At 42.3% G+C, this 72,089-nt stretch overlaps 1 protein-coding gene across 1 annotated transcript; it reads right to left on the reverse strand.

Annotated features, from left to right (window-relative positions):
- Positions 1–17,718: 17,718 nt before the first annotated feature.
- On the reverse strand, positions 17,719–29,798 carry CHIT1 (chitinase 1; the record flags this gene model as incomplete). Its single annotated transcript, XM_082676134.1, is given in 14 exon segments — positions 17,719–17,805; positions 17,807–17,964; positions 18,489–18,615; positions 19,913–20,026; positions 20,337–20,444; positions 20,448–20,522; positions 22,493–22,616; positions 23,302–23,426; positions 23,633–23,725; positions 23,729–23,798; positions 25,390–25,446; positions 26,028–26,229; positions 28,483–28,512; positions 29,774–29,798. Coding segments are annotated over 14 exon segments (1,395 nt in total).
- Between the last annotated feature and the right edge of the window lie 42,291 nt (positions 29,799–72,089).

A 72,089-nucleotide genomic window follows, 5' to 3' on the forward strand; every position in this document is an offset into this window, starting at 1 on the left:
AATCCGCCTGCCAATGCAGGGGACGTGGATTGTATCCCTGGTCCGGGAAGATCCCACATGCTGTGGAGCATCTAAGCCCATGCGCCACAATTACTGAGCCCGTGTGCCGCAACTACTGAGGCTGCGTGCTGCAGCTACTGAAGCCTGTACCCCTAGAGCCAGTGCTCCACAGCAAGAGAAGCCACCGCAATGAGAAATCTGCACATCACAAGGAAGAGTAGCTACCACTCGCCACAACTAGAGAAAGCCTGCGTGCAGCAATGAAGACACAACACAGCCAATAAATAAATAAATAACTTAAAAATAAATAAAACCTTATAATCTGATTTATTAACTCCCTCCAGAAGTTTAACTATATCAATTTGTTTGCTCAAAATTTTTTCATATTTATAAAGTAGATAATTTTATCAACTCTTATACAAGTTGGAAGAACTAAAAGGATCACCTAAGAAAAAACTAAAAGGTGATCCATTAAAACATATAATTAAGCACCATTAGTTCTTTTATGGGGGGAAGTATCACTGTTGAAAACCTGAGTAATTGGGGGATTTCCTTCTGAATTCAGCAGGCTAAGCTCTCTCTCTTCTAATGTCCACACCCCTTTTTTAACCTTGTTATTTTTGAATCATTTGAATCTAATTTTTGAATCATTTAATTTTTTAGAGAAATTAAAGAAAGCTGATTTGTTTCCTTTCAACTTAGGTATAGGAATTTCACCTTTGTAGCTATAGTAGCTATTGGGACCATAACGAGTTATACACTTTAAAAGCCAGAACTTTGGAATGAGAAAGGAGGCTCTGAGTTAACAGAATCCCCATTGGCACCAACATGAAACACATCAACACAGACAATTCTATCAATAGTCATAGAACCACCAAAACCAAAAAAAATCCTTTTTTCAATTCTGTATTCTCAAATGCCAGGAAATATTAGAATCCTCAGAAAAACATATTTTCCCCCAAAAGACTACCAGGGAATCAGATTCCAGAAACACCATCTATTGCTCCCTGACAGAAATCACTTAATGGCCAGATCATGTACCATTCCTGCTGCCACTAGTGTGGGCACAACTTGCTGTGCTCCATCAGAGCCAGAAGCAAAACTGGCTAAGAATCAGCTTTAGCTCCATCACCTCAAATGAGAGTCCCCAGAGGTGTCAGGGGAGGGTGACTACAGAGTCCCTCAGAGGGACTCTGTAGGTTCCATGTGTCTGTTGGCATCATTGGTGGAACCTCTAGGAATAAGTTGTCAAAGGAGGACCAGAGACCAAAGCATTTAGAAAATGGAAGAAAACACTCACTTGTGAAGTCTGTGAATGAATTCGCCTTCAGACAACTGGCTGGCCAAATACAAAGCACAAGTGTTTAAAGGAAAACATTTTTAATGGCCAGGATGACCATGTTTATATTAGTCTATTCATGGTGGAAAACAGCAACTTTCTTACATAATCATCATATTCACATCATATCCTCACATTTCAGCATAGCAAAACTCAGGGATCAAATTGTTTTTGTTAGGGAGTCCAAGTTTCTGAGGAATATTCAATATTTGGGGGACCTGAACCTGTTAGGCCAACGCTGTTGGTTTGTTTTTCCCCTTTTCCTGGCATGTGAGTGTTTAGTCATTTTGGAAACAGGGAAGTGTCAACTTTTGTTTCTTCAGTGCTCAACACATTTGTTTGCTGTTGATGGTCCCTCATAGGATCAGGAAAACCATGGTCTCTCTGGAGAAGCCACGTGAAGATAATGGACAGGTGGTTGTACTAGGTCTCCTTGGTTGACCTTAAATCAGTTTCCGGGTAAGTAGACTGGATGGGAAGTGACCCAGGCACCATTTCTCCCTGGAGAGATGGGATGGCCATGCCGGGGGTGTGAGGGGGTCCTCTGTAAGGAAGCAGTGGCTCCCTGTGGGTCTGTGTTCTCTGAGAAGTGGCCTGGGAAGAGATCCAGTTGATCCAGGCGATTCCCCATCCAAGGCCTCAGCTGGCTAGCTCTCACCTCTCTTGCCTTTACAGGCCTCTCAGATGGTAAGCTTCTCTCCCAACTTCAGCACTCTGGTGCCAACCCCCTACTTCAGTTTTCCTCTCCCTGATTCCAGACTCATGTCCTCCTAGAACCTTCCCTTTTTAACCAAGCTCACATTGAATGGCTCTTTCCTCTGTCTCTGGCTTTACAACCATTGAACCATGTGGGTTTGGGAACATTTGCCCCTGTAGTGGTGTGTTTAGTGCCTATGGGTTATAGCATTCCTCTCAGACTGGGAACTCTCTGAGGGAAGAGGCTGTCTCTTTCCCAAATGCCACACATGGCTCTCCCTGAAGGTAGGGCTCTCTCCTCCTTTCCATCTCATATCTGAAGGCAGAGATTACATCAATATCTGCCGGACTTCACCGCCGTATCTAGGCAGGGTTATGACTCTCAACAGACCTCTTTAGCTCGAGGACCAAAGTCTCTGACAAAAGTCTTTGGATAATAATGGTGGTGATTTCAAGCCACTGCTTTGAGGGATATTTTGCACTCATCAACAAAGTGAATACAGAGGTGGTTTTAGTGATTCTTTGCTGGGCCTCCCTTCCTGTCCAGGTGACAATCTTAATCTCCCATCCAGTAGGGCATTCTCCCCCATTTCAGAGAATACAGAGGTGGTTTTAGTGATTCTTTGCTGGGCCTCCCTTCCTGTCCAGGTGACAATCTTAATCTCCCATCCAGTAGGGCATTCTCCCCCATTTCCTCTCCATTTGAATATCCAGAGGTAAGTAGGAATTAATTTTCCTCTCTCTCCTCTGTAAGCTCTAATTCTCATTTACATGTGTGTAGCTCTAACCTGTCTAAATATAGGCATTTTCACCATAACCAATGGTCCCCTCATTGGGATTGCTTATAATGCCAAGAGAAAAGAAATGCTGGTAAAATATAAAACCAGGGCTCTAGTGACCCCCCCCAACCCCACAGTGTGCTGAGGAAGACTCAGAAAGAACCCTTTCACTCTCATTCAGCTCTGCCACCTCCTTACATTTGAGGCTCAATTTCTCCCCAGGATTAAATGAGAGGTTTGTATGTAAGGGCTGGGTGCATAGCAGATGCTCAGCAGCTGCTAGTTACCTTCCTTCTCCACTCCCCACCTTAATTTCTGGCTCTTCCATAGAATTTCCATCTTCAGTTGAAATGTTTCTGTGGCTCTGCCACTAAGTACTGAATTTGTGGAGCACTTGGTCAGAGCTACATGGATCTCTTATACCATAGCCAGAGATGATTCCTTTAAGGGCTTTCAACACTAAAACAGGCAACTAGAAGAATCTACAGATCCTCCATTCTTAGGGAATCTTAAGTCAGGCCTTTTGAACTGAGATGAGATAAGAAGATTCTGGAGCCTGGGAAATGGATGAGGTTTGAAAAAAACAGCTTATATAGTAAGAAGATTACAGTAGACAGAATACTGGTTTCCCAAAGTTACCCACATCCTGATTCTTAAACCTGAGGATACAGTACCTTACATGAAAAAAATGGCTTTGAAGATGTGTCTAAGTCAAGAATCTTGAGATGGGGAGATTTCTCTGGATTATCTGGGTGGGTCTGATATAATCACAAGAGTTCTTCAGACACAGAAAAGGGGATGTGATGATGGAAGCAGAGGTTGGAGTGATCAGCTTTGAAGATGGAGGAAGGGGCCACAGGCCAAGGAATGCAGGTGGCTTCTTGAGGGTGTAAAAGGCAAGAAAATGGATTCCACCCTGGAGTCTCTAGAAGAAATGCAACCCTGCTGACACCTTGATTTTAGCCCCATAAAACTTATTTTGGATTTCTTACCTCCAGAACTGTAAGACAATAAATATGTGTTGTCTTAAACCACTAAAGTTCATGGTAATTTGTTACAGAAGCAGTAGGAGACTAACACAGAGGTTGTTTTCTCCATCTGGCAATAAGGAAGCTGAGAGTACATGACCTTTCCAGCTCATTCAGCTGCTGTGGCAGAGCCTGCCCTAGAGCCCAGACTTCAGTTTTGTTTCACCAGGCATAGCTTACAGCAGACCTGAGCTCAGGGACTGTGAGGCCATTCCTGAAAGTGAAAGTTCTCCTGCAAAGTGGTGGCCTTGGGGAGGTGAAACCTCCACGGTGTGAAATGAATACCTCCGGAATGTTGAAAGGGACATTTCGGCTCCCTTAATTAAAAAAAAAACTTCAGGCAGGACTGCCCGAGTTGGCACTGGAAGAAGAATTCCTACATGGGAGGGGCAATTGGACCACGTGATCCCGACGCCGTCCCCAGGATTCACCAAGATGCACCTTCCCCTTGAGAGGCTATCACCAATGTGGCTTTGGGGACACTGGTTGTCCCTTAATAAATACTCTAGCCCAGGAGGTGGCACACCTTTCCTCTGCAGAGCTGACTCTGAGCCACGGCATTCAAATAAGACTTTAGGGAAGGTTCCAGGGTATCAAAGGGAAGTGCACACTGAGAGATGGATACCAGAGGAGCAGACCTCCCAGCTATGCTTTCGCCCTGATCCCACAGGAAGGGGGCCATCTCACAACCCATTTTCAGGGATGCACCCCTGCTCCCAAGCTGGGACCAAGAGAACCAGGCCCAAGAGATGGGTGACCCTCTCCTGTCTGCCTAAGATCAGTCTTATGAGCTCTGATTTCCAATAAAGATTTGCCCTTTCCCCACTTAAGTGCAGCCCTTAGTCCCAAGCCAACTCCTCTTCCCTTCCCTCCTCACAGAGACCAAGCTCCTGCCCTACAGACATGACCTGGCTCACCATTCAGGCCACAAGAATGTACCAGTCAACCAATGTACCATCCAATGTACCAGTCATCCAATACCATATCAGTTTCATGTGTACACTATTTGGTTAAAACACTAAATTGTTCACTAGAGCCTAAGAGTCTGTTACACCATTTATCCACCTGAGGGGGAAGAGGGCACTTTTTATGGGTTCCAAATGCTTGACGTGTATTATGCCAGTCACCTCTTTGGCAGTTCCTGGAATGGAGGTATTGTTCTTATCCTATTTTACAGATGAGCAAACTGAGGCTTGAAGAGGATAAGTAATTTGCCCAAAGTCACACAGATTTTATGTGGCAGAGCTCAAGGGCTTGAACTAGACCATGACCTTTGAACTACTGAGTGTGGGGGTAATTTAAGAAAGGTTGTTGTCATGGGAGAAGGGCAGGAAGAGAAGGGTAGAGCAACCATATGGTAAGAAAACTCATGGTATGTAGTCAGACACTAGAACAGAATGGTGGGAATCGGGACTGTCCTAGAAACTGGAAAGATCTTGCTAAGAAGGGCAGTCAGGAGCTAATTATATAGCACCACCATGTCCACAGGAGCTGCGTCAGGCCCTGGACTCTGCCACTTCTCCCTGTTGGTGATCTTCCATTCTCTCCACTCTTCCCCTGCAGTGACTAGCTTTTAAACCTGAAACTGAAGGTGACAGCAAGGAAGCAGGTAGCAAAGGAATCTTTGTCCAATTGTGCAGCTAAATTTGGAGAAGAAAGAAACCCCACAGTATGGTGCTTGTGTGGGCAGTTTTGAGAAAGTGTAAAAATGAGGGGAGGGTGCTGAGTCCCCGGTGGTGTGGAAGGAGGAAGAAAAGAACTCACAGGAGCTGGGACCCAGGGCTGCAGCTATCCGTCCTTTCAGGAAGTATCTGCTGAGTCCCTGCTAGGGACCAAATCCTGGGCTAAGCTGGGGGTGGGGGCAGTGATGAGTGGGTGGAGGGACTTACTTTAGTTTGGATGGCCAGGGAAGCCTCTCTGGGGAGGTGAGCTTAAGCTGAAATCTGAAATGCCAAGAGGTGGGAAAGTGATCTAGGCAGAGAATACCATATGCAAAGTCCCAGAGGTGAGAAACAGCTTTGGGCATTAAAAAAAAAAAAAAAAAAAACGTAAGAGAAGGCCAGTGTGGCTAGAGTATACTGAACCTAGGGGGAGAGAGGCAGGGGGCCCAGTGCAGAGAGAAGAAGGTCTGGGTCAGGGGGCCCTTGTAAACCATGGAGGGGTTTTTCTCTGTGTGCAATCAGATGCCACTGAATGTTTAGGCAAGGAGGTACATGATAGGATTTTTGTTTTAGAAAGTCACTCTTGCTGCTCTGTAGAGAATAGATATGGAGGTGGGAAGAGGTGAGAACATAAATAGCTATTAAAGAGGTCCAGGCAAGAGATACAGTGGCCTGGACCAGGCTGGTGAGGATGGAGATGGAGATAAGTGGGCAAATTCTAGACATTTATTGGAGGAAAAGTAACAAACTTACTGCTGTAAAGGGATGAGGGAAAAGGAAGAATCGGGAACCACACTGGGCTTCTACTTTTGGCAACTTAGAGAGGATTGCGGTAATTTTTTAAAGAGAGGAACACTTGGGGTAAGGATAGGCTTTAGAGTAAGGGGTTCTATTTCAGGCATAGTAAAGATGAGCTGTTTACACTTCATCTGAGTGGAGATAGCAAGAAGGCTTGTGGATATATGTGTCTGGAGCTCAGAGGGGACCCTGGGACTGGAGCTCCCCAGTATAAGTATGGGAGTCATTAGCATAAAGACGTTATTTAAAGCCATGGGAATGGATGAGATCATCTAGGGATAGAAGGGCAGAAGGCCCCTGTTCAAACCCTGAGGGATACTGACATTTAGAGATCAGGTGGAGGTGGAGGAAACCAAGAAGGTGCAGCTGCAACTATTTCATTCAACCAAACATTTATCAAGCCTACAGTCTTGGCTGCATATGCCACAGATGCTGGGGACACCAGGGCAGTAGGACAAGGCCCTTGTCCTCAAGGAGCTCGCAGTGTGTAGGAGCAAGTGTATGAGCTGGTAGCTCCAGTACAACATGGTAAAGTAGTTTAGAGATGAACCCAGGAGAAGGGGCTGTTGGTCTCAGGTCTCTGAACCTGGGGGTATGGCCGAATCTATGGGAGGGGCCATGGGCCCCCAGAAGATGAAGACAAAGGGTGCAGAGGCTTGGAATTATTCCAGATCTGGTAGATCTCCCTTGAGACTCCTTGAGTCTCCTTGAACCCAGCTTCACCTCTCTTCCACCCTCCACGCCCTGGTTTTCCTCTACCAGAATGCCCACTGTCCATGCCAACACCACCGAGCCCTGCTCGTTCTTTGTTTCCATCCCCGTCTCCAGTCCCCCAGGTCTCCACCCCTTCCCAGACAGGCTAGCACCCTTAGGAGGAGAACTGTTTTCAAAAACAGGATTAACTTCAGAGCAAAATGACCACAGCCTGGAACCTTGCCCTCTAACAAGGCAGGATGTTGTCTCAAAAACTGTTGCTTAATTTCCTGCTGTTGAGAAAGCATGTGTGTTGACCAGCTTGTTTTTCGTACTGTTTGAAGAAACGAGAGGAATCTGTCTCACTGAGCTTCTCAGAGAGAAGCCAGGTCAGCCCCCTCATGACTGCAGGTGAGGACCCTCCACTGACCACCCTCCCTCCTCCCATCTGCTGCTGAGTGCAGGGGGCTGGGCTGCACTCGTTCACTTTGCTGCCTGGGTCAAGGTGCCCCCATGGCTAATTCTCCCATGGCTATGGTTCAGTCCATGAACCTGCACAATCTGGCCCCAATCTCTCCTTCCGTCCTTGTCTCATGCTGCCTCCTTCCTGTGTGCCTTGATCAGTCAGTCTGGACGTGCCCTAGGGATCCTGGCACTCAGTCCTTGCCTGGGTAATGCTCTGCCTCTGAGACTGAGGAAGGTCTGAACCCACATTCAAGGCTCAGTCTCAGTGCTGGCACCTCTATCTGTTAAAGCCCTCACCAAAATCACCCAACCAAAGAGTTCTTCTTCCTTTGAACATGCTTAGTTTGTTCCTTTCTCACTACTTATGGCTCATTTAATCTTGAACTATAATGCTTCATGGGCATGCTTATTGCCCCTTCTAGACTCTGTAAACTCCAGGAGATCAAGCTTTGAGTCTGGGGTCCAAATCTCATTTATCTCCATCCACAGTCTCAGCAAAGAGCTTGGACAGGCTTGTGGAATGGATGAGTTTTGATTAAAGTTGTAGGGGGGAACCTAAACTGATGTGGAAAATGCAACCTAGGACTTGATTTTATTGGTTCTCTGGGAAAAATGCACCTCTATGCTAAAAACAGAGTCCATAAAGGGATAGAGAGCAGTTTGTTCATCCATCCATCCATTAATTCAACCATACATTCATTCAGCAAACAGTTATTAAGCATCTACTATGTGCCAGAAATAGTGTTAGATGCTGGAGATATAGTAAGAAAACTGCTAAGTTCTTGCTCATGTGGAGATTCTGTTCTAGCCCAGAAAGACAGATGATAAGCAAGGAAAACATCAAGTAGTGGTAAGTGCCATGATAAAAGAAAAATAAGTCAGAGTGACGTGATAGTGTGACTGGGGAGTGAGTGAAAGGGCTCTCAGAAGAGGTGACACTTAAGGAAAGACCTGAAGGGTGAGCACAGGTGGCCATGGAAAGGTCTGGGTATGAGGAGTCTGTGAAGGGGGAAACACAAAGCTTTGAGGTTGGGGAGAGAGATGGAATGAGTTTAATGGGCGCAAGGAATGGAAGGAAGGAAAGAGTGACTGGGTCATGGGGAACAAGTGTTCAGTAGGGGGGCAATGGTGAGATAGCCAATAAGAGATGGCATGGCATGTAGAGATTTGGAACAAGGTACGAATTTGAGCTCTGATTCTAATTATTAGTGGTGTGTGAACTTGGGCATCTTTTCTGGGTCTTAGTTTCTTCATTTGTAAAATATCTCATTTTTAGAGCTCTTGCGAGGATTAAATGATATAATAGAAATAAGCACCTATCATGTTGACTCTGTGTAAGTGGTAACCTATAATCCACATAATAACTTAAAAACAAGCATTACAAGGTTAGGGATGACCAGGAGCACGAAGCCCAGAGAGTGACAAGTTAGCAGTTGTCCTAATGAGCCTTCCTCGCTCTCTCCTAATTTCATCTCTTTCTTTCTCCCTGACTTTTCTCTCTCCTTCACCTTTTTTCTTATCTTTTTATCTTTCTTTCTTTTCTCCCATCACAAATTTCTTACTTTTGCTCTCCTTCACATTATTTCAACTCATATCGCAACTGCCCAAAATTTGGATTAAAGACATATTTTCAAATATTGCTTATTCTGTATAGTTTTGTCTTCCTTTTACAATCAGGTGTGTTTAATGCTCATGCACCTCCTCTAAGTTAAAACGCAGCAGCAGCATCCACACCTCAATTAAGTAAGTTTATATGATTATATGACCCTTGGTTGTTGTTTTTTTCCACTGAGGTCACTGTCTCTTATTAGAAAATGGCTCCAACCTACTGGATTAAAGGATTGGAAAGAGATTGTTTCAAGGCATTTGAGGACTGGTGTGCTAAGAGATCTCTCCACCCCTGGGGAGTGGAGGTCTGGATGCCCTCCAAAGGCCAGTGACCTCTGAATCACCCCAAGGATGCTCTGGAACACAGCCAGCACATCACGCTCAGCTGCCGGCTGGCTTTCGCTCTGTGGCTGCTCCTGCAGATGTGGGCAGATGAGAGGGCAAGGGAGGCCTGGCTGAGGTCGCTAGTGGAGACGGAGGCCCCGAGAAATGTGTAAAGACACACTCTGGCATGAAGGGTAATGTAAGAGTCTCCATCCCAGTGTTGCAAGTCCCTTTGCTTAGCTAAGAAAGCACAAGTTCCCTGTGCGTGTGCGTGTGCGGTGTGTGTGTGTGTGTGTGTGGAGGAGAGAGCCGCAGAGCGAGCCCCCAACATTCAGCTCAAGACTTATATTAAAAGGGGCCTTTCACTTGGGAGAGCAGGGTAAAGGGGTAATACTTAGGCCAAAGGGAGGCTCTGGCCCCCCCTTGCTTTCCTATTTCTTGGGAAGAGGTGTTCAGTGGTTGGTTGTGGCTGGCTGTGGCCAGTAAATCCAACCCACCCACCGTATGGCAGGAAGCTGAGGACTCAGAATAAGAAGCAACTTGCCCAAGTCCACACAGGGAGGCAGAGGTAAAAGCCTAGTATACTTTCTTCCTTATCAAGTCACTTTTGAGTCTGGGTAATGGTGGTAGGAATAGGATAGGGTGACAACCTCTCTGTACTTTGACTTTATGGGTCCCAGATGTCTAACTTCAAGTCCTGCCCTGGCTCGTGTTACAGGGTCTGAGCCCCTCATATTCGAAGTCTGCCTTTCTGTGGGGCAGGGCTGAGTGAAGGAGCATTGGGTTGTACACTGGAAGGCAGCCCAAGACTTAACCATGGACACAGAAAAGCCATATCTGGCAAATTGAGAGCTAACTTTAAAAATGAATAGGGTGGAGGTTTCCATCCTTACAGGGGTCCAAATAAGGTCATGTGATCTATTGCTACAGCACAACACTCTCAAATTTAATGCTAGGAAGGAGCTTAGGAAAAACAAGACCAAGGGCCTATGCTCTGGGCTGGTTTAGACTGGTCTGGCTCCTCAGTACCCCAGCTGTTCTGCTTCAGAGGAAGGCCAAGGGCAAGGTGTAGTGATGATGGAAGTTATGGGCACTGAGTCCTTCTGCCCTTTTCCTCCTGATGCCTCCCCTTCTCAGGTTGCCCTTTCAGTGTACTTTCTTGGAGTGTGGTCGCCAAGAAATGAAGGGGCTGAGTGGGTGGGAGAGGTTATCCTCAGCTAAGCCTGGGATCCTGGCTGCCTGGCATTGTCAGTTTCCTATTGGCGTGGGCGACAGCTGGGAATAGCAAGGACACTCTGAAGGAGGGAACGTGTGATGCTGGGGCCATCCTAAACTCCCAAGATCTCACATGCCATATGGTGGAGGCCAACGAGGAGAGGGGGAATGCCAGGAATGTCTGCGTGTTCTCTTGTCCCCACTCCCATGCTGAACAAAATGAGGTAAGGCCCAAGAGAAATTGGACAGTGAGCTTTCGGAAGCTATGCTTTTCTACTTGAGATGTATTTAAAAAACATAGTTTGCTGAATGACAGAATTAATTATTGGATTAATTAATTAATATATGACTGGCTATTTCCTCTTGGCACCAAGCTCTGAGCACGAAGAAATGGGTTTTACTTACAGCAGAGGACGGTGGAATGAGCTCCAAGAGTACTTGTTAGCAGTGATTCCACACTGAACTGGGTGGTGGCATCTGGAGAAGATGCTTAGAAAAAGTAGCTGCCCGGACAGCATGACACGGCAGGTGGTGCCCAGGGATCCTTTAGCAGCTCCCCACTCCCGATATACCCTCCACCACCCTCTCAGAGGCAGCTCCATCTAAAATGCTTTGCCATCCTTCTCCATTTTGGCACTGGCCCCTCAGCCATGATCCTCTCCAGTTTCCCCCAAACTCAGGGATAGCAGGACCTAGAGTCAAGGGAAATGCATGTCTCCCAGATGAGAGTCTTACAATGCAGGGAGAGTGGCATTCTGAGGCTTTTGCCTTGTGGGATGGGGGTGGGGATCAGGGCAGAGGAAGGAGGCAGAGAGGCATGGAGGAGGCTGGTTCATTGAGCCTGAACTCCCTGGACATCCCTGGGGGTGACTGAGAACTCCCTTAGTGGGAGGATATAAGGATGGCGCCTCTAGATGAACAACATTTTCAGGAGGTTCATAACTGTCCATGAGACCTTCAAAAATCTGAGTCCACTCCAGTGACCTCTGAGAAAATTGTGGGTTTACAGCCTGACCCAACCCTCTCCAGGCCACTTGGGAGGGACAGATGGGAAGAAGGGAGAACCAGCAACTTCCCTGACTTTATCTCAAATAAGGGCTCTACCCAGGAGCACAAGGATACTAAGTTCTGAGTAAAACAAAAGCAAGCTCTAGTGCCACCAGCTATAACCCTTATACCCATTGGGGAGGAAGGGGAGAATCTTTGGCCCAGGGAGGAATAAAAAGCTTTAGCCCTCAGTCTACTCAAGGAAAATTAGAAAATGCAATGGTCCTGTAACCACAAAGAGACATTGAATCAGCAGTTACAAATCGTCCTCAACAAAAGCATGGGGCCAAGGCAGCATTCGTAGGAACTGCTCCCAAACATTCAAGAAACAGATAAGGGACTTCCCTGGTGGTGCAGTAGTTAAGAATCCGCCTGCCAATGCAGGGGACACGGGTTCGAGCCCTGGTCTGGGAAGATCCCACATGCCGTGGAGCAGCTAAGCCCCTGGACCACAACTACGGAGCCTCCGCTCTAGAGCCCGTGAGCCACAACTACTGAAGCCCATGCGCCTAGAGCCCGTGCTTCGCAAAGAGAAGTCACCGCAATGAGAAACTTGTGCACCGCAGTGAAGAGTAGCCCCCACTCGCCGCAACTAGAGAAAAGCCTGGGTGCAGCAACGAAGACCCAACACAGCCAAAAATAAATTAATTAATTGAAAAAAAAAAAGACAAACACATAAGTCCTTCCATACAACTCTTTCAGAGAGTAGAAAGAGGGAACCTCCCCAACTCATTTTATGAGGTTAGCAAAACCTCAGTACCTCAAATCAGTTTATTATAAGCCTGGAAGGCAGCAAGGGATGGCAAGGACATCCTAGAATGTAAGAAAGAAAACATGCAGGCCCATCTTACTCATTAATATATAAGTACAAAAACATGAGACACAATATTAACCAGATCCAGCAATGTACAAAAGCAGTAATCTATCATGACTCAGTTGGATTTACCCTAGGAATGCAAGATGAATTTCACAGGGGGAAATTGATGACTGTAATTTACTTTGTTAACAGAATAAAAACAAAAAGTTACTATAAATAGAAACCATTTGACAAAATTCGCAGCCCTTCTTTTATTTTCTAGAGCTTTACAATGTTTCAGCTTTATTCCTTAGCTTTTTTTCTTCCAGTTTTACGAGATATAATTGATATACAGCACCGTATAAGTTTAAGGTGTACAGCATAATGATTTGACTTACATCATGAAATGATTATCATAGTAAGTTTAGTGAATATCCATCATCTCATATAGATATAAAATTAAAGAAATAGAAAAAAATATTTTCCTTGTGATAAGAACTCAGAATTTAGTCTCTTAACTTTCATATATAACATTCAGCAGTGTTAATTATATGTATTATGTTGTTCATTACATCCCCAGTACTTATTTATCTTATAAGTGGAAGATTATACCTTTTGACTGTCTTCATCCAATTCCCTCTTCTCCCATCCCTGCCTCTGATAACTACAAATCGGATCCCTTTTTCTATGAGTTTGTTTGTGTGTTTTTGAAGATAATTGACTTACAACACTAAGTTAGTTCCTGTTATATGACATAGTGATTTGATATTTCCATACATTTCAAAATGATCACCATGGTAAGTCTAGTTATGATATTTCACCATACAAAGATACTACATAGTTATTGATGCTGTACATTTCATGCTGGTGACTCATTTATTTTGCATCACAGACCTTCTCTTGAAAACTCTCAGCAAACTAGGAATAGAAGGAAACTCCCTTTGTCTTATAAAAGGCATCTATGAGAACCCTACAATAAATAGCATACTTAAGGGTGAATGTTGCAAACATCTCCTTTCTGGCCAGAAACAAGATAAAGATGCCCACTGCCACTGTTTTTATTCACCACTGTACTGGACAGTCGACAAGAAAAAAAAGTCATAAGGTTTGGAATGTAAGAAACAAAACATTAATGGAGATGATATGATTGTCTACATAGAACTTTCTGCAGAATAATCACTGAAACTAATAAAAGGGTTGGGAAAGTTTCTGGGTACAACACTGACATCCAAACATCAGTGACATTATTATACACTAGCAATAATTAGTGAAAAAAATTTAATTTTTAAAAAGCATAAAATTTATCAAAAATTTAAAATCTAGGAATAAGTATCATAAGAGATGTATGACATCTTTAAGAAGAAAATTACAAAATTTTATTAAGATATGTTTTAGAAGAAATAACTACATAAAAAGATATACCATGTTTTTAGAATGGGAGACTCAATATCATAAAAATGTCAGTTTTCCCCAAATTGACCTATATATTCAATGCAGTTCTTGTCAAAACCTAAACAGAATTTTTAATGGAATTGGCGAAAGGATTCTAACACGTACATGGAAAAGTAAGAGCTAAGAATAGCCAAGACATTCCTGAAACAGAAAGCATAATAGGATTTACCCTCCCATATACCAAGACGTATTGTAAAGCTTTAGTAATTAAGTCTGTGAGTTACTGTGGCAGGGGTAAAAAAATAGATCAAGGCAAAGAAAGATACCCACGCATAGATAGAAACCTGATTTTTTAGTATCAAAATGAAAATGATGGATTATGCAATAAATGGTTCTGGGACAACTGGTTATCCAAATGGAAACAAAATTATTTTGGGTCCTACCTCACAGCATACTCAAATGTCAGTTTCAGAAGGATTAAAGACGTAAAGAAAAAAACTATAAAAATTTTAAATGACAATCTAGGAAAATATCTTTCTGACCTCAGACTAAAGAAAGATTTCTTAAACAAGACACAGGAAGCACAAACAATAAAGGGTATAAGATTACATTAAACAACACCTAAAAAGAATGAAAAGCCAAACCTCAAACTAGGAGAAAATATAGCCAAACTTGTAACTATCAAAGGATTTGTGTTCAGAATATGTAAAGAACTCCTACATTTCAATAAGAAAGAGACAAACAAACCAACAGAAAAATGGGCAAGGTACACTCATTCTATTCACAAAAGAACACAAATAGCTTATGACACAGGAAAAGATGCTAAAATAATGAGTAATTACGGAAATGCAAGTTTAAACCATAATGAGATACCATTTTGCACCTCTTGGATTGGTATAAAGTATAGTGTAGTAAAGGTGGGGATGGAATGCAGTGTGAACTTTGCAATGGGAGGGAAAACCTGTACGACCACTTTGGAAAAATATTTGCCTGCACCTAGTAAAACTGAATTTGCATATGCCCCACATCCTATCAAGTCCACTCTTGGACAAATTCTACACATACTTACCAACAGTCATGCTCAAGAGTGTAGCAATATTGTCCGCATTAGCCAAAAGCTGGAAGCAACCCAAATGCCTATTAATAGCAGAATATATAAATTGTGGTATAGTCATGTGATAGAATACTGCACAGCAGTGAAGGTGAGTGGGTTACAGCTCTGTGGAGCATAAGAAGTGGGCCACAGAAGGTACCACACAGTATGTTTCTATTTATTTAAGTTTCAAAACAGACTAGACTAAATAATATCTTGTTTAGGAACATACACACGGTTGGTGTGTATAAGAAAAAAGAGGAAATGACTAACCAAAGTCTAGCTAGAAGGGTGTGGACTAGGGAGAGGCACATGAGTAACTTCAAAGTTGTTGGTAGTGTTGTTTCCTTACTCCCGTGATGGATTCCTGGGAGATACTGAACATACGTATTTTTTTAAACATTCTTTTGCCCATGTGGTAGATTTCATAATTGAAACAAAATAAAGACAATAGCGCTTCAGTTCCCATGGCTCCAGGTAAGGTGTGGTACATCAAGAAGTGGATGATGTCAGCGCAGGGGACTGTGGGCCCACCAGGAGAGCTGGGTCCTGGGGTGTGGTGGGGGTTGAGGATTTGCCTGGTGTTCCAGCAGGTATATTTGACATTGTGGTGAATGCTCTGAGTCTGCTCAGAGAGAAGACCAGAGGAACTTCTCCTCTGTGGGGCTGAAAGTGGTCATTGCTGTTAGAGAGAGTGGCCAGACATTCATGGACTAAGCCACTAAAGCATAAGTGACCCAAAATTCCTTTACAAACTATATTGCTCAACGCGAAGCAAACCTAACAATCCAGGCAATATTTGCACTTGACTTCGAAGGCCTACTCCATACAACGGTACGTCACCTAGGTTATAAAGTTGGGGGTGGGTGGGTAGGGCAGACAGGTGGGTAAAGGGAGACAGTCTTGTTTAAAGTACACAATAGGGGGCTTCCCTGGTGGCGCAGTGGTTGAGAGTCTGCCTGCCGATGCAGGGGACACGGGTTCGTGTCCCGGCCCGGGAAGATCCCACATGCCGTGGAGCGGCTGGGCCCGTGAGCCATGGCTGCTGAGCCTGCACGTCCGGAGCCTGTGCTCCGCAACGGGAGAGGCCACAACAGTGAGAGGCCCGCGTACAGCAAAAAAATAAAAAAAATAAAGTACACAATAGTATTTGCTTTGGGACAGGGGCTCAAAACTCATAAGAGTGACGGTGGACATCTGGGGGTCCCACATGAGAAGCTGGCGTGGCTGAGTTTAGTAACAACAGCTGGGGTACCTGGCAACTGAACTGGGGTTGGACGATAGGAATGAGAGCAGAAGAGACTGGGCCTTGATAAAGTGTCTTGACACTGTGCTGATGACAGAGACTTTAGTCTTTAGGCGGGAGGAAGCTGTTGGTAGTTCTTAGGCATGGGAAATGACAGGGTTAGATTCCTCATTTAGAGAGATCAAGCTGGTCACAGTGTGGAGGTTGCACTGGATGAGAGAGGTACAGGAAGCAGAGAGCCCAGTGAGAAGGCTAGTGAGAGGTGGTGCTGATCACGTTGGACCCAGCTAACACGCACTTACTTCCCCTAATCCTCACCCACCCTGTGGAGCCGGAAGTCGGTTCTGCAACTGTCTGGTGCTAAGCCTCCCGCAGCCCCCGCCATAAGGAGACTTCCATCCTAGACTCCATTCTGAGCAGAGACAGGTCTCAGCTGAGACCTCAGAGGAAGGAACATGGGCAAAAGCAGACCTGTGCTCTGGACTGAAGAAGAGCAGATTTCAAAAGGCTTGAGGACAGGCAGGGTGTAGAGGGAAAGTCACCGCTAGAGGGATCTGGTGCTGCCTGTACTCATGTGAAGGGCCAGCTCATCTCTCTCCCCACTTGTCCCCATACCCAGCTGCCCGAGTCCCACCCAAAACACCAGCTTTGGGTGAGTGCATGGCAAGCTGGACCATTAGATTATGTGCAGATTTTCTTCAAATTGACCAAGAATCAACTCAAAGCTTCAAGGACTATTTGGATTACTCTATTTGTCCAGGGTACTGTATGTGCATGCCCTTCTGGCCCATATTGGCCCATTTAGGCCTTGGTTTTGGTCTCAGAACTGGGTTAGAATAGGTCTTCAGTTTAAATACCTGTTAAAGGAGGGTAATGAGTATCCCTGCCTCATCTGTCAAATGAGCGCTTAGTAGCAGGGGGTCTGGATTCTCGTTTTAATGCAGAGTGGCCGTGTGCTGAGCCCTTAAGGCAGGGAACAACTCTTCTCTGCTGCCATCTAGTGAGCATCTTGGGAATAACACCTGAATGGAGGTCACCAGGAATAGTTCTCTCTCCAAGGGGTTCTGAGCCAATGAAGAATGTGTCAGATCCAGGGCCATGCCCCAGATGTGATCATCTGTGTCCTGGAAGCTGCCCACTAGAAAGTGGAGTCTTCAAGGTGAGACCTGGTGCAGAGCATGACACCCTGAATGGATCGCCTTCTCACCTGGCTCTGACCTAGTCATGCCTTATGTCACCCTCCCCTCTTGTCTCCCTACCTTCCTCAGGGTACAGTTTGAACTAACAGAGTGCTTAGAGAGCCTCTGTAAGTCACCACATCTGGGGGCAGTGGGGTGCAAACCAAAGATTTATTTTTCAAGTAAAATAGGCAGCCCAGGAAGAGCAGAACAAGAGGAAACCAAGGCTGAGAACAGAAAGCTTGGATATGGAAAGACACAAGAAGCTAGATTGCAACTGCCAGGGAAAGCTGGGGAGGTGGGCTATGGAGTGGTCCTGGGTCCTCCCCCAGGTGCTGGGGCCGAAGGGGCCTTGGAGACTCAACTCCAGGTGCAGCATTTGCAAGAGGAGCTGAACACCAGGCTCCTCGGGCAGATTTTCTGGAACAACCGCCCCCCTGTACAACTTGTAGTAGCTGGACCAGTCCAGAGGGTTGGGGTAGAGCCCGTCAGCTTTGCCCTGGCAGAAGGTGTCTTGTCCGAGGCTGGAGCCATACTCAGGTTCAGAGAGCTGGCCTGGTGCAGGAGCTTCAGGTTCTGGGGGGCCTGAAGACATATATGGACGACCTGGGAAAACAGTGATGATTCAACCAAGGCTCCTCCAAAAGATCCCAAACCCATAGGCCAAGCACACAGGCAGCAACATAGGCAGCAGCAGCTCAACACCCCGTACCTTACAGGCAGGGCATAGTCAGACACCCAAGGCAGAGAACAGCCAGACAGCAAGCACACCTACAGCTGGAGCACAGCTCAAGAGAAAACACCGGAGCTACAAGTGTCATAGGCAGTCAATGGCTATCTACCATCTGCAAAGCCCAACCAAGTAATGGTGAGGGCCAGCGGGCTCTCACAATGAAGGCTGAGTGCAGGCCTTGAGAAGAGAGGCTGAGGGCCCTCTGGAGGGAAGCCCTGGTTACCGACACCCTGGGCAGGCATTGGTACAATCAGAAAGAGGAAGAAGAGTGTGAAAAGAGAATCATTTCTACAGCTTCCTCAGCTCCTGGGGGTGAAATTTGGGAAATCACGGTACTGGGGCAAAGTCATTTCCTCAGAAGAAGCCAGTTCCTGAGGTGCCCTGACCCCATACTCACTCAGCTCCAGCAGCAGCATCTTGATGAGGGGGTAACGGCCCTGGTTGCAGAAGAAACCAGCAAAGTTGTCCATGTTCAGTGTCCAAACCATGACCCCACCCAGTCCCGTCTGCTTCAGATAGCTGACCTGTGTGAGGAGCGAGATGGGGGTGGAGGAGAGCAGGGAAGCCCGGCCAGCAGCCCCAGAGCCGGTTTCCTCATCCAGGCAGGGACCTCCTTTCTCCAGCACCCCCAGGTCCATTAGTCCTTATCCTTGCTGGGCATGATTCATTCTGGAATCTCCCTGCCCTGACATAAACATGGCCAGGGGTGGACATGAGGGTGGAGGTGTGAGGAGTACATAGATGTGTGACTTTCCTTAGGTTGGCAGCCTTAACTTCCCAGCATTTTCTGGGCTGAGCTGTTGTGTTTGGGGTACTGTCTGCTGATTGTGATGAGTTCAGTTACCATAGGGAACGACTAAACTTCCCCAAAGATCTGAATCCATTCCCTGTCTTCATGTCTTTTTGTCCACGCTGAGGGCCTTCTCACCTCCACCAGTTCCCTGAGGCTTCTTTAGGGTATGGCTGTGTGTCCCCTCCAAGTGGGCTTCCCTGGCCCTAGCCCTGCCAGGGGGCCATGGCTCACCTCTGGCGTGAGGCTGGGGTTACAGGGTAGGGGTGGTTGGAACCCTTGATGGCCCCAATGTCCCTCCCAGCTACCTCCCTTTCTACACCAGTCCCCACTCAGGGTTCCAGCTATGGTACAACTTGCTCTCAGAGGCCAGCTTCCCCTTTCCTCTCCATCAAGTCTTTCTCCTGCGCTTTCCTCCCCAGAAGGCCCACCTTCTCTGCATTAAGACTTTCTCAAAATCCCTTCCACCATGATGCCTTCTCTCATCTCCCCCAGCTGCCTCCTCAATTCTCCAGAGCACTTTGTCTACACCACCAGAAGAACCTGCCACTGCATAACTGACAAAAGATAAGCAGATGAGCAAATGCAGGGTCCCTCTGCAGGTGCCAATGACCTCACTGGAGAGAGAGACATGGAAACAGGTAAACGCACTCAAGTTTTGAGGCAGGAGTGGAGGGGGTTTCATATAAGTAAATCAAAGGATCTATAATTTGAACATGCACCAAATATTGTCAATGGACTGAATAAAATGATATGCCTTACTGTGTGTATTTCTCCTCTTATATATCTGTAGAATTTGTGTTTAATAAAATGCAAATACTTTCAAGAGAGATTCCAATGTAGAGCAATTTTTTTGCCATTGTGTCTTTTCTTAATCAATAGGTGATAATGGTACCAAATGCTATCACATGGAGATCTGTGAAATGCTGGGATATTTCTCCTTGAAGAAGTTCTGAATGTTGTCATTGAATGTTATTGACAGGCCTTGGGCCCACACAGGACCACACCTTCCCAGCAGGGCCAAGCCTCACCTTGATTTTGAAGCTCTCCACATCGTCAAAACCGACCCACTGGTTGCTCTGAAAGGCATAGGGCACCTTCTGGTCCTTGATTCTGTGCTCATCAGCCCCCTTCCAAGAGCAGACCTGTAGGAGCAGAGGGCAGAGCTGGGAAGGAGGTGGGAGGCACTGCAAGCATCTTCTCCCTGTCATGAGGAGACTAGAGACTGAAATATTCACGTCTGAGAAGCTTGGAGAATCTAGGAAGCTCTAGACTGAGTGACCTAGAACTGTCGATTCAATGAGGCACCTGGGGTTAGGGATAAATCCAAGATGACAGGCATGGGATGGAATTTACCCAACCAGAATTCACTGTGCCTAGCATCCTCATTCAGAAATTATGGGAGAAGAAGCCCCTGCTCTGCACAATACTCAGGGTGGCTGTGGGTTTTCCTACTTCACAGTAAGCCAGGAGTCCTCCGTCTTTGGTGAAGGGGCCAGGAGTTCCAGGCCCCGTGGCTTGGGCCCCCACTCCGGTGTCCAACAAAGAGGCCAGGGTAAAGGATCACCCATAGGTGGGCATGCCAAGGATCAGTTTGCTGGCAGGGGTCCCTTTCTGCAGCCACCATTGCATGGCAGAGTCCTGGTGGTGAAGGAGGAATGTCAGGGCTAATTTTCTTTGCCTTTAGACTGGTTCAGATCATCCAAGCCTGGGGGCTCCAGAGGAGTTTCATGAGCATTTACTAGTGTTCCAACCCTTCCCCATCTTCTTTAGATCCCGTCTTAGACCTTGAACCACAGTGATTGAAGCTGCATGGCCCTATAGCCAAGAGCATGGGCTCTGGATTCAAACAGTCATTGACTCAGTAAATATTTACTGAAGGCCAGCTGTGTGCCAGGCGCTGTCCTAGATGCTTGGGATACCTCAGTAAACAACGATCTCTGCCTTACCCAGCAGCTTATTTTATCTTGCCGAGCCTCGAGCTTCCTGTCTATAAAATGGAAATGATAAAAATATTTGTCACTAAGGGCATTGTGAGAATTAAAAGATATAATGCATGTATAAGTCTAACATAGTGCAATAAAGGGGAGCTATGATTGTGATCATTACCATCACTGTTGTTTCACCCTCAGTACAAGAGCAGGGAATTTTATTTATCTCTGTATCCCCAGTGCCTAGAACAATGCTTGGCACTAAGATGCGCAAATAGAAAGAACAAATGAGCACAGGGCTTCTTCACCGCCTCTGCACAAGACCTTCCCCCATCATGTATTACTTGACATGACACCCCCAGGCCTGTGACATGAGGAGGTACCCAACATAACTCTGTGGATTAAACAAATAATGAAGACTCTTCCCTCAAACCAGGACGGTAGGCTCACTTTCCCCAAGAAGCCACCCTGTTTGAGTCCAGGTTTTCTAGTTACCCTGCAACCTCTTAGCACTTAGGTATTTTCACTGTATTGATTTACGTGTATTTGGTTTTGCTGGTCCATATGATTTATCTTTGGTCAGACTGGAGCTTTCTGAGGGCAGAGGGCAGAGCACCCTGCTAAGTTCTGTGGTATTTTTGTGCAAATTTGGAAAAGTCACCCCTCTGGCCAGAAGCAACATGCAGGGCACATAGTATGGAGAGTAGAAGGCCTCTTTGTAGGAGGATAAAGGCCTCCCTTCCCCCACATGGATCCAGGGCACATAGCTTGGAGAGCACCGTGCCAGCGGGAGTTCAACCCCCTCACCTCTCAGCTGAATGTCTTTGTATGTCTCCCCACTTGACTGGGCTGGCTTCTCCTGGGACCCACACAGTTTCCCAGATGAGGGTGGAGGAGCCAGGTGCAATGTGAGGTCTAGATGCTCAGCTCAAGTGCCTGAAGAAGTGCACTTTATTTGTGAAAGAGCCATGGAAGTCCTAGATGTTCCACCCAGCTGACACACAAAGATGTGGGCTCCCAAAATTAACAAACATTTTAATTTAGGGCTTTTTGTTATTGTTGTTTGTTAAGAAGGAGAAATGATACGGTCAATCTTGACTTTTAAAATTAGAATGGGCTTGTAAAACAATGTCTAGCCTACTGAATGAGGAAGAGCTGGGCAGGAAACCTCCACCCACTCCAGTCTACAACCAAGCCTTCCCTTTCCCGGGACTGGGGTGGCGTAGGGGTGGTTCTGCCCTGAGATGTTATCAACTTGGGAAAGCTCTCACCTCTTTCCAGAAAACACCTTCCAGAAGGACATTCAGTGCCAAGGAGCAAAAGCTACCCATTATCTTGAAGGAAATGGGGCTGAGGGTGTATGAAGGGAGCAGAAGCCATTTTGGCTGGAAACTTGAGCTCAAAGACAGCCTCCCAGTTAGTCACTGGTTTGTTTGATGTGTCCCCAAACTAGATTTGTGTCTAATATCAGTCGACATGCTATACAGAAGTGAGGTTTCTCCTCAGCAGCGGCATGGAACAGGAAAATAAAACAAACAAACAAACACACACAAAAGAAACAAAAATATCCTGGCTTCTCCATGCCCTGCTTGGTATCCTGCTTTTCCCTTCCATTTGGTTCTTCGACGCTCAAAAGGGGCCACCGGCAAGGGCCTGTGCCAGGGGCGTCCTCCCACTTACCACATTGAATTCGGCCACGGCCCCGCTTTCTCCCTGTCCCTCGTCGGGGGAGCGGTTATGCCCTGTGTTCTTCTCCCAAGAGCCACGGAAGTCATAGGCCACGAAGCTGAAGAACTCCAGGTTCCTGCATGAGGCGTGGGAAGAAAGAGTGAGGGGCTAGTGCGCAGGGTGGAGCCCTCCCCCTTCCTTGCTCCTCCCTCCCCTCTCACGCAGTGTGTGGCCTGGGGAGAGACCTGCATGGTGGGGGCGGGCTCCCTTCTGGCTCTGGGAGACGCAGCAGCATAGGCAGCCCCTCCCGCCCCCCCCCCCCCCCCCCCCCCCCCCCCCGCACACCGTCATCCAGGCCATTCTCATTCTTGGCGGCTCACATCTTCAGCATCCTCCTCCCAGCTGTCCCCTCAGCACCCTCAGGACACAGTCCACTCAAGGACACCTCTTGCTATTTTGCTATTTTGAAGGGAAATCTAGCTTAGCATTTCTCAAACTTTAGTTGTGCACATAAATCACCTGGGAATCTCATTCAGGTGCAGGCTCTTATTCAGTAGGCCTGGCGTGGGAACTCATCCTCTTGGAGATGCTAAGTGCTTCCCTCTTTCCTCCCCCAGGGATATTTCACTTTAAGACTGAGGGCCAGGCTCCAAAGAGAGGGACTCCGGAGTGATGGAGCAGCAGATGTGGTAAGGAAACCTTCCCTGGGTCTGCTGGTGGTGCAGGCGAGCCCCTGCTCCATTCTGGGGGAAGCTCAGACTACCCTTGGTCTCTTTCCCCCGCAGAGAACACAGGGTCCATGCCATCTGCCTGAGACTCACAGAGCAATGTTGTCCCCCTCGTATCCAGCTTTTGTGCAGTGTGGTCCTGCTGGGACAGCTGTGCTCGGCAGGAGGTGTGCCTTCCCTGAGGCCTGGGCTTCCTGCTGAAAGGCATTGGCCAGGGCCTGCAGGGGCAGCTCAGAGTGAACACACAGGCAGGGAACAGGTAGCCCTGTGAGCCCCAAGCAGATGTTCCCGCACAGGAGCCTGAAAACTGACCACAGGGCTGGTCTGTGCTATGCAGACACATGAAGCAGCTGAGCCTGGGGGCAGAGCAGCACCTATGTGGCCCCCTGGCCAACTAGGTCTTCTCTATCTCACCCAGCTGTACCTGCACCAGAGCTTTGAAGCACTGCTTATCTGATGGAGGGCTCCCCTGGCTTCCTGTGTACCCCCAGTCAAGGTCGAGACCATCAACGCCATATTAGCACAGAAACCTGATGGCTGAGTTGACAAAGGTCTGTCGGTTATTGGCTATAGCCACCATATCCACGAACCTGTGGGTTGATAAAGGGAAGTGTGGGCCTGTCTTACACAGGACAGTGGGTCATGCTCCCTCAGAGGCAAGTGAGAAACTACTCAAGATATTGGTGCTCAGCTGTCTAGGCCAGAAGGGCACCGGAAGGGCTGCTTCAGAGGCTGCCGGGATATTTGCAGGTGGGTTATGGGCCTGGCTAAGGGAAAGGGACAATGTAGAAGTGCCCCAAAACATTGACATCACCAGGGGCACACTGACTCACTAGGAGCTCTGCTTCCCAAAATTCCCTCCAGAAGCTTACTGCCACATCCCTGCCCAGGGATTTGCTCTAACCTGAATCAGAGCTGGCTGTCAACCCAGCATGGAGATTGAAAAAAGAAGAGGAATCAGTTTCTAAGATGAGGAGGAAGAGAAGCCCAGCAAGCCAGTGAGGATCTGGGTAACCCTGGGGGGCTGCTCTTCTACTTCCCTGGCAGGTTAACATGGTTACTATTCTTCTAACTCACGTTTGTAGAGTGCTTCATGCTCTTGCTATTACCATTACTAGTCCAGAGTTCTTTACAATTCCTGAGGTGCCCCAAGAACAACCTCCCCACATCTTACTTTCTCAACAAGTCCCTGGACTTCTTGGGGGTCTTGAGTTTTATAGACCGTTTCTATTTTAATTTATTTTTTTAAATTAGCTAATAGCATCAGTTCTTAAGTGAGGTTTGTGTGCCTGGGAACCCCAGGCTGAGAATCCTGAATTTCAGTGAAAAATCTGTGTATAAGCAGTGTTTGGGGAAGGGGAGTCATAAATTTCATCAGGTTCTCAAAAGGACTCATGATCCAAAAAAGTATTAGAAAGACTGGTTTAGAATTTTGGGGACCTTACAGTTAGCACTTTCTAGGAAAAGTATGGTTCCAAATATACCATTCCATTATCTCCATAAATCATCAAAAATGTCCTGGAAATGTCAATATTCTGGCATCCAAGCTCAATCTCACAGACTGCTTTTGACACCCAGAAAGGGAACAAAAATTCTCAGACATACTGTTCCAGAGCTCAGAAAATATAGACATTATATGTTGTCTGGGATTAGTTGAGACCCTCCCTTTACACATTTCATGGAGGAAGAGACTGAGGCCTGGAAAGAGGTCAGACTCTGTGCTTCATGTAAAGCAAGACTGGATGGGCTTCCCTGGTGGTGCAGTGGTTGGGAGTCCGCCTGCCGATGCAGGGGACACGGGTTCGTGCCCCGGTCCGGGAGGATCCCACATGCTGTGGAGCGGCTAGGCCCGTGGGCCTTGGCTGCTGAGCCTGCGCGTCCGGAGCCTGTGCTCCGCAACGGGAGAGGCCACAACAGTGAGAGGCCCGCGTACCGCAAAAAAAAAAAAAAAAAAAAAGACTGGATGTATAACGGCCTGGAGCTAAGCCCACTCCACTGCCTCCTGAGGAGGTACCAAGAAGTCAGAAGGAAGGTCAGCCCCCAGAGTCCACTCTTCTCTCCCACTCTCCCTCACCCTGGCTACACCTCTACCTGGCTGATTCCCCGACTGGGGATCTCTCTGGCCAGTGAGCCAGTTCCACACTAGGGGCCCTGCCACATTGGTGCCCACAGACAACTCACTTCTGAGTGCCGAAGTTCCAGCCCCCAGTGGCCAGCAGCGTCTTCAGCTTGGGATTCCTGGAAAAGACAAGAGAAGCACCAGAATTTATCCAACCAGGTCCTGGGGCTCACCTCACTAACAAGGAAGCAAGGAGCCTGGCAGGGCTGGTGGGATGAGGTAGGGGATATATAAATCCCTATGGTCATATTCTGTACCAGGGAAGCTCTAGATTGGGAAAGAAAAGACACATTCCTGCCTTTGAGGACCTCTTATCTGGCTGGGGAGCCGTACACTCAAGGAATTTAGAAAGCAAGAGATCAGGACAGATCTTCAGAGAGGCTGTATTAAGGTAGTGATAACACTTGAGCTGAAGGATAGATAGATTTTAGGAGATAGAAGGGCACTCATTCCCAGTGGAGGGAAACAGTTTCACAGTCCAGATTCCACTTAGACCTAAACTGGAAGGGCACTTAAGGAGTCACTATCTACCCCCACCTCTTCCACATAAGCACGGGAAAGCCCAGAGAAGTGATGAGACTTGCCCAAAGCCACACAGCGGGTCTGCAGCCAGACTGCAGTAATGGAGAAGGTTTCTGGCTTTGAGAGGAGGCGCCTGTCTTCTCCACCTCCCATCCCCACCTCCTCCACTGCAGCTCACATCTTCCTCAAGCTGTTGAATTCCTTGCAGAGTGTCTCAGCATTCCACACTATGGGGCTAAGCTGGTGACTGTTCATGCCAGCAAAGGCATATATGAGGTGGGTGCACAGCTTGGGGTCCACATCCTTGGGCAAGAAGCGAGCAGCCCCCTGTCTGTACTGGGCCCAGTTAGTGAAGTCGCAGACCAGTTTTGCCGCAGAGCCTGGCCAGTTGGGGCAAAGCAAAGAAATGGCAATCAGAAGGGCCTGCTATGGACTGGCACCCTCTGCCCAGAGGCAGAACTTATGTCATGCCAGAAGACGTTAAACATGGCCCTTCATCTGCTGGAGGCAGGGAGGCAGAACTTTCAAATCACGGCTTGGAATACTTCAGAATGTTAATTAAAATACAAACATATAAAGTGGCAGAGAGGAGGCCCCAGTTACAGGCCTGGGTTTATGTTTCTTTAGTCTTGCTTTAAAGAGGTTTGCATTTACATACTATTATCCCTTGTAGAGAATTGGTTTAATATCACTGACAAGGTTCTAACAAAGAGAATATTTTCTCTAGGAAAAGGCAGCTTGTTTCTGTCATCCCCATACCCTGTAGAATGGCTTTGTGTATAGGGCCTCTCCTCCCAGATGGGGGCTTGTCTAGCAGTGATGGCTCCCACCAAGGGCAGCACTGTGCAAAGTTGACCAGAACACCGGAACGCAAAGATGCTCGTCTTCATCCCTGCAGCTGCCAGAAGTGTACTTTGGGCCGATCTCTTTAGCCTTGGCTTAGGGGTCCCCATCTGAAAATGACAGTGTGGTCTCTGAGGGCTCTTCCAGCCTTGCAGACTATGATCGTGTGGTTTGTACACGCCAGCATTTTATGCCAGGGACTTGGCAGAATGATGAGTTTGGACTGGAGTATGTCTGTGGTCACGGTCTAGACCCTAGGATTTCCTTTTGCACAGACAGGGTCTCTCTGCACCCTCCTGCAGCCCCCATGTGGCCAGTGAGAGGACGAGGAGGGAGAGCAGTGCAAAGTGGCTATAGGAGGGTGTGTAGGAACCCAGAGCATGAAGGGCTGGCTGAGACACCCCTGCGCCCATGGATGGCTCTCAGAAGGAGAGAGGTCAAAGCTCCTGGGTAGTCACTGGCTCCTGGGTAGTCACTGGCCCTAACTAGAGGTCACCCGGGAGTGAAGTTTGCCGATGGGACTGGGGCGTTGCCTGAGTGACATAGAAGGAGGATTGGTGAACTCCCCAAAGCAAAAGAAGGAAGCAGGGGATTAACCCAGCGAACACATCCCTGGGACCATCTAGAAAGGACCCAGGAGGCTCTTTTTGTTTTGTATCATATCCTGCCATAGCATATTGAATATTGTGCATGAATATTTGTACTATAGAGGCAACAAAGTCTGGTGGTTAACAGCAGGGACTTTGGAATTTCATGCCTGGGTTGAAATCCCCACTCTGCAACTTTTTAGCCAGATAATTCAGCTTTCTCCTTCATAAAATGGGAATGATGATTGCTCCTATCTTAAGGACTACTGTGTGAATGAAGAGTTAATGTATGTGAAATACTCAGAACAGTGCTGGCAGAAAGTAAGCTCTGTTCTAAGTGCTTTGCATACATTAACCCTTAGCCCACACAAAACTCTATTATTAGAAATATATACCATCCCATACCATAGCACACCATATGCCCAGAAGTAGCTTGGATTAAAGCTTTTGAGGAAATCTTCAACTTTTCTCTCTTCCCGATGTGTGCTATTTCTCTGGACCTGGCTGTCCCCTCCTGTGAGATGAAGAGGGGAAATGTGTGTCCTGTGCCACAGCCCAGGCTCAGGATGAGGGTCTGAGTACAGGGAGTGGTGTGGGATAGGAAGGGAACCCAGGAGTCCAAGTGGCTAAACATCACCCAGAGAGTTCCCCCCTGCACAAGAGGGAGCCCTCCTGGCTCTCCCAAGCTCCACATGCAATCAGTTCAACAGACACGGAAAGAGTGTGCTGTCCTTGCCTGAGCCAAGGGGCTAGGACGTGGAGCTGGGGAAGACTTAGGTTTCTTACTTCCAGTAGCTCAGAGCTCCCCTACTGGTGGTAGGGGAGACGCCTAAGCCAGTAATTAGAAACACTGTGATATATACTGTAAAATGGGTTCCAGTACGATGAGAGCACAGAGGTTGGAGCAAGTGACCTCAGGAAACACCAGAGAGAGGCTGACATTTAAGCTGTCCCTACGGACACACAGGAGTTCGGCTAGTGGGTTAGGAGGCTAGAACCTTCCCAGAAGAAGGAATGGCAAGGCCATTATGGGGACAAGGACACTTGCAGGGGCCGGAGCTTTGGAGACGAGAACCCACTGAAATCTGGCGAGAGCTCTTGGGGTGGACATAAGTGTTGGGGGAGTGAATGGGAGAGGGTAGCAGGGCCCAGGGAATGGGGCTGAGGGAACCCAGGGCTAGCTTCAAGAAAGGCGCCACTTACCCCACTGGATCGCCAGCAGAACCATCAAACCTGAACAGCACAAAAGAGAAGGCAGAGATTAAGATGTCATTCTTACTTTCCCAGGCCCTCTATGGCTATTGAAGCGCAGGAGCGAGAAGTGGTCCGGGATGGGGGTGGGCTCAGGACAGTTTCCTACAAATCCAGCTTCCTCTGCCCACAAGGGACCCAGGAGGGCACTGTGTCCATCCCTTCACCCAGGCCAGACAGCAGGGGGCCCTACCTGGCCTGGGCTAGTCCCAGAGCTGATGGAAGTCTCCATGAGCTGAGACTGCCCCCTCTCTAGAACATTAGTAGAGGGCAGTGTGGATTTAGGAAGATTCTAGGAAAACCACTGACTTTCAAGCTTTTTTTTTTTTTTGCGGTACGCGGGCCTGTCACTGTTGTGGCCTCTCTGATTGCAGAGCACATGGCTCACGGGTGCAGCCGCTCCATGTCATGTGGGATCTTCCCAGACCGGGGCACGAACCCGTGTCCCCTGCATCGGCAGGTGGACTCTCAACCACTGAGCCACCAGGGAAGCCTGACTTTTAAGCTTTTTAGAGAGAAGGTTTCTCTTTTGAAATAAGTAGAAAACCTGTCCTCAGGATGAAAAGAGCCAATTTGGAAGGGCTAGGCCAGAGAGCTCATCTCTAGGTGAGGTCTCTGTACCTCTGCTCACAGCCACAATTGACTACTTTTTGCTGCTTTCCTGCCACACTGCATAAGAGGTTGGCTGAGTTACCAATATCCTTGGAGACGTAGGGCTCAGTGGGACTCCTTTAAAAGTATTTATTTCACCTCTCTGGAGACCTTGGATCTTCCCATTAACCTAATAAAACCTGCATGAAAATTTGTAAGGGCACCCAGGGTCATGGCTCCCAGGCTGCCTTTTGCAGGGCAACCAGCATCAGGGTGGGGAAGAATTCCTTGGCAGTGAATTCCAGGGCACCCCTGGAGAGTAGGGGGCCTCAGAACACAGGAAAGACAAAACCACCCAATGCCGAGGGGTTCACTGACTCTAGGCTTCCAAAACAGGAGGAAAAGTCATTTTCAGCCTGTTGAGAAAAGCTTTTCCTTGCAACACAAAGCCTCTTGGGCTGAAAGACCTCAGGGGGGAGCCCACAGGGACTGCAAGCCTGGCAGCAGGGGGAGAAATGGAATGATCCTCCAAAGTTCTCCTGGAAGCTTCTGCTTCCTTACACACAGCACCAAGGAGCCATTTCACATACACATCCCCACTTCCCCACAGCTCCCAAGGCGCAGCCCATGCTCCCCGACAGCACCCACTCACCTGCCCAGGCTACAGACCACACCATGGTGCTGGCTCAGTGACAGACTCCAGCCCACACAACCAGCTATCCAGGTCCTGCCCTCCTTTTATCAGGCCTCCCTGTCCCACCACAGCCAGGGGTGTTGAAGTCAGACAGGGGCAGGGGATGTGGTATGGAGGTCTAGGGTGCCAAGTAGCACGGACTGGGGACACCTGACATAATGCCCTTTAGCAATGCTTGGTTTTCTGGAACAATCACAGGGTGTAACCTGGGCTCTCATCATTGCCAAGCCAGGAGGCAAAGGAAGGGAAGAGGGAAGTGTTTCTAAACGTTCTGCTGGGCAAGCTTGATTCTGATTTTCTCTGTGTGGGCTGGTGAGGACCACCAGTAGCCCCAGGTTTTGGAGGAAGAGAAACACCTCATGAATGAGGGGAGCAGGCTTCCAGACCAGCCTGCCTGCTTGCTTTACCAGGGCCCTCTCTGGAATTTAGGTAATCTCTCTGTAAGATGATAGTGTTGCACGTATAATCTATATTTTACAATAGTAATATTTTTATTACTATCCACGTGATAGTAATATTTTATATCCATTGAGAAAAATACATAATGATAAATAGCAACTATGAGCTTAGTAATATTTTTAAATGCCTGTGTTTCTTATGAAGAATCAGAGGGACATCTATCAGTGCCCTGTGGCTGCTGTAACAAATAACCTCAAACTAGGCGGCTTAAAGCAGCAGGATTTATTACCTCCCAGTTCAGGAGGCCGGAAGTCTGAAATCGAGGTATTGGCAGGGCCATGCTTCCTCCAGAATCTCTAGGGAAGAATGTCTCCTTGCCTCATCCATCTTCTGATGGCTTCTGGTGTTCCTTGGTTTGTGGCAGCATCACTTCGATGTCTGTCTCCATTCTCACAAGGCTTTTTCCTCTGTGTCTTTGCACGTCTTCTTTTCTGCCTCATATAAAGACCCTTGTCATTGGATTTAGGGACCACCCAGGGTGATCTCATCTTGAGATTCCCACCTTAGTTACATCTGCATAGACCCTTATTCAAGTAAGGTCACATTCTGAGGTGCTGGGTGGAGATATTGGGGGAGGGGGCAGCATTCAGCCACTGCAGGACCTACTGGGACATGTTACTTATTCTGTCTGCAGACGATGGCCAGTGCGTACGTGAACTCCAAGGTCCTGGCAAAACTCTGAGCTTCTAGGGGACCTGCTCTTTGGTCCTAGGCCTTAATGTGAGTGGCCTGAATGGCTGAGTGGGAACGTCCAGTGGCAGCAGACTCTGGAGTCAAGTTGCCTGGGTTTGAATCCCAGCTCTGTCATTTACTGTGTAACCTAGAGCACATTCCTTGATTTCTTTGAACTCCAGTTTCTTCATCTGTAAGGAGAAGTCCTCAGAGGATGGTTATTAATGCCCTGCCTGCTCTTATTCCTGGGGCTGCCCGGCCCTGACACTTCTGCCCAGTCTCTGTTGGTGTCAGAGAGCAGGGCTCTGGTAACCTCTGTGAGGTCTCTGGGGCGGTCAGAGCTCTGTGCCCAGATGGACGGTCCCTGTGTCCTTGCCTTCTCTTTCACTTAGGGATCCTGCCAAGGAGCCTGTTCAGAATCACCTGAGGTCTATAGAGCTGCCTCAGGTCTTGGAACGTGGGCAGAAGGGGAAGGGAGAAGGTGGAAAGTGAAAGCCAGGAGACTTTGAGAGGCTTCTCCAGAGAGACAGGTGGCCTCCTTATCTTGCCCCATTCTCCCGTACATATAGCTGACCTGTCAGCTTTGAGCTTTCCTGACTCAGCTTCGTGTCACCAAAAGGACCCTGCATTGTGGTGCCCAGGATTCTGAGTCACTCTAAGTGCTGACCTGCCCCCAATCATCTGGGGTCTCCACTGTGCCCAGTAGCTCCGCCATTAGTATCTCTACCTTGGTTTATGTAGCTGTTTCTTTTCTTTCCCCCTGACTACCTCATTCCTGCTACTCTCTCCTGAAGCAGAATGCTCTTTTCCTTCCTAGCCCTTATCCTAATTTGAAATTATATACTTATTTTGTGAGTTTATGAATTGAATGTGTGTCTTTCTCACTAGACTGGAAGCCCCAAGAGTGGGAACCATGTCTGTTTGTCCACTACTGTGCACTGACAACCCCAGTGGCCAGCACAAAGAATAGTCCTCAACAAATACCTGAAAATATTGAGTTTATTATTGAATGCTGTTTCCTCAGTCCTCTCACCATTCAATGTCAAGTGCTCAGAAAGTATCTGGTTGATGTGAGAAGTGCCAACCTCCCCATAAAACCTCTTAACTATTAGCAGAAGCTATTCTCCCATATTGCAGTTGAAGAACCAGAAGCCAAAGCTTCTGTTTCTTGCAAACTTGCCCAAAGCTGGATAAAAGGGGAACCAGAGCTGGAGTGAAGGTTCCCAGGCTCTTCCCTTTTCTATCTGGGCATCTTCTGATGGGCCTGAGCCCCAGGCAGGGGTGGACCTCGTGGATGCTGGCCACTGTGGCCTTCAGTCATGCTGAAACGCACATCTGGGAGCCCTCCCCCCACCCTCTGGCAAGAAAGGGCACACTGAGCCCTCTCTGGCCATGCAGGTTGTGGCCTTGCCTGTCCAAACGTCAGCTTGTTTCCTGATCCTGGTAGACCACATCCCAGTGGAAGCTGCTTTTCTCACAAATAACAACACGTTTGAGTATGAGGCAGTTGGCATTCAGTGGGTACCAGAAATGAGAGGCGAGGATTGGATCTAGGTAGCATATGGGCCAAGGCTAGAACTACAGCCCATTCATTTCCCTGAGCTTCTCCCCCACTCCCTCCTTCAGAGCCTGACATTCCATGTAGACCCCTTTCCTCTTCCTCCTTCCTTCTCTCTTTCTCACTCTCTTTCTCTCTCTCCTTCTATTCTTCTCTCCTTTATTTCTACACATAATTATTAGTGTAAAATAATGTTCATTGTATACTTCGCAGCATTAAGCAACATAAACTTAAAATAGATTTATGTGTTGCCTATTGGAGCCTGGAATTCTATACCCAATTGCAAAGAAATAAACACTTTCTCAATATATTGTTAAAAGGAAAAAGCACAGTGTACCCATTGCACATGGCAGATTGAACACAGGTGTTTATCTCCACTCTCTTCTGAAACCCCCTCAAAATAGCAGTTAAAGGATTAAAATGGTATAAATCAACTAGGATGAAGTAAGTAGAAGAGGGGACCAAAATAGATGAGAGATATCAACAGCTGTTTGGAAGATGAAACAGAATGAACAAGTGGAACTCACTCAGCAGACCTGAAAAAGCTGAAACCTCAGCCACCAGGCGGGGAATGCACAGGAAGCAGGGGATTCATGCCAAGGTACCCTGGAAAGGCACAGGAGTTAGCAGAATATTGTGAAGTGGAGTGAAGCTGACAACAGTAGGTATGAGTGAACTGTTTAGACCCCCAGATCTTCTTCTCCATCCCCATAAAATACAAGATGAACCAGAGTGACTGTACATTTGGGAACACGTTGCCCAGCAGAGAGTGGAGGGGAATGGGGTAAGGGGGATACCAGACTGAAGACTGAGACTGATGACAGGGGAATTAAATGAAGGTCTCTGAAAGTCTCTGGATTGCTCAGGCCAACCAGCCCTTCCCTCCACTAGAGCCCCAAGCAGAGCATTAACTCCTCTCAGGAAAACAAACCAGCCTAAGAGAAAAGTTACCAAAACTCAGACTACCAAAACTCAAATGACATCTTGAATGGAATAGCCATGCCCCTATCCCATCACCCCAAAGTGGGAGCCCTTAGATAAAAAGCCACCAAGCCCCTGGAGCTTCCAGTAGTGATGACTCACTATTGCATATGGAAGAAATGAAGGATCACCAGACATTTGAGGAAAGAGTCCCTACATAAAAGATAGATCAAACAAACAGAAAAAAAAAAGGAACTTGGAGAAATCAGAGTGAGTGGCAGTGAGGGCTTCTGATTTTCTAACCTCAAACAATTATGTTCTGACTCTTAATGATGAGCACACGTTACTTTTACTGTTTTACTTTTATTATTTTAAAAAATTTAGTCTACCTGTTTGCTGTACACCTTTTAGATAACAAGCACTGTGCCAGGCACTGGGGACCCTGAGATGAATTCACAGCCCCTGTGCCTGTGGAGCTTGCAGCCTACAAGGTTAAGTACTGCTTCTCACTGGGGTCATTTCTCAAAATGCAAATCCCCTTGAGAATCACTCACACTTCAGCCTTTTCTCACTGGTAGGGAGAATTTTCTTTTTTTTTTTTACATCTTTTTTTTCTTTTACATCTTTATTGGAGTATAATTGCTTTACAATGGTGTGTTAGTTTCTGCTTTATAACAAAGTGAATCAATAACACATATACATATGTTCCCATATCTCTTCCCTCTTGCGTTTCCCTCCCTCCCACCCTCCCTATCCCACCCCTCTAGGTGGTCACAAAGCACCGAGCTGATCTCCCTGTGCTATGTGGCTGCTTCCCACTAGCTAGCTATTTTGCGTTTGGTAGTGTATATATGTCCATGTCACTCTCTCACTTTGTCACAGCTTACCCTTCCCCCTCCCCATATCCTCAAGTCCATTCTCTAGTAGGTCTGTGTCTTTATTCCTGTCTTACGCCTAGGTTCTTCATGACATTTTTTTTCTTAAATTCCATATATACGTGTTAGCATACGGTATTTGTCTTTCTCTTTCTGACTTACTTCACTCTGTATGACAGACTCTAGGTCCATCCACCTCATTACAAATAGATCAATTTCATTTCTTTTTATGGCTGAGTAATATTCCATTGTATATATGTGTCACATCTTCTTTATCCATTCATCCGATGATGGACACTTAGGTTGTTTCCATCTCCGGGCTATTGTAAATAGAGCTGCAATGAACATTTTGGTACATGACTCTTTTTGAATTACCGTTTTCTCAGGGTATATGCCCAGTAGTGGGATTGCTGAGTCATATGGTAGTTCTATTTGTAGTTTTTTAAGGAACCTCCATAATCTGGAAATAATAAATGCTGGAGAGGGTGGGGAGAATTTTCCATCCCCACAATGGGCCCTGAGCCTTTTCTATCTTCCACCAAACTTGTTGAAGCTGAGATTCCTCATTAGTCAAGGCTTTAAATGTGCAAGGGCAGTGGTTTAGCATGGGGCCTTGGGCCAAGGTCTGCTGGTCCCCCTGTGATGGGTTCCCTCTGGCAAGGAAGGCTGGTCCAAAAAGGCTCCGTGTGGGAGCATCATGGTTCTGGCCCATTGCCCCATTAATATGAAATCTCATCTCTCAATCAGGGTGGTGCACAGCCTTCTGTTTCAGGTGCTTCCACCCACTCACTGCCTGCTGACTGGGGAACTCTATAAGTATCAGCTTCCTCTCCCGTGAGCTCCCCATATCATCATGGGATGCGCTATCACAGGCTCCGAACTGAGCTGGGCTTGGCCTGGCAGGACTCATTGTACATTGTACCCATGTATACCTGTCTATAATTCTCCCTCCCATTTCTAGGCATTTGAGTTTTCCTTTTTTTTTAATTAGCATTGCCAAAGCTTTGTGTATATAGCTCATTTTTTTGAATTTTTGAATTTTATTTTATTTATTTTTTTATACAGCAGGTTCTTATTAGTCATCAATTTTATACACAACAGTGTATACATGTCAATCCCAAACGCCCAATTCATCACACCACCACCCACCCCACCCCGCCGCTGGCCCCTCTTGGTGTCCATACATTTGTTCTCTACATCTGTGTCTCAGTTTCTGACCTGCAAACCGGTTCATCTGTACCATTTTCCCAGGTTCCACATATATGCGTTAATATATAATATTTGTTTTTCTCTTTCTGACTTACTTCACTCTGTATGACAGTCTCTAGATCCATCCACGTCTCAACAAATGACCCAATTTCATTCCTTTTTATGGCTGAGTAATATTCCATTGTGTATATGTACCACATTTTCTTTATCCCTTCGTCTGTCGATGGGCATTTAGGTTGCTTCCATGACCTGGCTATTGCAAATAGTGCTGCAATGAACATTCAGGTGTGTGTGTGTCTTTTTGAATTATGGTTTTCTCTGGGTATATGCCCAGTAGTGCGATTGTTGGATCATATGGTAATTCTATTTTTAGTTTTTTAAGGAACCTCCATACTGTTCTCCATAGTGACGGTATCAATTTACATTCCCACCAACAGTGCAAGAGGGTTCCCTTTTTTCCACATGCTCTCCAGCATTTGTCGTTTGTAGATTTTCTGATGCTGCCAATTCTAACTGGTGTGAGGTGATACCTCATTGTAGTTTTGATTTGCATTTCTCTAATAAGTAGTGATGTTGAGCAGCTATTCATGTGCTTCTTGGCCATCTGTATGTCTTCTTTGGAGAAATGTCCGTTAGGTCTTCCGACCATTTTTGGATTGGGTTGTTTGTTTTTTTGATATTGAGCTGCATGAGCTGTTTATATATTTTGGAGATTAATCCTTTGTCCGTTGATTCATTTGCAAATATTTTCTCCCATTCAGAGGGTTGTCTTTTCGTCTTGTTTATGGTTTCCTTTGCTGTGCAAAGGAAGTTTTTGTTTCATTAGGTCCCATTTGTTTATTTTTGTCTTTATTTCCTTTACTCTAGGAGGTGGATCAAAAAAGATCTTGCTGGGCTTCCCTGGTGGCGCAGTGGTTGAGAGTCCATCTGCCGATGCAGGGGACACGGGTCCATGCCCCAGTCAGGGAAGATCCCACATGCTACGGAGCTGCTGGGCCTGTGAGCCATGGCTGCTGAGCCTGCGTGTCCGGAGCGTGTGCTCCACAACGGGAGAGGCCACAACAGGGAGAGGCCCGTGTACCGCAAAAAAAAAAAAAAAAAAAATCTTGCTGTGATTGATGTCAAAGAGTGTCCTTCCTATGTTTTCCTCTAAGAGTTTTATAGTGTCTGGTCTTACATTTAGGTCTCGAATCCATTTTGAGTTTATTATTGTGTATGGTGTTAGGAAGTGTTCTAATTTCCTTCTTTCACATGTAGCTGTCGAGTTTTCCTAGCACCACTTATTGAAGAGACTGTCTTTTCTCCATTGTATATCCTTGCCTTCTTTGTCATAGATTAGTTGACCATAGGTACGTGGGTTTATCTCTGGGCCTTCTATCTTGTTCCATTGATCTATGTTTCTGTTTTGTGCCAGTACAATATTGCCTTGATTACTGTAGCTTTGTAGTATAGTCTGAAGTCAGGGAGTCTGATTCCTCCAGCTCCGATTTTTTCCCTCAAGACTGCTTTGGCTATTCGGGGTCTTTTTTGTCTCCATACAAATTTTAAGATTTTTTGTTCTAGTTCCATAAAAAATGCCATTGGGAATTTGATAGGGATTGCATTGGATCTGTAGATTGCTTTGGGTAGTATAGTCATTTTCACAATATTGATTCTTCCAATCCAAGAACATGGTATATCTCTCCATCTGTTGGTATCATCTTTAATATCTTTCATCAGTGTCTTATAGTTTTCTGCATACAGGTCTTTTGTCTCCCTAGGTAGGTTTCTTCCTAGGTATTTTATTCTTTTTGTTGCAATGGTAAATGGGAGTGTTTCCTTAATTTCTCTTAAAGATTTTTAATCATTAGTGTATAGGAATGCAAGAGATTTCTGTGCATTAAATATGTATCCTGAAACTTTACCAAATTCATTGATTAGCTCTAGGAGTTTTCTGGTGGCATCTTTAGGATTCTCTATGTATAGTATCATGTCATCTGCAAACAGTGACAGTTTTACTTTTTCACTGCCAATTTGTATTCCTTTTATTCCTTTTACTCACTGATTGCCATGGCTAGGGATTCCAAAACTGTGTTGAATAATAGTGGTGAGATTATAATATTATCTCGTTCCTGATCTTAGAGGAAATGCTTTCAGTTTTTCACCATTGAGAATGATGTCATATATGGCCTTTATTATGTTATGGTAGGTTCCCTCTATGCCCACTTTCTGGAGAGTTTTTATCATAAATGGGTGTTGAATTTTGTCAAAACTTTTTCTGCATCCATTGAGATGATCATATGGTTTTTATTCTTCAGATTGTTAGTATGGTATATCACATTGACTGATTTGTGTATATTGAAGAATCCTTGCATCTCTGGGATAAATTCTGCTTGATCATGGTGTATGATCCTTTTAATGTGTTGTTGGATTCTGTTGGCTAGCATTTTGTTGAGGATTTTTGCATCTATATTCCTCAGTGAAGGTCTGTAATTTTGCATCTATATTCATCAGTGAAGGTCTGTAATTTTCTTTTTTTGTAGTCTCTTTGTCTGGTTTTGGTATCAGGGTGATGGTGGCCTCATAGAATGAGTTTGGGAGTCTTCCTCCCTCTGCAATTTTTTGGAAGAGTTTTAGAAGGATGGGTGTTAGCTCTTCTCTAAATGTTTGCTAGAATTCACCTGTGAAGCCACCTGGTCCTGGATTTTTGTTTGTTGGAGGATTTTTAATCACAGTTTCAATTTCATTACGTGTGATTGGTCTGTTCATATTTGCTATTTCTTCCTGGTTTAGTCTGGGGAGATTATACCTTTCTAAGCATTTGTCCATTTCTTCCAGGTTGTCCATTTTATTGGCATAGAGTTGCTTGTAGTAGTCTCTTAGGATGCTTTGTATTTCTGCGGTGTGTGTTGTAACTTCTCCTTTCACATTTCTAATTTTATTGATTTGAGTCCTCTCCCTCTTTTTTGTGATGAGCCTGGCTAATGGTTTATCAATTTTTTGTTTATCTTCTCAAAGAACCAGCTTTTTTTTTTTTTTTTTTTTTTGCGGTACGCGGGCCTCTCACTGTTGTGGCCTCTCCCGTTGCGCAGCACAGGCTCCCGATGCGCAGGCTCAGCGGCCATGGCTCACGGGCCCAGCCACTCTGCGGCATGTGGAACCTTCCCGGACCGGGGCATGCACCCGTGTCCCCTGCATCGGCAGGCGGACTCTCAACCACTGCACCACCAGGGAAGCCCAAAGAACCAGCTTTTAGTTTTATTGATCTTTGCTACTGTTTTCTTTGTTTCTATTTCATTTATTTCTGCTCTGGTCTTTATGGTTTCTTTCCTTCTGCTAACTTTGGGTTTTGTTTGTTCTTCTTTCTCTATTTCCTTTAGGTGTAAGGTTAGATTGTTTATTTGAGATTTGTCTTGTTTCTTGAGGTAGGCTTGTATAGCTATAAACTTCCCTCTTAGAAATGCTTTTGTTGCATCCCACAGGTTTTGGATTGTCGTGTTTTCATTGTCATTTGTCTATAGGTATTTTTTGATTTCCTCTTTGATTTCTTCAGTGAGCTCTTGGTTATTTAGTGGCGTATTGTTTAGCCTCCATTTGTTTGTGCTTTTTATGGTTTTTTCCCTGTAATTCATTTCTAATCTCATAGCGTTGTGATCAGACAAGATGCTTGATATGATTTCATTTTTCTTAAATTTACTGAGGCTTGACTTGTGACCCAAGATGTGATCTATCCTGGAGAATGTTCCATGCACACTGGAGAAGAAAGTGTAATCTGCTGTATTTGGATGGAATGTCCTATAAATGTCAATTAAATCTATCTGGTCTATTGTGTCATTTAAAGCTTGTGTTTCCTTATTTATTTTCATTTTGGATGATCTGTCCATTGGTGTAAGTGAGGTGTAAAATCCCCCACTATTATTGTGTTACTGTCGATTTCCTCTTTTATAGCTGTTAGCAGTTGCCTTATGTATTGAGGTGCTCCTACATTGGGTGCATATATATTTATAATTGTTATATCTTCTTCTTGGATTGATCCCTTGATCATTAGGTAATGCCCTTCCTTGTCTCTTGTAACATTCTTTATTTTAAAGTCTATTTTACCTGATATGTGTATTGCTACTCCAGCTTTCTTTTGATTTCCATTTCCATGGAATACCTTTTCCCATCCCCTCACCTTCAGTCTGTATGTGTCACTAGGTCTGAAGTGGTTCTCTTGTAGACAGCATATATATGGGTCTTGTTTCTGTATCCATTCAGCAAGCCTGTGTCTTTTGGTTGGAACATTTAATCCATTCATGTTTAAGGTAATTATTGATATGTATGTTCCTATGACCATTTTCTCAATTGTTTTGGGTTTGTTTTTGCAGGTCTTTTTCTTCTCTTGTGTTCCCCACTTAGAGAAGTTCCTTTAGCATTTGTTGTAGAGCTGGTTTGGTGGTGCTGAATTCTCTTAGGTTTTGCTTGTCAAGCTTTTGATTTCTCCATCTACTCTGAATGAGATCCTTGCCAGCTAGAGTAATCTTGGTTGTAGGTTCTTCCCTTTCATCACTATAAGTATATCATGCCACTCCCTTCTGGCTTGTAGAGTTTCTGCTGAGAAATCAGCTGTTAACCTTATGGGAGTTCCCTTGTATGTTATTTGTCATTTTTCCCTTGCTGCTTTCAATAAGTTTTCTTTGTCTTTAATTTTTTCCAATTTGATTACTATGTGTCTCAGCGTGTTTCTCCTTGGGTTTATCCTCTATGGGACTATCTGTGCTTCCTGAACTTGGGTGGCTATTTCCTTTCCCACGTTAGGGAAGTTTTCGACTATAATCTCTTCAAATATTTTCTTGGGTCCTTTCTCTCTCTCTCTTCTCCTCTGGGACCCCTATAATGCGAATGTTGTTGCCTTTGATGTTGTTCCAGATGTCTCTTAGGCTGTCTTCATTTCTCTTCATTCTTTTTTCTCCATTCTGTTCTGCAGCAGTGAATTCCACCATTCTGTCTTCCAGGTCACTTATCCGTTCTTCTGCCTCAGTTATTGTGCTATTGATCCCTTCCAGTGTAGTTTTCATTTCAGTAATTGTACTGTTCATCTCTGTTTGTTTGTTAATTCTTCTGGGCCTTTGTTAAACATTTCTTGCATCTTCTCGATCTTTGCCTCCATTCTTTTTCCGAGGTCCTGGATCATATTCACTATCATTATTCTGAAATCTTTTTCTGGAAGGTTGCCTATCTCCACTTCATTTAGTTGTTTCTCTGGGGTTTTATCTTGTTCCTTCATCTGGCACATAGCCCTCTGCCTTTTCTTCCTGTCTCTCTTTCTGTGAATGTGGCTTTTGTTCCACAGGCTGCAGGATTGTAATTCTTCTTGCTTCTGCTGTCTGCCCTCTGGTGGATGAGGCTATCTCTAGCTCATTTTTTAAAGGAAATAAACTCATATGTTTCCTAACTGATTCTATGTTTCTTAATAAAATGGTAGGAACCCTTTAGTGATTGTGATGAATTATTGGAGACTCAGCATGAACTAGCTTGAGAGTTAAAAACTCCTCAGGGCTCAGTCTAAGTTAGGGTACACTTTGTGTGTTTTACCTCCAGAAGCTCCACCCAGTTCTCACATTAAAGATTGGGGAAAAATCTCATGTTCCTTGCAAAGGGAGAGGAAAAGCAATTATTTGGAAATAGGCCTGGAGCATTGTCCATAACAAAGACTTGTCCTCTAAGGGAAACTACTTTACCAGAGTTTTATCTGAGCTGCGGAAAATCAGTTAGCCAACTCTGGCCCCCTTTAGCCTTCCTGTCTCATGTAAGAGAAGTAAACACAAAGGCTAAGAAATTCTTTGAAGGGCACAGCCCAGAGACTGGGTCCAACTAAAAAGCTGAGATTTATATAAGATTATAGAATGCATCCCCTCCCCAAGAATTTGCCCGCAAATCAACAAAGTTCTAGTGGATTACCTATAACAGTGAATTACAAATGAGAGAGCTGCAAGACACAAACTCTATTTAAGAAGGAATTCTAAGGGAAACCCAAGGACAACAAGAGAGGAAACAAACAAACAAACAAGGAAAATAGGGGATACTGAAGCCTCTGACACTTACAGCTACATTAAACATGAAACTCAGTCCCATTCCTTGCCCCATTAATATAAAATCTCATACTAAAAGCTTAATTATTTCAGTTTCTATTTCTTGATACATCATGTCCAGCTTTCAACAAAAAATTACAAGCCATGATAAAAGGCAAGTAAAAACACAGTTTGAAAAGAACCAAACTCAGATAAGACACAGATTTTTGAATGAGCAGATATGGAAGTTAAAATTACTATGATTAATATGTTAAAGGCTCTAATGAAAGAGTAGACAACATGCAAGAACAGGTGGGTAATGTAAGCAGAGAGGTGGAAATTCTAAGAAAGAGTCAAAAGAAAATGCCAGAAATCAAGAGCATTGTAAAAGATAAGAAGAATGTCTTTGGTAGTCTCATCAGTAGACTGGAATCAGCCAAGGAAAGAATCAGTGGTCTTGAAGATATCAATAGAAGCTACCCAAGGCTTCCCTAGTGGTGCAGTGGTTAAGAATCTGCCTGCTAATGCAAGGGACATGGGTTCAAGTCCTAGTCTGGGAAGATCTCACATGCCGTGGAGCAACTAAACCCGTGCACCACAACTACTGAGCCTGTGCTCTAGAGCTTGCAAGCCAAAACTACTGAACCTGCGTGCCACAACTACTGAAGCCCATGTATCTAGAGCCCGTGCTCTGCAACAAGAGAAGCCACTGCAATGAGAAGCCCATGTACTGCAATGAAGAGTAGCCCCCACTGGCTGCAACTAGAGAAAGTCCGTGTGCAGCAACGAAGACCCAACACAGCCAAAAATAAAAATAAATTTATTTTTTTTAAAAAAGAATTCACCTGCCAATGCAGGGGATACAGCTTCGAGCCCTGGTCCAGGAGAATCCCACATGCTGCAGAGCAACTAAGCCTGCAAGCCACAACTAATGAGCCTGTGCACCACAACTACTGAAGCCCACATGCCTAGACCCTGCGCTTTGCAACAAGAAAGGACACCGCAATGAGAAACCCGCGCACTGCAACGAAGAGTAGCCCCTGCTTGCCACGAGAGAAAGCCCACGTGCAACAATGAAGACCCAACACAGCCAAAAATAAATAAATAAATTAATTAATTAAAAAAAATAAGAAACTACCCAAACTGAAATTTTAAAAGAAAAATAGAATTAAAAATAAAAGAACACCCAAGAAATGTGGAACAATTGCAAAAGATATAACATACATGTAATGGGAATATAAGAATGAGAAGAAAGAAAGAAGTAGAAGAAATATTTGAAGCCAAAAATAAAATAAATAAAATGTTTTAAAAATTCCAAAATTAATGACAGACACCAAAATCACTGATCCAGCAAACTCAGCGAACACCAAGCAGTATAAATATGAAAAAAAAAACCCACAAAACTATGCTTAGGCATATCATATTCAAACTACAGGACACCAAAGACAAAGAGCAAATCTTGAAAGAAGTCAGAAGGAAAATATGCCTTACCTTTAAAAGAGCAAGGATAAGAAATACATGAGGCTTATTATCAGAATCCACACAAGGAAGAAGAGAATGGAGTGAAATATTAATGTGTTAAAAGAAAAAAAATCAACTTAGAGTTCTGGATCTAGCAAAAAATTGCCCTTCAAAAATAAAGAAACAATAAACACTTTTTCAGACAAAGAAAAATTGAGGAAATCTATTGCTTGTAAGAAAATTTAAAGAAGTTTTTTAGAGGGATGGAAAATGATATAGGTCAAAAACTCAGATCTACCTAACAAAAGGAAGAGTATCTTTAATTAAAGTCCTTTATTTTTCTTATTCTTAATGAATCTAATAGATAACTGTTCAAAATAATAATAGCAACAATGTGTTGGGTGGTTATAGCATATGGATGAGTGAAATAAATGACAGCAAGGCTATAAGAGACATGAGGGAGGAATTGGGAATAATCTGTTATAAAGCACCTGTACCACTCATGAAATTGTATAATGTCCTTTGAATCTGGATTTATGTTAGTTGTAAATGTATGTTGCAAACTCTAAGACAACCACTAAAAATATTTAAAAAGAAGTACAACTGATTTACTGAAAGAAAAGGGAAAAGGCAATCCTGTAAAACGTTCAGTTATAACTAGAGAAGGCAGAAAAAGAGGGGAAGATAAAAAAGGAAAAGTGTGACCAATAGAGCACATTTACAAACATGGTAGAAATTAACCCAACTGTATCAATAATCATTTTAAATGTGAATGGTCTAAATATACAAATTAAAAGACAGAAACTGTCATAATTGATTAAAAAACACAACTCGTTTATAAGAAATCCACTTTAAATATAAAGACACAAATATATTAAAAGTAAAATGATGGAGAAAGATATACCATGCCAATACTAATCAAAGAAAGCTGGAGTAGACATATCAATTTCAGACAAAGCAGACTTCAGACCAAGGAAAATTATCAGAGATAAAGAGGGGCACTGCATAATGATAAAATAATCAATTCTCCAAGAATACATAGCAATTCTTAATGTGTATACACCTAACAACAGAGCATCAAAACAGTGAGGCAAAAACTGAGAACATCGAGGAGAAATAGACAAATCCACTATTATAGTTGGAGACTTCAACACCCCTATCAGTATTTGACAGACCCAGTCTGTCAAAATCAGGCATAAAATCAGTAAGAATACAATTGAATTGAACAGCACCACTAACCAACTGGATCTAATTGACATTTATAGATTACTTCATCCAACAGAAATATAATCCACGTTCTCCTCAAGCTTACATGGAACATTCACCAAGATAGAGCATATTCTAGGCCATAAAACACATCTTAACATATTTGAAAGAATATTTATCATGTAAACTATGCTCTTAGACCACAATGCACTTAAACTAGAAATCAATAACAGAAAGATAGCTGGAAAATAAAAAAAACATTTGGAGAGTAAACTTATAAATAATACATAGGTCAAAGAAGTCTCAAGAGAGATGAAAAAATAGTTTGACCTATATGAAAATGAAAATACATCAAAATTTGTGTGACACCATGAAAACAGTGATTAAGAGGAAATTTTATAACATTGAATGTATTTATTAGTAAAAAAGAAAACTCTAAAATCACTACTTTAAGTGTTCACCTTAGGAGACTAGGTAAATAATGGTAAGACAAACCTAAAGCAAGTAGAAGAAAATAAATTGAAAAATTAGGGCAGAAATCAAAACAACTGAAAACAAGAAATCAATAAAGGAAGCCAATAAAAACCAAAAGCTGGTTCTTTGAAAAGATCAATAAAATTGATAAACCTTTAGCCAGGCCAACCAAGAAAAGAAAAAGAGAAGACAATAATTACTAATATCAGAAATATGTGAAAGGGGGCTCATCATTACTAATCTCATGGACATTAAAAGGATAATAGAGGGGGACTTAGTTGACAGTCCAGTGGTTAAGTCTGCACGCTTCCAACACAAGGGGTGCAGGTTCGATCCCTGGCCTGGGAACTAAGATCCCACATGCTGTGTGATGCAGCCAAAAATTTTTTTTAAAAAAAGGATAATAGAGGAATATTATGAACAATGTTATGCCCACAAATTTGATGACTTAGACTAAGTGGATCAGTTCCTTGAGAGACACAAACTATCAAAACTCACATAAGGAAAAATAGATAATCTGAATAGGCCTTTAAATGATTAAAGAAATTGAATCAATAATTAATAGCTTTCCAAAAAAGAAAGCACCAGGCCCAGATGGGTTCACTAGTGAATTCTACTAAACATTTAAGGAAGAAATGATACCAATTCTCTACAATCTCTTTCATAAAATAGAAGCAGAGTAATACTTCCTAAATCATTCCATGAGGTTAGTGTTACCCTGATACTGAAACCAGATAAAGATATTACAGCAGGAAAGCTACAGGCCAATATCTCTCATGAACATAGATGGAAAAATCCTCAACAAAATATTAGCAAATCAAATCCAACAATGTAAAGAATTATACAACATGACCAAATGAGATTTATTCCAGGCCTGCAAGCCTGGTTCAACATTTGAAAATCAATTAATGTTATTTATCACATCAATAGGCTTAAGAAGAAAAATTACATTATCAGATAGATGTAGAAAAAGCATTTGACAAAATCCATCACTCATTTATGACAAAAAAATTTTAGCAAACCAGGAATGGAGGGAAACTTCTTCAACTTTATAAAGAACATCTACAAAGAACCTATAGCTAACATCATTATTAGTTGTGAGAAACTAGATGCTTTTCCTGTTACAAAGGGAGATAAATTGGGAACAAGGCAAGGATGTCCCCTCTCACTACTCCTTTTCCACATTGTATTGGATTTCCTAGCTAATGCATTAACACAAGAAAAAAAGGAAATTAAAGGCATATAGCTTTAGAAGGAATAACTAAAATTGTCTTTGTTCACAGGTGATATGATTGCCTACGTAGAAAATCTCACAGAATCAACAACAAAAACTATCTTGGAACTAATGAGGAATTGTAGAAAGGTTTCAGGATATGTTAATATGCAAAGTCAATTCCTTTCACATACACAAGCAATGAACAATTGGAATCTGAAATTTCAAACACAATACCATATTACATTAGTGCACGCATACACACACACACACACACACACAGATAAATACTGAGCTTTAAATCTAACAAAATATGTACAGGGTGTTCATGAGGAAAACTACAAAACTCCAATGAAAGAAAATTTAAAAGATCTAAATAAATGGAGAGATAGTCCATGTTAATAAATAGGAAGATTCAATATTGTTAAGATGTCAATTCTTACCAACTTGACTATCAATTCACATAATCCCAATAAAAATCCCAGCAAGTTATTTTGTGAATATTGACAAGTTGATTCCAAGATTTACGTGGAAAAAAAGAGGCCAATACTGAAGAAAAAGAACCAAGTCAGAAGGCTGACTTTATATGAATTCAACACTTACTGTGAAGCTACAGTAAACAAGACAGCATTGGTATTAGTGAAAGAATAGGTAAATACATTAATTTAACAGAATAGAGAGCACAGAAATAAACCCACCCAAATAGAGTCGACTGATCTTTGACAAAGGGGTCAATGGAGAAAAATAGTTTTTCCAGAAAATGGTACTGAAGCAATTGGATACCATGTCCGGTGTTCCCCAAATCACCCTCAGATTTAATGATTCACTAGGTCTCAAAGAACCCTGAAAACATGTTATGCTCATGGTTATGGTCTACTACGTGAAAGAACACAGATTAAAATCAGCAAAGGAAAAACACACACTGGAAAGACCAGGAGCAAGTTTCTAGTTGTTTTCTCCCAGTGGAGCTGTACAGACAGTGCTTAATTCTCCCAGCAACAATATGTGACAACATGTACAAAGTATTGCTAACCAGGGGAGCTCACCTGAGCTTTGGTGTCAGTCACATAGGCATGGAACATTAGGGTGATTAACCTTAGTTGCTCCTTTTCCAGCCCCTCCAGAGGTCAAATTAATATAGCATCACACAAGACCCCCAAAATAAATCACATTGTTAGAATAAACTATCTGGCATGATCCAAGACCCCAAGTATGAAAAGACAGGCAGGATATTTCATGAACTTAAAGGTTATTTCCAAGAAGCAGTTCAGGAGCCAGTCCCTTCTTTAGAATGTGCAGGGTTTGAACATCCCAAGGCTGCTGAGTTAAACCTTTGCTGAAGAGACATCCATATGCAAACGAATAAAATAAAATGAATCCAGACACAAACCTAACACCTTTCACAAAATTAACTCAATATGGATCATATATCTAAATGCAAAACACAAAACTGTAAAAGTTTTAGAAAGTAGCATAGGAGAAAATCTAGGTGACCTCGAGTTTGCTGATAAGTTTTTAGACAAATGCCAAAAGCACAATGCATGAAAGAAAAAAATTGCTAAGTTGGACTCTATTAAAATCAAAAACTTCTCTGTGACACTGTTAACAGAATGAAAATACAAGCCACAGACTGGGATAAAATATTTGCACATCTGATATGATTTACATATTTGATATGTGTTTAGTATCCAAAATATACACAGAACCCTAAAACTCAACAGCAAGAAAACAAACAACCCAATTAAAAATGGGCAAAAGATCTGAACAGACACTTTACAAAAGAAGACATATAGATGGCAAATAAGCACATACAAAGATGTTCACATCCTATTTCCTTAGGTAATTGCAAATTAAGACAACACCACATACAAGGAGGAACCAGCAAGTGAGCAGGACATGACTGGTCCATGAGGCAGCCATTATGTGGAATGGACCCCCTGGCTGGTACCACATTTTAGAGCACATTGTTTCCCAGTTAAATTTCCTTTGATGAGTACTTGAAAAAAAATAAAGTAATAACCCAGCCATTATCACACATCAAAAAATTGAGGTTCTGCTCCCTTTGAGGATTTTACCTAATGCTAAAGAGAGAGAAGAAATCCTCATCATACACTGTACAAGCACACTAAAAGTAGCCAGCAGATAAATTGACCTACAAATACTCTGAGCACATTAAGCTTTAAAGATATGGAGATTAGCTCAAGATGGCTGAGTAGAAGGACATAAGCTAACCCCGTCTCATGAAAACACCAAAATCACAACTAACTGCTGAACAATCATTGATGAAAAAATGCTGGAACCTATGAAAACAAATGCCCTATGTCCAAAGACAAAGAAGAAGCCACAATGAGATGGTAGGAGGGATGCAACTGCAATAAAATCAAATCCCATACCCCTGGGTGGGCAACCCACAAACTGGAAAATAATTATACGGCAGAAGTTCCCACAGGAGTGAAAATCCTCGGCCCAATGTCAGGCTTCCCAGTGTAGGGGTCCAGCAATAGGAGGAGGAGCCTCCAGAGAATCTGACTTTGAAGGCCAATGGTCTTTGATTGCAAGAATTCCACAGGACTGGGGGAAACAGAAACTCCATTCTTGGAGGGCACACACAAGCTCTCATGTGCACCAGGACCCAGAGAAAAAAAGCAGTGACCTCATAAGGGACTGGGACAGATCTACCTGCTAGTATTGGAGGGTCTCCTGCAGAGGTGGGGATGGCTGTGGCTAACTGTGGGGACAAGGACACTGGCAGTAGCAGTTCTGGGGAGTACTCATTGGTGTGAGCCCTCTTAGAGGCCGCCATTATCCCCAGCCAACAGCCTGTATGCTCCAGGACTCTGATGTCTCAGGCCAAACAACCAACAGTGCAGGGGGGACACAACCCCACCCATCAGCAGACAGACTGCTTAACGTCTTCCTGAGCATGGCCTTGCCTGCCAGAGGGACAAGACCCAGCTCCACCCACCAGTGGGCAGGAGCCAGTTCCTCCCATCAGGAAGCCTGCACAAGCCTCTTAGACAGCCTCATCCACCAGAGGGCAGATAGCAGAATCAAGAAGAACTACAGTCTTGCAGTCTGCAGAACGGAAACCACAAACACAGAAAGTTAGACAAAATGAGACAGCAGAGGAATATGTCCCAGGTGAAGGAACAAGATAAAACCCCAGAAGAAAAACTAAGTGAAGTGGAGATAGACAACCTACCAGAAAAAGAATTTAGAATAATGATAGTGAAGATGATCCAAGATGTCGGAAAAAGAATGGAGGAACAGATCAAGAAGATACAAGAAATGTTTAACAAAGAACTAAAGAAGAAACAAACAGAGATGAACAATTCAATAACTGAAATGAAAAATACACTAGAAGGGATCAGTAGCAGAATAACAGAGGCAGAAGAATGGATAAGTGACCTGGAAGACAGAATGGTGGAAATCACTGCCACAGAACAGAACACAGAAAAAAGAATGAAAAGAAATGAAGAGTCTAAGAGACATCTGGGACAACATAAACACATCAATATTTGCATTATAGGGGTTGCAGAAAGAGAGAAAACACCTGGGAAAATATTTGAAGAGATAATAGCTGAAAAGTTCCCTAACATGGGAAAGGAAACAATCATCAAAGTCCAGGAAGCACAGAGAGTCCCAGGCAGAATAAACCCAAGGAGGAACATGCCAAGACACATAGTAATCAAACTGACAAAAATAAAAGACAAAGAAGACAAAGAAAAAATATTAAAGGCAACAAGGGAAACCCAACAAATAATATGCAAGGGAACTCCCATAAGGTTATCAGCAGATTTCTCAGCAGAGACTCTGCAGGCCAGAAGGGATGAAAGGAAAGAACCTACAACCAAGAATACTCTACCCACCAAAGATCTCATTCAGATTCAATGGAGAAATCAAAAGATTTCCAGACAAGCAAAAGCGAAGAGAATTCAGCACAACCAGACCAGCTTCACAAGAATGCTAAAGGAACTTCTCTAAGTGGAAAAGAAAAGTCCACAGCTAGAAACAAGAAAATTGCAAATGGAAAAGCTCACTGGTAAAGGTAAACATACAGTAAAGGTAGGAAGTCATTCACACACAAATATGATATCAAAACAAGCAATTGTGAGAAGAGTAGAGCACAAATGCAGGATATTGGAAATGCATTTGAAATTAAAAGACCGGTAACTTAAAACAATCTTTTTAATATATAGACTGCTATATCAAAGCCTCATGGTAGAACTTCCCTGGTGGTCCAGTGGTTAAGACTCCATGGTCCCAATGCAGGGGGCCTTGGTTCAACCCCTGGTCAGGGAAATAGATCCCACATGCCACAACTAAGAGCCTGCATGCCACAACTAAAAGATCCCACATGCCACAAATAAAAAATCCCACATGCCACAACGAAGATCCCTCACATGGCAAAGAAGATCTCATGTGCTGCAACTAAGACCCAGTGCAGCCAAATAAACAAATAAATATTTTTTAAAAAAACAAAATTCCTTAAAAAAAAAAAAAACCTCATGGTAACCACAAACCTAAAATCTGCAATAGATATAAACACAAAAAAATAAAAAGGAATCCAAACACAACACTAAAGTTAGTCAACAAGAGAAGAGAACAAAAGAGGAAGGGAAGAAAAAAGACCTACAAATACAAAACAATTAACAAAATGGCAATAAGAACATACATAAATGTATTAAATGCTCCAATCAAAACATATAGACTGGCTGAATGGATGCAAAAACAAGACCTGTATATATGCTGTTTATGAGAGACCCACTTCAGATCTAGGGACACATATAGACTGAAAGTGAGGGGATGGAAAAAGATATTCCATGCAAGTGGAAATCAAGAGAAACAAGGAGTAGCAATACTCATATCAGACAAAATAGACTTTAAAATAAAGACTGTTACAAGAGACAAGGAAGGACACTACACAATGATCAGAAATCAATCCAAGAAGAAGATATAACAATTGTAAATATATATGCACGAAACACAGGAGTACCTCAATAGATAAGGCAAATGCTAACAACCATAAGAGGAGAAACTGACAGTAGCACAATAATAGTGGTGGACTTTAACACCCCACTTTCATCAATGGAGAGATCATCCAGACAGAAAATCAATAAGGAAACACAGGCCTTCAATGACACATTAGACCAGATGGACTTAATTAATATTTATAGAGCATTCCATCCAAAAGCAGTGGAATACACATTCTTCTCAAGTGCACATGGAACATTCTCCAGGATTGATCACATGCTGAGCCACAAAGCAAGCCTCAGTAAATTTAAGAAAATTTAGATCATATCAAGCATCTTTTCTGACCACAACACTCTAAGATTAGAAATAAACTACAAGAAAAAACTGTAAAAAACACAAACATATGGAGGTTAAACAATATGCTACTAAACAACCAATGGATCACTGAAGAAATCAAAGAGGAAATCAAAAAATATCTAGAGACAAATGAAAACAAAAGCACAACTATCCAAAACCTATTGGAAACAGCAAAAGCAGTTCTAAGAGAGAAGTTTATAGCAATACAATCTTAACTCAGGAAACAAACAAAAAAAAAATCACAAATAAACAACCTAACCTTGCACCTAAAGCAACTAGAGAAAGAAGAACAAAACAAAACCCAAAGTTAGAAGAAGGAAAGAAATCATAAAGTTCAAAACAAAAATAAATGAAATAGAAATGAAGAAAACAATAGAAAAGATCAGGGAATTTACTGGAAGTCCAGTGGTTAACTTGCACTTTCAAGGGCCTGGGTTCAATCTCTGGTCAGGGAAATAAAATCCCACAATCTGCACAGTGTGTAAAAAAAAAAGAAAAGAAAAGAAAAGAAAGAAATCAATGAAACTGAAAGCTGTTTCTTTGAAAAGATAAACAAAATTGATAAACCTTTAACCAGACTCATCAAGAAAAAAAGGGAGAAGGGCTCAAATCAATAAAATTACAAATGTAAAAGGAGACATTTCAATGGACACCACAGAAATACAAAGGATCATAAGAGACTACTACAAGCAACACTATGCCAGTAAAATGAACAACATGGAAGAAATCAACAAATTCTTAGAAAGGTACAATCTCCCAAGATTGAACCAAGAAGAAATAGAAACTATGAACAGACCAATCACAAGCACTGAAATTGAAACTGTGATTTCAAAACTCCCAACAAACAAAAGTCCAGGACCAGATGTCTTCACAGGTAAATTCTATCAAACATTTAGAGAGGAGTTAACACCTATCCTTCTGAAACTATTCCAAAAAATTGCAGAGGAAGGAATACTCCCAAACTCATTCTATGAGGCCACCACCACCCTGATACCAAAACCAGACAAAGGTATTACAAAAGAAGAAAATTACAGGCCAATATCACTGATGAACATAGATGCAAAAATCCTCAACAAAATACTAGCAAACAGAATTCAACAATACATTAAAAGGATCATACACCATGATCAAGTGGGATTTATCCCATGGATGCAAGGATTCTTCAATATCCACAAATCAATCAGTGTGATTCACCACATCAACAAACTGAAGAATAAAAACAATATGATCATCTCAATAGATGCAGAAAAACCTTTTGACAAAGTTCAATACATATTTATTATAAAAACTCTCTAGAAGGTGGGCTTAGAGGGAACCTACCTCAAAATAATAAAGGCCATATATGACAAACCTACAGCTAACATCATACTCAATGGTGAAAAGCTGAAAGCATTTCCTGTAAGGTAAGGAACAAGACAAGGTTGTCCACTCTCACCACTTTTATTCAACATAGTTGTGGAAGTTCTAGCCATGGCAATCAGAGAAGAAAAAGAAATAAAAGGAATCCAAGTTGGAAAAGAAGAAGTAAAACTGTCACTGTTTGCAGAGTACATACTATACAAAGAAAATCCTGAAGATGCTATCAGAAAACTACTAGGGCTCATCAATGAATTCAGTAAAGTTGCAGGATACAAAATTAATACACAGAAATCTGTCATATTTCTATACACTAACAACAAAACATCAGAAGAGAAATTAAAGAAACAATCCCATTTACCATTGCATCAAAAAGAATAAAATACCTAGGAATAAACCTACCAAAGAAAACAGAAGACCTGTACTCCAAAAACTATAAGATGCTCGTGAAAGAAATTGAAGATGACACAAACAGATGGAAAGATATACCATGTTCTTGGATTGGAAGAATCAATATTGTCAAAATGACTATACTACCAAAGACAATCTACAGATTCAATGCAATCCCTATCAAATTACCAGTGGCATTTTTCACTGAACTAGAACAAAAAAGAAATCTTAAAATTTGTATGGAGACACAAAAGGCCCCAAAGAGCCAAAGCAATCTTGAGAAAGAGAAACAGAGCTCGGGCTTCCCTGGTGGCACAGTGGTTGAGAGTCCGCCTGCCGATGCAGGGGACACGGGTTCATGCCCTGGTCCGGGAAGATCCCACATGCCGCGGAGCAGCTGGGCCTGTGAGCCATGGCCACTGAGCCTGCACGTCCGGAGCCCGTGCTCCGCAACAGGAGAGCCCACAAGAGTGAGAGGCCCACATACCGCCAAAAAAAAAAAAAAAAAAAAAAAACAGACCTGGAGGAATCAGACTCCCTGACTTCAGACTATACTACAAAGCTACAGTCATCAAAACAGTATAGTACCAGCACAGAAACAGAAATATAGATCAATGGAACTGGATAGAGAGTGCCAGAAATAAACCCACTCATCTGTGGTCAGGTAGTCTATGACAAGGAGGCAAGACTATACAATGCATAAAAAAAACTAAAAGTAAGACAAGCTACTATAAAATTCTTAGAGGAAAACATAGACAGACACTCTTTGACAAAAACTGAAGCAATATCTTTTTCCAGTTGTCTCCTAGAGTAATGGAAACACACAAAAAATAAACAAATGGGGGTGGCCCTGAACCAAGATGGTGGAGTAGAAGGACGTGCTCTCACTCCCTCTTGTGAGAACACCAGAATCAAAACTAGCTGCTGGACAATCATCAACAGGAAAACACCAGAATTCACCAAAAAATATAACCCACATCCAAAGACAAAGGAGAAGCCATAATGAGATGGTAGAAGAGGCGCAATCACAGTAAAATCAAATCCCATAACTGCTGGGTGAGTGATTCACAGACTGGAGAACACTTATACCACAGAGGTCCACCCACTGGAGTGTAGGTTCTGAGCCCCATGTCAGGCTTCTCAACCTGGGGGTCTGGCAATGGGAGGAAGAATTCCTAGATAATCAGACTTTGAAGACTAGTGGGATTTGATTGCAGGACTTTGACAGGACAGGGGGAAACAGAGACTCCACCTTTGGAGGGCACACAAAAAGTAGTGTGCGCATCAGGACCCAGGGGAAGGAGCAGTGACCCCATGGGAGACTGAACCAGATCTACACTCTAGTGTTGGAGGGTCTCCTGCAGAGGCAGGGGGTGGCTGTGGCTCACTGTGGGGACAAGGACACTGGCAGCAGAAGTTCTGGGAAGTACACCTTGGCATGAGGCTCCCCAGAGTCTGCCCATAGCCCCACCAAGGAGCCCAGATATGGTCCAGTGTTGGGTTGTCTCAGGCCAAACAACCAGCAACCCTGGGAGGGAACAACCCTGGGAGGAAACACAGCCTACCCAGCAGCAGTCAAGTGGATTAAAGTTTTACTGAGCTCTGCCCACCAGAGCAACAGTCAGCTCTACCCACCACCAGTCCCTCTCATCAAGAAATTTGCACAGCCTCTTAGATAGCCTCATCCATCAGAGGGCAGACAGCAGAAGCAAGAAGAACTACAATCCTGCAGCCTGAGGAACAAAAGCCACATTCACAGAAAGAGAGACAGGATGAAAAGGCAGAGGGCTATGTACCAGATGAAGGAACAAGATAAAACCCCAGAGAAACAACTAAATGAAGTGGAGATAGGCAACCTTCCAGAAAAAGATTTCAGAATAATGATAGTGAATATGATCCAGGACCTCGGAAAAAGAATGGAGGCAAAGATCGAGAAGATGCAAGAAATGTTTAACAAAGACCCAGAAGAATTAACAAACAAACAGAGATGAACAGTACAATTACTGAAATGAAAACTACACTGGAAGGGATCAATAGCACAATAACTGAGGCAGAAGAACGGATAAGTGACCTGGAAGACAGAATGGTGGAATTCACTGCTGCAGAACAGAATGGAGAAAAAAGAATGAAGAGAAATGAAGACAGCCTATGAGACATCTGGAACAACATCAAAGGCAACAACATTCGCATTATAGGGGTCCCAGAGGAGAAGAGAGAGAGAGAAAGGACCCAAGAAAATATTTGAAGAGATTATAGTCGAAAACTTCCCTAACGTGGGAAAGGAAATAGCCACCCAAGCTCAGGAAGCACAGATAGTCCCATAGAGGATAAACCCAAGGAGAAACACGCTGAGACACATAGTAATCAAATTGGAAAAAATTAAAGACAAAGAAAACTTATTGAAAGCAGCAAGGGAAAAATGACAAATAACATACAAGGGAACTCCCATAAGGTTAACAGCTGATTTCTCAGCAGAAATTCTACAAGCCAGAAGGGAGTGGCATGATATACTTAAAGTGATGAAAAGGAAGAACCTACAACCAAGATTACTCTAGCTGGCAAGGATCTCATTCAGAGTAGATGGAGAAATCAAAAGCTTTACAGACAAGCAAAACCTAAGAGAATTCAGCACCACCATACCAGCTCTACAACAAATGCTAAAGGAACTTCTCTAAGTGGGAAACACAAGAGAAGAAAAAGACCTGCAAAAACAAACCCAAAACAATTGAGAAAATGGTCATAGGAACATACATATCAATAATTACCTTAAACGTGAATGGATTAAATGTTCCAACCAAAAGACACAGGCTTGCTGAATGGATACAGAAAAAAGACCCATGTATATACTGTCTACAAGAAACCCACTTCAGACCTAGTGACACATACAGACTGAAGGTGAGGGGATGGAAAAAGATATTCCATGCAAATGGAAATCAAAAGAAACATGGGGTAGCAATACTCATATAAGGTAAAATAGACTTTAAAATAAAGAATGTTACAAGAGACAAGGAAGGACACTACCTAATGTTCAAGGGATCAATCCAAGAAGAAGATATAACAATTATAAATATATATGCACCCAATGTAGGGGCACCTCAGTACATAAGGCAACTGCTAACAGCTATAAAAGAGGAAATCGACAGTAACACAATGATAGTGGGGGATGTTAACACCTCACTTACACCAATGGACAGATCATCCAAAATGAAAATAAATAAGGAAACACAAGCTTTAAATGACACAATAGACCAGATAGACTTAATTGATATTTATAGGACATTCCATCCAAATACAGCAGATTACACTTTCTTCTCCAGTGTGCACGGAACATTCTCCAGGATAGATCACATCTTGGGTCACAAGTCAAGCCTCAGTAAATTTAAGAAAATTGAAATCATATCAAGCATCTTGTCTGATCACAACGCTATGAGATTAGAAATGAATTACAGGGAAAAAAACGTAAAAAGCACACACACATGGAGACTAAAGAATACGTTACTAAATAACCAAGAGCTCACTGAAGAAATCAAAGAGGAAATCAAAAAATACCTAGAGACAAATGACAATGAAAACATGACAATCCAAAACCTGTGGGATGCAGCAAAAGCATTTCTAAGAGGGAAGTTTATAGCTATACAAGCCTACCTCAAGAAACAAGACAAATCTCAAATAAACAATCTAACCTTACACCTAAAGGAAATAGAGAAAGAAGAACAAACAAAACCCAAAGTTAGCAGAAGGAAAGAAACCATAAAGACCAGAGCAGAAATAAATGAAATAGAAACAAAGAAAACAGTAGCAAAGATCAATAAAACTAAAAGCTGGTTCATTGAGAAGATAAACAAAAAATTGATAAACCATTAGCCAGACACATCAAGAAAAAGAGGGAGAAGACTCAAATCAATAAAATTAGAAATGTAAAAGGAGAAGTTACAACACACACCACAGAAATACAAAGCATCCTAAGAGACTACTACAAGCAACTCTATGCCAATAAATTGGACAACCTGGAAGAAATGGACAAATGCTTAGAAAGGTATAACCTTCCAAGACTGAACCAGGACGAAATAGAAAATATGAACAGACCAATCACACATAATGAAATTGAAACTGTGATTAAAAATCCTCCAACAAACAAAAGTTCAGGACCAGGTGGCTTCACAGGTGAATTCTATCAAACATTTAGAGAAGAGCTAACACCCATCCTTCTCAAACTCTTCCAAAAAATTGCAGAGGGAGGAAGACTCCCAAACTCATTCTATGAGGCCACCATCACCCTGATACCAAAACCAGACAAAGATACTACAAAAAAACAAAATTACAGACCAATATCACTGATGAATATAGATGCAAAAATCCTCAATAAAATACTAGCAAACAGAATCCAACAACACATTAAAAGGATCATACACCATGCTCAAGCAGGATTTACCCCAGAGATGCAAGGATTCTTCAATATACACAAATCAGTCAATGTGATATACCATACTAACAATCTGAAGAATAAAAACCATATGATCATCTCAATACATGCATTAAAAACTTTTGACAAAATTCAACACCCATTTAAGATAAAAACTCTCCAGAAAGTGGGCATAGAGGGAACCTACCACAACATAATAAAAGCCATATATGACATCATTCTCAATGGTGAAAAACTGAAAGCATTTCCTCTAAGATCAGGAACGAGATAAGGATGTCCATTCTCACCACTATTATTCAACACAGTTTTAGAAGCCCTAGCCATGGCAATCAGTGAAGAAAAAGAAATAAAAGGAATACAAATTGGCAGTGAAGAAGTAAAACTGTCACTGTTTGCAGATGACATGATACTATACGTAGAGAATCCCAAAGATGCCACCAGAAAACTCCTAGAGCTAATCAATGAATTTGGTAAAGTTGCAGGATACATATTTAATGCACAGAAATCTCTTGCATTCCTATACACTAATGATGAAAAATCTGAAAGAGAAATTAAGGAAACACTCCCACTTACCACTGCAACAAAAAGAATAAAATACCTAGGAAGAAACCTACCTAGGGAGACACAAGACCTGTGTGCAGAAAACTATAAGACACTGATGAAAGATATTAAAGATGATACCAACAGATGGAGAGATATACCATGTTCTTGGATTGGAAGAATCAATATTGTGAAAATGACTATACTACCCAAAGCAATCTACAGATCCAATGCAATCCTTATCAAATTCCCAATGGCATTTTTTATGGAACTAGAACAAAAAATCTTAAAATTTGTATGGCGACAAAAAAGACCCCGAATAGCCAAAGCAGTCTTGAGGGAAAAAATCGGAGCTGGAGGAATCAGACTCCCTGACTTCAGACTATACTACAAAGCTACAGTAATCAAGACAATATTGTACTGGCACAAAACAGAAACATAGATCAATGGAACAAGATAGAAAGCCCAGAGATAAACCCACGTACCTATGGTCAACTAATCTATGACAAAGAAGGCAAGGATATACAATGGAGAAAAGACAGTCTCTTCAATAAGTGGTGCTAGGAAAACTCGACAGCTACATGTGAAAGAAGGAAATTAGAACACTTCCTAACACCATACACAATAATAAACTCAAAATGGATTCGAGACCTAAATGTAAGACCAGACACTATAAAACTCTTAGAGGAAAACATATGAAGAGCACTCTTTGACATCAATCACAGCAAGATCTTTTTTGATCCACCTCCTAGAGTAAAGGAAATAAAAACTAAAATAAACAAATGGGGCCTAATGAAACTTCAAAGCTTTTGCCCAGCAAAGGAAACCATAAACAAGATCAAAAGACAACCCTCTGAATGGGAGAAAATATTTGCAAATGAATCAACAAAGGGTTAATCTCCAAAATATAAAAACAGCTCATGCAGCTCAATATTAAAAAAACAAATAACCCAGACCAAAAATGGGCAAAAGACCTAAAGAGACATTTCTCCAAAGAAGACATACAGATGGCCAAGAAGCACATGAATAGTTTCTCAACATCACTAATTATTAGAGAAATGCAAATCAAAACTACAGTGAGGTATCACCCCACACCAGTTAGAATTGGCAGCATCAGAAAAGCTACAAAAACAAATGCTGGAGAGCATGTGGAAAAAAGGGAACCCTCTTGCACTGTTGGTGGGAATATAAATTGATACCGCCACTATGGAGAACAGTATGGAGGTTCCTTAAAAAACTAAAAATAGAATTACCATATGATCCAACAATCCCATTACTGGGCATATACCCAGAGAAAACCATAATTCAAAAAGACACACACACGCCAATGTTCATTGCAGCACTATTTACAATAGCCAGGTCATGGAAGCAACCTAAATGCCCATCGACAGACAAAGGGATAAAGAAGATGTGGTACATATATACAATGGAATATTACTCAGCCATAAAAAGGAACGAAATTGGGTCATTTGTTGAGACGTGGATGGATCTAGAGACTGTCATACAGAGTGAAGTAAGTCAGAAAGAGAAAAACAAATATCATATATTAACACATATTTATGGAACCTAGAAAAACAGTACAGATGATCCAGTTTGCAGGGCAGAAACTGAGACACAGATGTAGAGAACAAACGTATGGACACCAATGGGGGAAAGTGGTGGTGGGGTGGGAGTTGTGGTGTGATGAATTGGGCGTTTGGGATTGACATGTATACACTGATGTGTATAAAATTGATGACTAATAAGAACCTGCTGTATTAAATATATATATAAAATAAAATTTAAAAATTAAGAAAAATGGTCCTAATTAAACTCAAAATCTTTTGCACAGCAAAGGAACTCATAAACAAAATGAAAAGACAACCCACATAATGGGAGAAAATATTTGTAGACAATGTGACTGACAAGGGATTAATCTCCAAATTTTACAAATACATCATGCAGCTCAATATCGAAAAAACAAACAACCCAATCAAAAAATGGGCATAAGGTCTAAATAGAAATTTCTCCAAAGAAGACATAGAGATGGCCAAGAGGCACATGAAAAGATGGTCAACATCACTAATTATTAGCGAAATGCAGTTCGTAACTACAATGAGATGTCAACTCACACCAGTCAGAATGGCCATCGTAAGAAAATCTACAAACAATAAGTTCTGGAGAGGGTGTGGAGAAAAGAGAACCCTCCTACACTGTTGGTGGGAATGTAAATTGGTACAGCCACTATGGAAAACATTATGGAAGCTCCTTAAAAAACTAAAATAAGAGTTACCATACAGTCCAGCATTCCCATCCTGTGCATATATCTGGAGAAAAACATGGTTCAAAAGGTTACATGCACCCCAGTGTTCATTGCAGCACAGTTTACAATAGACAAGACATGGAAGCAACCTAAATGTCCATCAACAGATGAATGGATAAAGATGTGGTACACATATACAATGAAATATTATTCAGCCATTAAAAAGAATGAAATAATGCCATTTGCAACAACATGGATGGACCTAGAGATTATCACACTAAGTGAAGTAAGTCAGACAGAGACAAATATCATATGATATTGCTCATATGTGGAATCTTAAAAAAATGATAGAAATGAATTTATTTACAAAACAGAAACAGACTCACAGACATAAAGAAGAACTTATGGTTACTAGTGGGGAGAGGTGGGGAGGAAGGATAGATTGGGAGTTTGGGATTGACAGGTACACACTGCTATATTCAAAATAGACAACCAACAAGGACCTACTGTATAGCACAGGGAACACTGCTCAGTATTCTGTAGTAACCTAAATGGGAAAAGAATTTGAAAAAGAATAGAGACGTATTTATGTATAACTGAATCACTTTGTTGTACAACCAACACACCATTGTCAATCAACTATACTCCAATATAAAATAAAAATTTTTTAAAAAATAATAAAAGTAAAGATATGAAGTGGTTTCCAAAAAAAGGTAACAATACATGCATATTAGAATGGCTAAACCAACATAAACAAAAAAATAATTGACAATATGAAATGCTGGTGAGGTTGCAGAGCTAAAAGAACTCTCATTGCTGGTGAGAATGCAAAACAGTACAGTCACTGTGGAGAGAGTTTGGTAGTTTCTTACAAAGAAAACAGGCTTAACATACTAATCATGCTCTTAGGTATTTACCCAATTAAGATGAAAACTTAACACCTGGATGTTAAAAACCTGAATGAAGGGCTTCCCTGGTGGCGCAGTGGTTGAGAGTCCGCTTGCCGATGCAGGGGACACGGGTTCGTGCCCCGGTCCGGGAGGATACCACATGCCGCGGAGTGGCTGGGCCCGTGAGCCATGGCCACTGAGCCTGCGCATCCAGAGCCTGTGCTCCGCAATGGGAGAGGCCGCAACAGTGAGAGGCCCGTGTACCGCAAAAAAAACCCAAAAACAACAACAAAAAAACCTGAATGTTTACAGCAGCTTTATTCATAACTGCCCCAAACTGGAAGCAGTCAAGTTGTCCTTCAATAGGTGAATCAGTAAGCTGTGGTACAGTGTACATCCATAAAGTGGGATAAACAGAATTGAGCTATCAAGCAACAAAAAAACATGAAGGAAACTTAAGTTCATATTAATAAATGAAATAAGCCTAAAAACAGTCTGAAATGCTAAATATGGTATAATTCCAATTATATGACATTCTGGAAAAGGCAAAACTATAGAGACAGTTAAAAGATTAATGGTTGCCAGGGATTCAGGAGGAAGAGGGGGAAGGATGAATAAGTGAAGCACAGAGGATTTTTAGGGGGCAAAACTATTTTGTACAATACTGTAACAGTGAATACATGACATTATACATTTGTCGAAACCCATAGAACTGAACTATTAATACAAACTATGTACTTTAGTTAATAGTAATACACCAATATTATCAATATTATCAATAGTAGTATATCTTGAATTATAACAAATGTATCATGCAAATGCAAGATGTTAATAATAGGGGAATCTGTGGCAGGAGAGGGGATATGAGGATTCTTTTGTACTGTTAGCTTACTTTTTCTATAAATCTAAAATTGTTCTCAAACTACTATGTATAAAACAAATAAATATAAGGATATCATGTACAGCACAGGGAATATTGCAAATTTTTTACAATAACTTTAAATGGAGTATAATCTATAAAAATATTGAATCACTGTTGTACACCTGAAACTAATATAATATTGTAAATCAACTATACTTCAATAAAAAATAAAATTATTCTAAAAAATAAAATTTATTAATTTTAAAAAATCAGTGGGAATAGAAGTGGTCGTATAGGGCATCCTGGTTGTGCTCACAATCTTAAATCTTAAATCTTTCAACATTTCACTATTGAGAATGATGTTTTGTAGACACCCTTATGAGATTAAAGATGTTTCCCTATTTTCATAGTTTGTCAAAACTTTTTTTTCAAATAACAGATACTAAATTCTATCAAATGCATTTTCTAATCTACTGAGATGATTATACTTTATGTTTCCTCTCTACTCTGTAACTGTGGTGCATTATACTGATCAATTTCTACTGTTTAGCTGAGCTCACATCACTGCAATATACCAGCCTGGGCAGGAGGGTTCTTAACATATGTTGCAGGGTGAATTTATTGGTAGTTTCTTTAAGACTTTTGCTTCTGTGTTCCTGTAATTTTCTTTTCTCATAGTATCTTGCCAGGTCATACTAGCAAGATCATGCTAGCCTCATAAAATGAGTTGGGATGAGTTTCCCATTGTCTCTTCCTTGGGAGAAATTAAGAAAGTTTGGCATTTGGTAGCATTTGCCTGTTAAGCCACTTGTACTTTTTTTTTTTTTTTTCCGGTACACGGGCCTCTCACTCTTGTGGCCTCTCCCGCTGCGGAGCACAGTCTCCGGACGCGCAGGCTCAGCGGCCATGGCTCACGGGCCCAGCCGCTCTGCGGCATGTGGGGTCTTCCTGGACCGGGGCACGAACTCGTGTCCCCTGCATTGGCAGGCGGACTCCCAACCGCTGCGCCACCAGGGAAGCCCGCCACTTGTACTTTTTTGAGGAAAAATTTTTCATTACAGAATTTTTATTTTTCTGTTAGTTATAGAACTATTCATCATTCTTATTTCTTTCTATGTCAGTTGTGGTAAGTTGTATTTTATCAAGGAATTTCACCTAAATTTTCAAATGTAATATCTTCTTATCTTTTTAGTGGTTTTATGATCTGTAATGATGTGCCCTTTACACTGCTGACTTGTATTATTTTGTGTCATTTCCCTTTTTAATCTTGCTTAGTTTTGCCAGAGGTTTATTAATTTTATTAGCCTTTACAAAGAGCCAACTTTTGGCCTTGTTGACTATCTTTATTTATGTTTTCTATTTTATAATTTTCAGCTCTTTATTAGTTTCTTCCACTTTAGGTTTATTTAACTGTTCTATAACTTCTTGAGCTGGATACAAGATCATTAATTTTCAGCCCTTCTTATATAAAGCATACATTGTTAATATCCCTCTAAGCCTTGTTTAGCTCCATCCCACAAGTTTGGTTTGCTTTTGTTTTTGTTTTTGTTTTTCCCCAGTGGGCTGGCAGCTCCTGAACACACACCTCAGGTTCTGGGCAACTCTGACCTCACAGGTTTTGATGTATAGTTTTTTGTTATGCCTCACTTAAAAATATTTTCTAATTTGCGCTATGATTTCTTCTTTGCTCCAAAAGTTTTTTTTAGAATTGTAGTTCTTATTTTCTAAAAATCTGGAATTTTCTTATCTTTTGTTGTTGTTGTTAGTAACTCTTGGCTTAATTGCATTGTGGTTAGAAACATTCTCTGTGTGATTTCAATCCTTGCTTTATGGCTCAGGGTATAGTTAATTTTTGTAAATGCTTTGTGGATGTTTGAAACAATGTACATTCTGTTATTGGGTGTAATGTCCTGTATATGTCAGTTAGGTCAAGTTTGTTAATTGCATTCTTCAGTATTTTATAATTCTTCCTGATTTTTTTTGTTTGCCTAAATCTTTTACCAAAGAGGGTGTGTTTAAATTTTCAATTATGATTGTAGGTTAACCTATTTTTCCTTGCAGTTCAGTTATTTTTATTTTTAAATTTTTTTAAAATTTTATTTATTTGTTTACTTATTTATTTATTTTGGCTGCGTTGGGTCTTCATTGCTGCACATGGGTTATCTCTAGTTGTGGCGAGCAGGGACTACTCTTTGTTGCAGTGCTCAGGCTTCTCACTGCAGTGGCTTCTCTTCTTGTGGAACACGGGCTCTAGGCACGCAGGCTTCAGTAGTTGTGGCACACAGGCTATAGAGTGCAGGCTCAGTAGTTGTGGTGCACAGGCTTAGTTGCTCTGCGGCATGTGGGGTCTTCCCAGACCAGGGCTCGAGCCCATGTCCCCTGCACTGGCAGGTGGCTTCTTAACCACTGTGCCACCAGGGAAGTCCTCTATTTTTAAAAATTAACTAAATTCCGTACTTTATTTGGAATCTGATTTTTCCTTAAAGTTACTTTTCTGTTTTAATTGTCTCCTTAGCCTTCTCTGATTTATGATACTTAGTTTCTCAGACTTTTTTGTGTGTGATGACCTTAATAGTTTTGAGGAGTACTGGCCAGGTATTTTTTAGAATGTTCTTCAACTTGGGTATGTCTGATGTTTTTCTCATGGTTATGATCTTGGAGAGACAGCAGTGAGCAGTGGCTCGAAGCAAGATCTTAGTTTTCTGCCCAGGAATTGAACCTGGCTAGCCTGGGTGAAAAACCAGGAATCCTAGCTGCTAGTCTGCCAGGGGCTAGAGGCTAGAGGCAAATTTTAAAAATGAATTTCACAAGGAGGCAAAAACTGTAAAAACAGGTAAAAAGTTTATTATTAGAGATACAGCACAACATGTGGAAGAGCACACAGAGAAACAGTTTATTTAAGACAGAAGCAAGGCAGAGATACACACCTGGAGAGAAAGGATGTGGGTGTTCTCCCTAATGAGTAGGAGGGCAGTAAAGAGGCGGTTAAATCATTTATATAGGGCAGTTCTTCCAGGTCTTTGTTTACCTTTGGCCAATAATCTCATTTCTTTTCCCACATCTAACCTGTTCTAAGACACTCCGCAACATCTTTTTGCCAAGATGGATTCCAGCACAGAGGCCTGTGGGAGGCTTGGCATCACCTATTATGGGGTGACACCCTCTCCTTTTTGACCCCAAGGAATGTTTCTGCACCTGTGCAGTTGGGGAGTTCTCCTTGACCTCAGGAGTGGTCATCTTATCTCTTTCCTCCAGCAGAGCTCAGCTTCTGCCATTAACTTTGTCCTTGGAGTGTCAGGGAAAACAAAGCTCCAATTTTACTCTGCTTGGCAAACTCCAGCTGCTCTGCCCAGAGGCCTGTATATCTCCTACCTCAGTTAGACAGGGGCTATGGACTTGGGGAAGGTAGAACACACAGGTGAACTTGTGAAGGTGAAGTGCCATTCTCATCACATCATATCATGTTCTTGAACATCCTTGCTTCTAGGCCCTCTCAGTGGAGAGCACATATGTATGTATATTGACCACAAGTTCAGTCAGTTTGGGCTTTATATATTTTGAGACCATGAAGAAATAAGAAAAACACAAAAACTTAGAATTACTATATATTCCCAGTGAATTAAACAGTTTATCATTATGAAGCATTCTTCTTTATCTCTAGAAATATATTTGCTTTAAAGCTTATTTTGTTTGATGTTAATACAATGACACAAGTTTTGGGGAGGTTAGTGTTTGCCTAGTATATTTGATCCATTCTTTTTCTTTCAATTTTACTATATTCTTATGTTTTAGATGTACTTATAAACAGAAAATTGTTATTTTAAAATCTAGTCCAACACGCCCCTTACATGTAATATAATTATATATGTGGATTTATATTTACCATTTTACAATGTGCTTTCTTTCTGCCTCATATATTCTATGTTCCTTTTTTCCTTCTTTTGGATTGAACATTTGTATTATTTCATTTTTCTTCTGTTAGTTTAGAAGTTATATGCTCTTTTATAATTCTTAGAAATTACAATATTACATCCTGAAGTTAGTTGGTGCTTTTATCCTCTTCCCAGTAACATATGGATAACTATTTAACTCCATTAAACCCTTTCACAACTTAATGAATTTTAATTCTCTCTATATTTTATACCCTAAAAAATTGTTGTTGTTGTCTTATATATACAATATTAGTTTACATTTACCAATGAATTTAGACTTTTTGTTGCTTTTAAATCCTTTCACTATATCTGAGTGTCCATCTGGGATTATTCTCCTTCTGTCTCAAGAATGGCCATGAGTATTTTCTTTAGTACAAGCATGCCAGTGAAATATCTTCTCATTTTCTCTTTATCTGAAAATGTCTTTATTTCATATTTATTCTTGAAGCATACTTTTGCTGAGAATAGAATTCTATGTTAGCAGTTATTTTCTTTAGAACACTGAGTACATAATTCCATTGTTGTTCTAGCTTCCATGTTCCTGTTGAGACTATGACTGCCATTCTATTTCTTACTTCTTTGGATGATTTCAAGATTATTTCTTTCTTTTTGCTTTTCAGCAATTTACTCTGACATATACCTAATAGTGAAATTCCTTTTATTTACCCTTCTTGATATTTATTGGGCTTCTTAAATCTATGGATCATATCTTTCAACTATTTTTGGAAGTTTCACATTCATTATCTCTTCATATATTTTCCCCTATTCTTTTTCTCTTTTCCCTCTAAATATCCACTGAAATATATGTTAAAACTTCTCACTCACTATGTTCTCTATGTCTCTTACATTATCTTCTGTTTTATCTCAGCTTTTTTGCCTCTCTATCCTTTATTCTGGATATTTTCTTCTGATCTATCTTACAACTCACTAATTCTCTCTTCAGCTGTATCTAATCTGCTGTTAAATTCTTTTTTTTTTTTTTTTTTTTTTTTGCAGTACGCGGGCCTCTCACTGTCATGGCCTCTCCTGTTGTGGAGCACAGGCTCCGGATGCACAGGCTCAGTGGCCATGGCTCACAGGCCTAGCTGCTTCATGGCATGTGGGATCTTCCCAGACTGGGGCATGAACCCGTGTCCGCTGCATTGGCAGGCGGACTCTCAACTACTGCCCAAATTCTTTTTTTGAGTTTTACTTTCAGTTATTTTATTGTTTTAGTTTTATAATTTATATTTGAATCTTTTAAAAATAAGCTATTTTGGGCTTCCCTGGTGGTGCAGTGGTTGAGAATCTGCCTGCTAATGCAGGGGACACAGGTTCAAGCCCTGGTCTGGGAAGATCCCACATGCTGCAGAGCGGCTAGGCCCGTGAGCCACAACTACTGAGCCTGCGTGTCTGGAGCCTGTGCTCCGCAACAAGAGAGGCCGCGATAGTGAGAGGCCCACGCACCATGATGAAGAGTGGCCCCTGCTTGCCACAACTAGAGAAAGCCCTCGCACAGAAACAAAGAGCCAACACAGCCAAAAGTAAATAAGTAAATAAATAAAATTAAAAAAAATAAGCTATTTCACTTTATGTAGTTTTCAGCTCTCTGCAAAAAAATTTCCACCCTCATGACTTAATCACATCCCAAAGCCTCCACTTCCTAATACCATGATTTGGAGACTAGGATTTCAACACATGAATTTGGGAGGGACACAAAACATTTAGTCCCCAACATTTGGATAAATACATAGATGTGGAATTACAGGGTCATGGGGGAGATATATGTTTAATTTCATAAGAAACTACCAAACAGCTTCCCAAAGTAGTTGTATCATGTTACACATCTAAGAGCAATGTATGAGCATTCCAATTATGCCAAATACTTGCCAATACATGTTGTTTTCAGTTTTTCAAATTGTAAACATTCTGGTGGGCATGTAATGATATCTCACTGTGGTTTTGCTTTTCCTTGCTGACTAATGATGCTGAGCACTTTTTCATGTGTTTATTGTCCATTTATATGTCTTCCTTTGTAAAGTGTCTGAGTTTGTCATCCATATTTTTATTGAATTGTTTGGTTTTATTACTGAGTTACAGGAATTTTTAATATACTATGGACAAAAGTCCATTTTCAGATATGTGTATTACAACTGTTTTCTACCAGTATGTGGTCTTGTCTATTTATAATTTTGAGTCTTTTGATGAATAGCAGTTTTTAATTTTGAGTAAGTCATATTTCATTTTGATTAAAACTTCAGAAAAGAAGAATTTCTTTCATGGTTAGTGTTTTTTGTATCCTATGTGGGACATTATTTGACCATATGTGTAGGGGTCTATTTCAGAACTCTGTTGTGTTCCATTCTGTTCCACTTCCATTGACCTGTCTTCAAATTCACATGCTTGTTTCTTCCAATGTTTCTAGTCTGCTGATAAGCCCATCACATGAATTCTTCATCTCTGATATAATATTTATTATTTCTAGGATTTTCTTTGGGCTCTTTTCTATAGTTTTTATCTCCCTGCTGAAATTCCCTGTGTGCTTACATATAATTTCCACATTTTCCTCTAGACCCTTTAATATACTTAAAATAGTTATTTAAAAATTCTTATCTCATAATTCCAACACTTGGGCCATCTTTGGATCTGCTTCTATTGATTATTTTGTCTCCTGATGATGCATCACATATTTTTTCTTCTTTGAAAGGCTCATAATTCTTTTTAAATGACAGACATTTTGTGTAAAAGAACAGTAGCCTTGAATAAATAAAATATATACTTAGAAAAGGGCATGCCCCTTCCTCTCTGTCAGGCTATTAAAGTGGTGGACTGAGTTCATCTAAGATGTAATTGAGGTAGGTCTGGGCTTGTTGTAGCTTTAGTTTGATTCAGCTCACCACTGGTTTCAAGTGATTTGAAGGTAGAATCAGAGCCTTCCCTTCAGCAGGTACCAGTGAGGTTCCAGAAATTTCTTTGTTCTTTATAGTCCAGCTGATACCTTTTTGACTGTGGGAATATATCACTTTGTTTTTTTAAATGGCCACTAGCTTTTGCATCCCTACAGAGTTTTCTTTGCTCTGCACTCTAACCCCTGGCTTTCTGAGCTTTGGGAGAACTCTCTTTATCCTGATTCCCCACGCCTAGCCTTGGAGTGCTGAGGCAGTGTATTCAGTGAAAGACCAGCCTGCTCTTGAGCAGTTTACTCCAGTTCTCCTTTCCTGCTCCCAGTTTATTTGCTTCTTCCAAACCCATGAAGCTGTTAAAAGGGAAAAGGTCGGGTGGGAGATTCAGATTGACATATACGAACTATTGATACTATGTATAAAATAGATAACTAATGAGAACCTACTGTGTAGCACAGGGAACTCTATTCAATGTTCTGTGGTGACCTAAATGGGAAGGAAATCCAAAAAAGAGGGGATATATGTATACATATAGCTGATTCACTTTGCTGTACAGTAGAAACTAATACAACATTGTAATGCAACTATACTATAATAAAAAATTTTTTTAAAAAAGTAATACTTAGCTTCTCATCTGTGTTTTCTTGATTGGGCAAAAGTGGCCCAAATGCAGGGCTCACCTCTCAGCAGATACGTTTTCTTCCAGATCTTGGCCCATGATTCTTTAGAAATTTATTAGTGCTCCTATGCTCTCAAGCAGGTGTTTTATTCTTTTGTACAGTTCTAGTTATTCTCAGTGGGATGGTTGACCTAAATTACCTAATTTGTCGCTAGCAGAAGATGCCATATCTATCTTAGTTTATTCCTCACTCAATCTTCCAAAAACCAAGAGCAGTGTTTTAAAATTTCTCTTCTTCCATACCATTTGTGATGTTATTAATTTCTGAATTTTAATATATTATAGATTTTAATATAATATTATTTAATGCCTTAACTGTTATATACAAATGATGGCTATTTTTATGTGTTCTATTTCCCACTCCCTGATTTTTTGCCTTAAATTCTACTTCTTCTGGTTTTTTAAAAAATATTTTCATTTACTTCATATATTTTTGCCTATCCTCTTATTTCTTACCCGATGAGAAACATTTTGCTTTAAGTGTGTCTTACAAAAACATTCATATTTACTATGATTACTTGTAGATGGATACTTCTTATTTTTAAAATCTCTTTAATTTATTAACATCAAGAATAAAACCATAGCTATTGGGATCTCTTATGATAGATGAAAAATTGAACCACTCTCCTTTGCTACCATCCAGTATTTATCAAGGTAATTTGTGATACAAAAATCCCAGTTCATAATTATGAAGTCTTTATTATAGATAATTGTAAGAATTATTTTCACCTCATTTTTCTTGAGTTTTATATCATATTAATCACAATTATTTAGCTTACATAGTCTTATTAGTTCTATTGATTTAATTATTCTTTGCCTTTTACACTATATTGTCTTTTGGGTTCTTCATTTTCATTCATTTCTCAGCTGATAGGAATATTTCCTAAAACTATGTTTTTCAAAAAGGTTTTATGAAAAATCCCCCAACCCCCCAAATGAGCCCACAGACATCCTGTACCAGTTATCAATTTATTACCTTTCAGCTCCAAATGCAACCTTTATAGATGTCTGGAACACCTTCTCCCTGGCACATGTTATGCTTTATCAGTAGAGGGTGCTGGAGGGACAGGAGAAAAAGAACATCTTCCTGGTTCCTTTGCGCTTTGCTTCTGACTTGACCCCAGGACTGAAGTCTGGTGGAGCTAACTCCTAGCAGATTTCAGCAGCACTTCTGCTGATGGCGTCTCTATGGTTAGTTTTGTGGGTGTCTCATCTGGTTTCCCAGTGGCAAGTTTAGCTGCACCCTCATGGGTGGATTCCTGGTGAAAGGCAGGGGTGACTCAACCAGTTCCCTGGAAAGTCCAGCATGCAGCTTCCTCCCAAAGAGGTTTCTCAATGAGTTCTGCGGCAGCACTAGGTGGCTTCGCCATGAGTTCAGCAACATCCCCCCAAAACAGCTTCCTGGGGAATTTTGTGGACACCCAACAGGAAGCTTCCAGCTGGCAGCCCAAGCCTGCAGTTGTCAGCCCACCAGGCTTGGATCTCTGACTATGGACCAGTTCTGTCCAAAGACAACCCAGAGAGTTTCTCTGCCATCCGGTAGGCTGCAACCACACCTTCCCTAACAAGGAATGAACCCCAACCTTGGGGAGCCCCTCTCCCCTTCCAAGTGTGTTCCTTCTTTTGTTACTCTCCATCAGCCTTAGGGAATTTTTTAACATTCCCTTTTATTCCCACTGTGTAGTTAATTCCCTGAAAATAGTAAATTTTTATATCAAACCTTCCATTTTCAAAAGACTATGTGATTTCTCTCTCCTAATTCAACTGTGACTGAAACACAATCACTGGTTCAGAGACATGGGAAAGCTATGGGGAATTTCTTGCCTTCTCTACTCAGAATGGAAAGAACCAATGGAATCGTTTCGCTATTAACATCTCAATATTGCACTTGTTTCTGGAGTCTGCACAGAGCAGGAATCCTGCAGAATTATAGCTTGATGGAAAAGTGCTATGTAGGGCGAGGTCACTGCAGAAGAAGTCATATATAACAGGCAGTCAAACCAATTGGAGAAAGTGCTGTTGGTGTTCCATAAAAACCATGTCCCTTCTGATTTCTGCCCTGTGTCAGTAGGTCCACTGTTCTCCTAATACCCCTTGGCTGGAATCCCAGTCCTCTTTCCCTCTTTGGTGTCCTTCATGTGCTCCCTTAGCCACCCTCACTGCCATTGCTGTATCCAGGATCTGATCACCTAGCCTAAGAATTCCCTTGGATATGCTATCTCCCTTCACTCCATAGGTTCCTGAGTGTCCAACTCAAACCTCACTTCCTGGAAAGCTTCCCCATCATCTTGACTCAAGTGATTCTCCCTATTCTGCCTTCTCCTATTATCTATGCAGGTCTTAAGGCACTTTCCTAAGTTGGCTCTGCCACATAACTGATCTTCCCTACCAACATCGGCTGCCTTGATGAAACCTGGTTCAGATTAGCAGAGGGAAAAAACTCACTTATTTGTATAGAAATGGCATCCTCTGTTGGTAACTGTATATATGACTGGATTTCTTTTTCATCAGCTATATAAGAACCCTCACTGCCCAAAGCTGAGAGAACCAAGAAAACTCAGCTGTCCCTCTCTGTTCATCTCACTTCCTTAGCAGATAAAATTCAATCCACTGACAGACTCACCAGATTTCTACCCTTTACTATCACACTAAGAGGTTTCTGATGCTGAA

Source organism: Grampus griseus (assembly GCF_964374135.1).
Source record: "Grampus griseus genome assembly, chromosome: 1".
Classification (NCBI taxonomy): domain Eukaryota; kingdom Metazoa; phylum Chordata; class Mammalia; order Artiodactyla; family Delphinidae; genus Grampus; species Grampus griseus.